The sequence below is a fragment of the Eriocheir sinensis genome, unplaced genomic scaffold, assembly GCF_024679095.1.
Source record: "Eriocheir sinensis breed Jianghai 21 unplaced genomic scaffold, ASM2467909v1 Scaffold629, whole genome shotgun sequence".
In the NCBI taxonomy this organism is placed as follows: Eukaryota; Metazoa; Arthropoda; class Malacostraca; order Decapoda; family Varunidae; genus Eriocheir; species Eriocheir sinensis.
Window position 1 is genome coordinate 201701 of NW_026111975.1, and position 69509 is coordinate 271209.

The 69509-nt window shown below is 31.6% G+C and overlaps 1 protein-coding gene and 1 pseudogene across 3 annotated transcripts; one reads left to right on the top strand and one right to left on the bottom strand.

Annotated features, from left to right (window-relative positions):
• The first annotated feature begins 27297 nt into the window (after positions 1 to 27297).
• LOC126993541 (uncharacterized) lies at positions 27298 to 33475 on the top strand (annotated as a pseudogene).
• A 6316-nt stretch (positions 33476 to 39791) lies between these two features.
• On the bottom strand, positions 39792 to 56814 carry LOC126993540 (NADPH--cytochrome P450 reductase-like). Of its 3 annotated transcripts, none has more exons than XM_050852680.1 (14): positions 56654 to 56814; positions 52969 to 53148; positions 52420 to 52576; positions 51369 to 51551; positions 50092 to 50262; positions 49322 to 49453; positions 48628 to 48761; positions 48270 to 48522; positions 47906 to 48103; positions 47122 to 47282; positions 46415 to 46518; positions 45885 to 45991; positions 44161 to 44282; positions 39792 to 40279 (listed from the first exon to the last, which is right to left on the bottom strand). In XM_050852680.1, exons 2-14 carry the CDS (start codon positions 53145 to 53147, stop codon positions 40135 to 40137), a joined length of 2046 nt encoding a protein of 681 aa, XP_050708637.1. In that variant the 5' UTR covers position 53148; positions 56654 to 56814; the 3' UTR covers positions 39792 to 40134. The 3 variants fall into 3 exon arrangements, with proteins under 3 accessions (XP_050708637.1, XP_050708638.1, XP_050708636.1); XM_050852681.1 differs by lacking the exon at positions 56654 to 56814 and adding an exon at positions 56112 to 56264; XM_050852679.1 differs by lacking the exon at positions 56654 to 56814 and adding an exon at positions 55303 to 55331.
• Positions 56815 to 69509: the final 12695 nt, after the last annotated feature.

Genomic DNA, 69509 nt, shown 5'->3' on the forward strand with positions numbered 1-69509 from the left:
GTTTAGATTATTTCATAGGTATTTTGTATACATATTTTTATACTCATTTACATTATCTAATGTGTGTTTTGTATATATTTTTTTATGCAAATTAATTTTATGTGCATTTTTGTACATATATTTTTATAGAAATTTGCGTTATTTTATGTGTATTTTGTATATGTTTTCTCATACAAATTTACATTATTTTATTGTTTTTTTGTTTATTTATTTTGATACGAATTACATGATTATATGTGTATTTTTTACATATTTTTTTATACGTATTTACATTACTTAATGTGTATTTTGTTTATATATTTTTATACAAATTTACGTTATTATATGAGTATTTGTTAAAAATATTTCGATACAAATTTACTTTATGTATTTTGTATATATATTTCAACTCAAATTTAGCTTATTTTGTGTGTATTTTGTATATATATTTTCATACAAATTTAATTACTTCTGTGTATTTTTGTATATAGTTTTATATAAATTTACGTTATTTTATGTGCATTTTGTATATTTATATTTATACAAATACACATTCTTTTATTGGTATTTTGTTTACATTATTTTATGTGTATTTTGTATATATATTTTTATAGAAATCTACGTTATTTTATGTGTATTCGTATATATATTTTGAAACAAATTTACATTGTTTTATATGTTTTTTGCATATCTATAGAAATGCATATACAGTAAGGTAAATTTGTATTGAAAGAGATATTAAAAAATACATATAAAACAATGTAAATTTGTTTCAAAATATATATACGAATACACATAAAATAAAGTAGATTTCTATAGAAATATATATACAAAATACATATGAAATTATGTAAATACGTATAAAAATATATATTCAAAATACATATCAAATAATGTAAATTCGTGTTAAAATAAATAAACAAAATATCATGAAAAGAATGTGTATTTGTGTGAAAATAGATAATAGATAATAAATTTGTATGTAATATATATGCAAGATACACATTAAATAATGTAAATATGTATTAAAAAATATATACAAAAGACAAATAGAATAATGTTAAATAGTATCAAAATAAATACACAGAATATTAATAAAGTAATGTAAATTTGGATGAGAATAAAGATCCAAAATACCCATAAAACAACGCATTTTTTATGAAAATATATATACCAAAATACACATAAAATATTTAAATTTGTATTACAATAAATATACAAAATGCACATACAATAAGGTAAATTTGTATTGAAAGAGATATGCAAAATATATAAAACAATGTAAATTTCTTTCAAAATATATATACGAATACACATAAAATAACGTAGATTTCTATAAAAATATATATACAAAATACACATAAAATGAAGTAGATACGTATAAAAAAATGTATACAAAATACACATAAAATAATGTAAATTCGCATCAAAATAAATATACAAAATACCAATAAAAGAATGTGTATTTGTATAAATATAAATATACAAAATACACATGAAATAACGTAAATTTATATAAAACTATATACAAAAATACACAGAAGTATTTTAATTTGTATGAAAATAGATATACAAAATAAGGTAAATTCGTTTCAAATTCAATAAACAAAATTCAGATAAGAGAACGTATATTTGCAGAAAAAATAATTATACAAAATACACATAAAATAACGAAAATTTGTATGAAAATATATAAAAAAAAAAAAAATAATTTCAATTTGTATGAAAATAAATATACAAAATACACTTGTATTTTGTATATTTTCTAAATTTACTTTTGTGTATTTTTGAATATAGTTTTATATAAATTTACGTTATTTTATTTGTATTTTGTATATTTATATTTATACAATACACATTCTTTTATTAGTATTTTGTTTATTTATTTTGATACGAATTTGTATTTTGTATACCTTTTTTTATACGTATTTACTTCATTTTATGATTATTTTGTATATTTATTTTCATAGAAATCTACGTTATTTTATGTGTATTCGTATATATATTTTTTAAAAAATTTACATGGTTTTATATGTATTTTGCATATCTATTTCAATACAAATTTACCTTATTGTATGTGCATTTTGTATATTTATTTTAATACAAATTGAAATATTTTATGTGTGTCTTGGTATATATATTTTTATAAAAAAATGCGTTATTTTATGGGTAATTTGCATCTTAATTTTCATACAAATTTACATTATTTTATTAATATTCTGTGTATTTATTTTGATACGATTTTATATTATTCTATAATGGAAATTTGAATGAAAATATATAAACATATACACTTAAAATAACGTAAATTTGTATCAAATATATATACAAAATACACATTAAATAATGTAAATATGTATAAAAAAATATATACAAAACACAAATAGAATAATGTAAAATCGTATCAAAAATAAATACACAGAATATTAATAAAATAATGTAAATTTGTATGAAAATAAAGATGCAAAATAGCCATAAAATAACGCATTTTTTATAAAGATATATTTACCAAAATACACATAAAATATTAAAATTTGTATTAAAATAAATATAAAAAATGCACATACTATAAGGTAAATTTGTATTGAAATAGATATGCAAAATACATATAAAACAATGTAAATTTGTTTCAAAATATATATACGAATACACATAAAATAACGTAGATTTCTATGAAAATATATTAAAAATACACATAAAATGAAGTAAATACGTATAAAAAAATGAATACAAAAATCGTATCAAAATAAATAAACAAAATACCAGTAAAAGAATGAGTATTTGTATAAATATAAATATACAAAATACACATAAAATATCGTAAATTTGTATAAAACTATATACAAAAATTCACAGAAGTAATTAAATTTGTATGAAAATATATATACAAAATACAGCTAAAATAAGCTAAATTTGAATTGAAATGTACATACAAAATACATAAAATAATGTAAATCTGTATCAATATATTTATACAAATATATATAATAACGTAGATTTGTTTAAAAATATATAAACAAAATACACATTAAGTAATGTAAATACGTATAAAAAATATGTACAAAATACACATATAATCATGTAATTCGTATCAAAATAAATAAACAAAATAGCAATAAAATAATGTAAATTTGTATGAGAAAACATATACAAATAACGCAAATTTCTATAAAAATATATGTACAAAAATGCACATAAAATAAAGTAAATTTGCATAAGAATATATATACAAAACACACACTAAATAATGTAAATGCGTACATAAAATAACCTAAATTTGTATAAAACTATATACAAAAATACACAAAAATAATTTAAATTTGTTTGAAAAGAAATATACAAAATACACATAAAATTAGGTAAATTTGTATTGAAATACATATACAAAATACACATCAAATAATGTAAATTTGGATGAAAATATATAAACAAATACACTTAAAATAACGTAAATTTGTATAAAATATATATGCAAGATACACATTAAATAATGTAAATGTGTATAAAAAAATATATACAAAAAACAAATAGAATATTGTAAAATCGTATCAAAGTAGAAAAATATATATACAAAATACACATAAAATAAAGTAAATTCGTATCAGAATAAATAGATAAAATTCCAATAAAAGAATGTATATTTGTAGGAAAATATATATAGAAAATACAAATAAAATAACTAAAATTGTATAAAAATATATACAAAAACACACAAAAATTATTTAAGTTTGTTTGAAAATAGATATGCAAAATACACATAAAATTAGGCAAATTTGTATTGAAATACATATACAAAATACACATAAAATAATGTAAGTTTGAAAGAAAATAAATAAACAAATACAGTTAAAATAACGTAAAATTGTATGAAATATATATACAAAATACACATTAAATAATGTAAATATGTATAAAAAAATATATACAAAACACAAATAGAATAATGTAAAATCGTATCAAAATAAATACACAGAATATTAATAAAATAATATAAATTTGCATGAAAATAAAGATGCAAAATACCCATAAAATAACGCATTTTTTATAAAAATATATATACCAAAACATACATAAAATATTTGAATTTGTATTAAAATAAATATACGAAATGCACACTCAATAAGGTAAATTTGTATTGAAATATATTTGCAAAATACATATAAAACAATGTAGATTTGTTTCAAAATATATATACGAAAACACATAAAATAACGCAGATTTCTATAAAGATATATATACAAAATACACACAAAAATGAGGTAAATACGTATAAAAAAAATGTGTACAAAATACACACATAATAATGTAAACTCGTATCGAAATAAATAAAGAAAATACTAATAAAAGAATGTGTATTTGTATAAATATAAATATACAAAATACACATAAAATAACGTAAATTGATATAAAAGTATATACAAAAATACAGAAAAGTAATTAAATTTGTATGAAAATAGATATACAAAATACACATAAAATAACTCATATTTAAAAAAAAAATATATACAAAAATACACAAAAAATAATTAAATATGTACTAAAATAAATATACAAAATACACATAAAATAATGGTAATACATAGGAAAATTTATATACAAAATACACATAAAATAATGTAAATTCGTATCAAAATGAATAAACAAAATTCATATAAAAGAATGTATATATATATATATATATATATATATATATATATATATATATATATATATATATATATATATATATATATATATATATATATATATATATATATATATATATATATATATATATATATATATATATATATATATATATATATATATATATATATATATATATATACGAAATGCACATACAATAAGGTAAATTTGTATTGAAAGAATATGCAAAATACACATAAAACAATGTATATTTGTTTCAAAATATATATACGAATACACATAAAATAACGTAGATTTCTATAGAAATATATATACAAAAAATAGATGAAATGACGTAAATACGTATAAAAATATATATACACAATACACATTAAATAATGTAAATTCGTGTCAAAATAAATGAGCAAAATATCAATAAAAGAATGTGTATTTGTATGAAAATAGATATACAAAATACACATTAAATATTGTAAATTTGTATAAAACTCTATACAAAAATACACAAAAAATAGTTTAAATTTTTATGAAAATTAATATACAAAATACACATAAAATTAGGTAAATTTGTATTGAAATACATATACAAAATACACATAAAATAATGTAAATTTGAATGAAAATATATAAACAAATACACTTAAAAAAACGTAAATAATGTAAATATGTATAAAAAAATACATACAAAAGACAAATAGAATAATGTAAAATAGTATCAAAATAAATACACAGAATATTAATAAAATAATGTAAATTTGTATGAAAATAAAGATGCAAAATACCCATAAAACAACGCATCTTTTTTTAAATATATATACTAAAATACACATAAAATATTTAAATTTGTATTACAATAGATATACAAAATGCACATACAATAAGGTAAATTTGTATTGAAATAGATATGCAAAATACATATAAAACAATGTAAATTTCTTTCAAAATATATATACGAATACACATAAAATAACGTTGATTTCTATAAAAAATATATATACAAAATACACATAAAATGAAGTAAATACGTATAAAAAAATGTATACAAAATACACATAAAATAATGTAATTTCGTATCAAAATAAATAAACTAAATGCCAATAAAAGAATGTGTACTTGTATAAATATAAATATACAAAATACACATAAAATAACGTAAAATTGTATAAAACTATATACAAAAATAAACAAAAATAATTAAATTTATATGAAAATAGATATACAAAAGACACATAAAATATGCTAAATTTGAATTGAAATAAATATAGAAAATACATAAAATAATGTAAATTTGTATCAAAATGTATATTCAAATACACATATAATAACGTAAATTTGTATAAAAATATATAAACAAAATACATATTAAATAATGTAAATACGTATAAAAGATATGTACGTAATGTAAAAATTTATAAAATTTAAGATGCAATATACCCATAAAATAACTCATATTTAAAAAAAAATATATACAAAAATACACATAAAATAATTAAATTTGTATTAAAATAAATATACAAAATACACATACAATAAGGTAGATTTTTATTGAAATAGATATGCAAAAAACACATGAAATAAAGTGAATTTTTATCAAAATATTTACGAATACACACAATAAAATAACGTAAATTTTTATGAAAATATATATACAAAATACACATTAAATAATGTAAATACATAGAAAAATATATATACAAAATACACATAAAATAATGTAAATTCGTATCAAAATAAATAAACAAAATTTCCCCTAAAAGAATGTATATTTGTAAGAAAATATATATACAAAATACAAATAAATAACAAAAATTTGTATAAAAATATATACAAAAAATACACAAAAATAAATTAAATTTGTTTGAAAATAGATATGCAAAATACACATGAAATTAGGCAAATTTTTATTGAAATACATATACAAAATACACATAAAATGATGTAAATTTGTATGAAACTATATAAACAAATACACATAAGATAACGTAAATTTCCATAAAATATATCTACAAAATATACATTAAATAATGTAAAAATGTCTAAAAATATGTATACAAAATACACAGAATAACGTAAAATCGTATCAAAATAAATAAACAGACTATCAATAAAATAATGTAAATTTGTATGAAAATAAAGATGCAAAATACCCATATAATAACGCATATTTGTTTAAAAATATAAAATACAAAAATACACATAAAATAATTAAATTTGTATCAAAATAAATATACAAAAGGCACATACTATAAAGAAAATTTGTATTGAAATTGATATGCGAAATACACATAAATAATGTAAATTTGTATGAAAATATATATACGAATACACATAAAATAGAGGAAATTTCTATGAAAATATACATACAAAATACATATAAAATTATGTAAATAAGTATAAAAATATATATATATATATATATATATATATATATATATATATATATATATATATATATATATATATATATATATATATATATATATATATATATATATACATATATAAAATACACCTAAAATAATGAAAATTCGTATCAAAATCAATAAACAAAATTCCGATCAAAGAACGTATATTTGTAGGAAAATAAATATACAAAATACACATAAAATTACGAAAATTTAAATAAAAATATATAATAAAATACACAAAATTAATTTCAATTTGTATGAAAATAGATATACATAATACACATATAATTAGTTAAATTCGTATTAAATACATGTACAAAATACACATAAAATAATGTAAATTTGTATGAAATGAAAACAAATTCACATAAAATAACGTACATTTGTATGAAATATATATACAAAATATACATAGAATAATGTAAAATCGTATCAAAATAAATACACAAAATATCCATAAAATACTGTAAATTTCTATGAAAATAAAGATGCAAAATAATCATAAAATAAAGCATATTTTTATAAAAATACATATACAAAAATACACATAGAATAATTTAATTTGTATTAAAATTAATATACAAAATGCACGTACAATAAGGTAAATTTGTATTGAAAAAATATGCAAAATGCACATCAAACAATGTATATTTGTTTCAAAATATATATACGAATACACATAAAATAACATATATTTCTATAGAAATATATAAACATAATACACATGAAATGACGTAAATACGTATAAAAATATTTATACACAATACACATTAAATAATGTAAATTCGCGTCAAAATAAATAAACAAAATATCAATAAAAGAATGTGTATTTGTATGAAAATAGATATTCAAAATACACATAAAATATTGTAAATTTGTATAAAACTCTTTTTATAAGAATATATATACCAAAATAATAAAATGTTTAAATTTGTATTACAATAAATATACAAAATGCACATACAATAAGGTAAATTTCTATTGAAATAGATATGCTAAATACATATAAAACAATGAAAATTTCCTTCAAAATATATATACGAATACACATAAAATAACGTAGATTACTATAAAAATATATATACAAAATACACATTAAATGAAGTTAATACGTATAAGAAAATGTATACAAAGTACACATAAAATAATTAAATTTGTATTAAAATAAATATACAAGATACACATACAATAAGGTAAATTTATATTGAAATAGATATGCAAAATAAACATAAAATAATGTAAATTTGTATCAAAACATATACGAATACACACAATAAAATAACGTAAATTTTTATGAAAATATATATAAAAAATACACATAAAATAATGTAAATACGTAGAAAAATAAATATACAAAATACACATAAAATAATGCAAATTCTTATAAAAATAAATTAACAAAATTCCACTAAAAGAATGTATATTTGTAGGAAAATATATATACAAAATACAAATAAAATAACTAAAATTTGTATAAAAATATATAAAAAATACATAAATTTTTTTTTAATTTGTTTGAAAATATATATGCAAAATACACATAAAATTAGGCAAATTTGTATTGAAATACATATACAAAATACACATAAAATATTGTAAATTCGTATGAAAATATATAAAGAAATACACATAAAATAACGTAAATTTATTTAAAATATATATACAAAATATACATTAAATAATATAAATGTCTATAAAAATATATATACAAAATACACATAGAATAATGTAAAATCGTATCAAAATAAATAAACAGAATATCAATAAAATAATGTAAATTTGTATGAAAATAAAGATGCAAAATACCCATATAATAACGCATATTTTTACAAAAATACACATAAAATAATTAGATTTGTATTAAAATAAATATACAAAATACACATACAATATGGTAAATTTGTATTGAAATAGATATGCAAAATACACATAAATAATGTAAATTTGTATCAAAATATATATACGAATACACATAAAATAGAGTAAATTTCTATGAAAATATATATTCAAAATACAAATAAAATGAAATAAATAATTATAAAAATATACATATCAAATACACCTAAAATAATGTAAATTCGTATAAAAATAAATAAACAAAATTACATACAAAAATACACATAAAATAATTTAATTTGTATTAAAATAAATATACAAAATGCACATACAATAAAGTAAATTTGTATTAAAATAGATATGCAAAATACACATAAATAATGTAAATTTGTATCAAAAGATATATACGAATACACATAAAATAGAGGAAATTTCTATGAAAATATGCATACAAAATACATATAAAATGATGTAAATAAATATAAAAATATATATACCAAATACCCCTAAAATAATGTAAACTCGTATCAAAATAAATAAACAAAATTCCGATAAAAGAAAGTATATTTGTAGGAAAATAAATATACAAAATACACATAAAATAGCGAAAATTTGTATAAAAATATATATATAATATATATAAAAAAAATAGATTTTCAAAATACACATATAATTAGTTAAATTTGTATTTAAATACATGTACAATATACACATAAAATAATGTAAATTTGTATGAAATGAAAACAAATACACATAAAATAACAAACATTTCACATAGAATAATGTAAAATCGTATCAAAATAAATACAAAGAGTATGAATAAAATAATGTAAATTTGTATGAAAATAAAGATGCAAAATACCCATAAAATAAAGCATATTTTTATAAAAATACATATACAAAAATACACATAGAATAATTAAATTTGTACTAAAATTAATATACAAAATGCACATACAATAAGGTAAATTTGTATTGAAAAAATATGCAAAATACACATAAAACAGTGTAAATTTGTTTCAAAATATATATACGAACACACATAAAATAACGTAGATTTCTATAGAAATATATATACAAAATACACATGAAATGATGTAAATACGTATAAAAATATATATACAAAATACACATTAAATAATGTAAATTCGCGTCAAAATAAATAAACAAAATATCGATAAAAGAATGTGTATTTGTATGAAAATAGATATACAAAATACACATAAAATAACCTAAATTTGTATAAAAATATATACAAAAATACACAAAAATAATTTAAACTTGTATGAAAATAAATATACAAAATACACATAAAATTAGGTAAATTTGTGTTGGAATACGTATACAAAATACACACATAATAATGTAAATTTGAATGAAAATACATAAACAAATACACTTAAAATAACGTAAATTTGTATAAAATATATATACAAAATACAAATTAAATAATGTAAATATGTATAAAAAATATATACAAAACACAAATAGAATAATGTAAAATCGTATCAAAATAAATACACAGAATATTAATAAAATAATGTAAATTTGTATGAAAATAAACAAGAAAAATACCCATAAAATAACGCATTTTTAAAAAAAAATAGATATTCCAAAATACACATAAATTTTTTTAATTTGTCTTAAAATAAATATACAAAATACACATACACTAATTTAAATTTGTATTGAAATAGATATGCAAAATACATATAAAACAATGTAAATTTGTTTCAAAATATATATACGAATACACATAAAATAACGTAGATTTCTATGAAAATATATATACAAAATACACATATAATGAAGTAAATACGTACAAAAAAATGTATACAAAATACACATAAAATAATGTAAATTCGTATCAAAATAAATAAAGAAAATACCAATAAAAGAATGTGTATTTTTATAAATATAAATATAAAAAATACGAATAAAATAATGTAAATTTATATAATACTATATACAAAAATACACAGAAGTAATAAAATTTGTATGGAAATAGATATATAAAATACACACAAAATAAGCTAAATTTGAATTGAAATATATATACAAAATACATAAAATAAAGCAAATTTGTATCAAAATATTTATACAAATACACATATAATAACGTAAATATGTATAAAAATATATAAACAAAATACACATTAAATAATGTAAATACGTATAAAAAATATATATACAAAATACACATATAATCATGTAATTCGTATGAAAATAAATAAACAAAATACCAATAAAATAATGTAAATTTGTATGAGAAAACATATACAAAATACACATAAAATAACGTAAATTTCTATAAAAAATATATGTACAGAAATGCACATAAAATATATTTGCATAAAAATATATATACAAAACACACATAAAATAATGTAAATTTGTATCAAAATAATTATACAAATACACATATAATAACGTAAATTTGTATAGAAATATATAAACAAAATACACATTAAATAATGTAAATACGTATAAAAAAATATGTACAAAATATAAAAATAATTATGTAACTCGTATCAAAATATATGAACAAAATACCAATAAAATAATGTAAATTTATGAGAAAACATTTACAAAATACACATAAAATAACGCAAATTTCAAAAAAAAATATATGTACATAAATGCACATAAATTAAATTAAATTTGCATAAAAATAAATATACAAAACACACATTAAATAATGTAAATGCGTATAAAAATATGTATACAAAATACCTATGAAATAATCTAAATTCGTATCGAGTTAAAGTACCAAAATACCAATAAAATAATGTAATTTTGGATGTAAATATATATAGAAAATACACATAAAATAGCCTAAATACAAATACAAATATACACATTAAATAATTTAAAATTTAATTAAATAAATATTCAAAATAAATATAAAATAAGGTAAATTTCTGATGAAATATATGTGAAAATGCACATAAAATAATATAAATTTGTATGAAAATATATATACAAATACACATAAAATAACATGAATTTGTATAAAATTTGTAACAAATTATATACGAATACACACAATAAAATAAGGTAAATTTTTATATGACTATATATACAAAATACACATAAAATAATGTAAATACGTAGAAAAATATATATGCAAAATACACATAAAATAATGTAAATTCGTATAAAAACAAATAAACAAAATTCCAATAAAAGAATGTATATCTGTAGGAAAATATATATACAAAATATAAATGAAATAACTAAAATTTGTAAAAAAATATATACAAAAATACACAAAAATAGTTTAAATTTGTTTGAAAATAGATATGGAAAATACACATAAAATTAGGCAAATTTGTATTAAATACATATACAAAACCCACATAAAATAATATAAATTTGTATGAAAATATATAAAGAAATACACATAAAATAACGTAGATTTGGATAAAATATATATACAAAATATACATTAAATAATTTAAATATGTATAAAAATATATATACAAAATACACATAAAATAAAGTAAAATCGTATCAAAATAAATAAACAGAATATCAATAAAATAATGTATATTTCTATGAGAATAAAGATGCAAAATACCCATATAATAACGCATATTTGTATAAAAATATATATACAAAAATACATATAAAATAATTAATTTTTTATTAAAATAAATATACAAAATGCACATACAATAAAGTAAATTTGTATTGAAATAGAAATGCAAAATAAACATCAATAAAGTAAATTTGTTTCAAAATATATATAAGAATACTCATAAAATAGAGTAAATTTCTATGAAAATATACATGCAAAATACATATAAAATGATGTAAATAAGAATAAAAATATATATACCAAATATACCTCAAATAATGTAAATTTGTATCAAAATAAATAAAGAAAATTCCGATAAAAGAACGTATATATGTAGGAAAATAAATATACAAAATACACATTTAAATACATGTACAAAATACACATAAAATAATGAAAATTTGTATAAAAAATGAAAACAAATACACATAAAGTAACGTATATTTGTATAAAATATATATACAAAATACACATAGAATAATGTAAAATCGAATTAAAATAAATACACAGAATATAAAAAAAATAACGTAAATTTGAATGAAAATAAAGATGCAAAATACTCATAAAATAATTAAATTTGTATTAAAATTAACATCAAAAATGCACATACAATAACGTAAATTTGTATTGAAAAAATATGCAAAATACACATAAAACAGTGTAAATTTGTTTCAAAATAAATATACAAAATACACATAAAATTAGGTAAATTTGTATTGAAATACGTATACAAAATACACTTAAAATAATGTAAATTTGAATGAAAATATATAAACAAATACATTTAAAATAACGTAAATTTGTATAAAATATATAAGCAAGATACACATTAAATATTAATAAAATAATGTAAATTTGTATGAAAAGAAAGATGCAAAATTCCCATAAAATAGCGCATTTTTTATAAAAATATATATACCAAAATACACATAAAATATTTAAATTTGTATTGAAATAAATATACAAAATGCATAAACAGTAAGGTAAATATGTATTGAAAGAGATATTCAAAAATACATATAAAACAAAGTAAATTTGTTTCAAAATATATATACGAATACACATAAAATAACGTAGATTTCTATAAAAATATATATACAAAACACACATAAAATTAAGTAAATACGTATAAAAAATGTATACAAAATACACATAAAATAAAGTAAATTCGAATCAAAATAAATAAACAAAATACCAATAAAAGAATGTGTATTTGTATAAATATAAATATACAAATACACATACAAAATAAACATAAAATAAGGTAAATTTGTAATGATATATATGTGCAAAATACACATAAAATAATGTAAATTTATATGAAAATATATACCCAAATACACATAAAATACCATGAATTTGTATAAAAATATATATTCAAAATAAATATTAAATAATGTAAATGCGTATAAAAATATATATACAAAGTACATATAAAATAATGTAAATTCGTATCAATATCAATCAACAAAACACCAATAAAATAATATATATTTGAATGAAAATAGATTTACAAAATACACATAACAACTAAAATTTGTATTAAAATATATACAAAAATACATAGAAATAATTTGAGTTTGTATGAAAATAGATATACAAAATACGCATAAAACTAGGTAAATTTCTTTTGAAATATGTACACAAAATACCCATAAAATATTGTCAATTTGTGTCAAAATATATAAACAAATACACATAAAATAACGTAAATTTGTATGAAAATAATATACAAAATACACATAGAATAATGTCAAATCGTATCGATATGAATGAGCAGATTATCAATAAAATAATGTAAATTTGTATGAAAATAAAGATGCAAAATACCTATGAAATAAAGCATATTTTTAAAAAAATACATATACAAAAATACACTTAGAATAATTAAATTTGTATTAAAATTAATATACAAAATGCATATACAATAAGGTAAATTTGTATTGAAAAAATATGCAAAATACACATAAAAGTGTAAATTTGTTTCAAAATCTATATAAGAATACACATAAAATAACGTAGATTTCTATAGAAATATATATACAAAATACACATGAAATGATGTAAATACGTATAAAAATATATATACAAAATACACATTAAATAATGTAAACTCGCGTCAAAATAAATGAACAAAATATCAATAAAAGAATGTGTATTTGTATGAAAATAGAAATACAAAATACACATAAAATAACCTAAAATTGTATAAAACATTTTAAATATGTATAAAAATATATTATATTAGATATATTTTTATTGAAATTTGCGATATTTATGTGTATTTTGTATATGTTTTCTCATACAAATTTACGTTATTTTATTGGTAGTTTGTTTATTTATTTTGATACGAATTTACATTATTTTATATGAACTTTGTATATATATTTTTATACGCATTTACATTATTTGATATTTATTTTGAATATATATTTTTATACAAATTCATGGTATTTTATGTGCATTTGTATATATATTTTCATATTCATTTACATTATTTTATGTGTATTTTGTACATATATTTCATTACAAATTTACCTTATTTTATGTTTATTTTGTATATTTATTTCATTTAATATTAAATTATTTTATGTGTATATTTGTATTTGTATTTAGGTTATTTTAGTGTATTTTCTATATATATTTTCATCCAAAAAATTACATTATTTTATTGTTATTTTGTTAATTTAATTCGATAAGAATTTAGATTATTTCATAGGTATTTTGTATACATATTTTTATACGCATTTACATTATTTAATGTGTGTTTTGTATATATATTTTTATGCAAATTTACTTTATTTTATGTGCATTTTTGTACCATGTGCATGTAAATATGTAAAATAAAATACATACAAAATACACATAGAATAAGGTAAAATCGTATGAAAATAAATACACAGAATATCAATAAAATAATGTAAATTTGTATGAAAATAAAGATGCAAAATACCCATAAAAAAGCATATTTTTATAAAAATATGTATAAAAAACACACATCAAATAAATTTGTATTGAAATAGATATGCAAAACACACATAAAACAATGTAAATTTATTTAAAAATATATATACGAATACACATAAAAAAACGTAAATTTCTATAAAAATATATATAAAAAATACATACAAAAAAAAACAAAAATAATTTAAATTTGTATGAAAATAAACATACAAAATACACATAAAATTAGGTAAATTTGTATTGAAATTCATATACAAAATACACATAAAATAATGAAAATTTCAATAAAAATATATAAAAAAATACACTTTAAATAACGTAAATTTGTATAAAATATATATACAAAATACACATTAAATAATGCAAATATGTATAAAAAAAATATATACAAAACACAAGTAGAATAGTGTAAAATCGTATCAAAATAAATACACAGAATATTAATAAAATAATGTAAATTTGTACGAAAATAAAGATGTAAAATACCCATAAAATAACGCATTTTTTATAAAATATATATACATATATATATATATATATATATATATATATATATATATATATATATATATATATTTATATATATATATATATATATATACCTATATATATATATATATATATATATATATATATATATATATATATATATATATATATATATATATATATATAGATATATATATATATATATATATATATATATATATATATATATATATATATATATATATATATATATATACCAAAATACACATAAAATTTAAGTAAATACGTTTAAAAAAATGTAAAATAATGTAAACTCGTATCAAAATAAATAAACAAAATACCAATACAAGAATGTGTATTTGTATAAATATAAATATACAAAATACACATTAAATAACGTAAATTTGTATAAAACAATGCACAAAATTACACAAAAGTAATTAAATTTGTATGAAAATGGATATACAAAATACACATAAAATAAGCTAAATTTGAATTGAAATATATATACAAAGTACATAAAATAATGTAAATTTGTATCAAAATATAAATAAAAATATACATATAATAAAGTGGATTTGAATAAAAATATATAAACAAAATACTCATTAAATAATGTAAATACGTATAAGAAATTTGTACAAAATACACATATAATAATGTAATTCGTATCAAAATAAATAAACAAAATACCAATAAAATAATGTAAATTTGTATGAGAAAACATATACAAAATACAAATAAAATAACGCAAATTTCTATAAAAATATTTTTACAAAAATGCACATAAAATAAAGTAAATTTGCATAAAAATATATATACAAAACACACATTAAATAATGTACATGCGTATAAAAATATGTATACAAAATACCAATGAAATAATCTAAATTCGTATCGAATTAAATTAACAAAATACCAAAAAAATAATGGAATTTTGGATGAAAATATATATAGAAAATACACATAAAATAACCTAAATACAAATACAAATATACACATAAAATAGTTTAAAATTGAATGAAATAAATATACAAAATAAACATAAAATAAGGTAAATTTGTAATGAAATATATGTACAAAATACACATAAAATAATATAAATTTGTATGAAAATATATATACAAATACACATAAAATAACATGAATTAGTATAAAAATATGTATTCAAAATAAACATTAAATAATGTATAAAAATTTATATACAAAGTATATATAAAATAATGTAAATTCTGATCAAAATAAATCAACAAAATACCAATAAAATAATATATATTTGAATGAAAATAAATTTACAAAATACACATAACATAAGTAAAATTTGTATTAAAATATATAAAAAATACCCAGAAATAATTAGAATTTGTATGAAAATAGATAAAACAAAATACACATAAAACTAGGTAAATTTCTTTTGAAATATATATTCAAAATACCCATAAGATATTGTAAATTTGTTTCAACATATATCAACAAATACACGTAACGTAACGTAACGTAATGTAACGTAAATTTGTATATCTATTTTATAAAAATTATAAATTATTTTATGTATTTTGTATATACATTTCAATTCAAATTTAGCTTATTTTATCTGTATTTTGTATAAATATTTTCATACGAATTTAATTACTTCTGTGTATTTTTGTATATAGTTTTATATAAATTTACGTTATTTTATGTGTATTTTGTATATTTATATTTATACAAATACACATTATTTTATTGGTATTTTGTTTATTTATTTTGATACGAATTTACATTATTTTAAGTGTATTTTGTATACATTTTTTTTTATACGTATTTACTTCATTTTATGTGTATTTTGTATATATATTTTTATAGAAATCTACGTTATTTTATGTGTATTCGTATATATATTTTGAAACAAATTTACATTGTTTTATATGTATTTTGCATATCTATTTCAATACAAATTTACCTTATTGTATGTGTTTTTTATATATTTATTTTAATACAAATTTTATTTATTTTATGGTTATTTTGCCTCTTTATTTTCATACAAATTTACATTATTTTATTAATATTCTGTGTATTTATTTTGATACGATTTTACATTATTCTATTTGTGTTTTGTATATATTTTTTTATACAAATTTACGTTATTTTAAGTGGATTTGTTTATGTATTTTCATTCAAATTTATATTATTTTATGTGTATTTTGTATATGTATTTCAATACAAATTTACCTAATTTTATGTGTATTTTCTATATTTATTTTCATACAAATTTAAAATATTTTTGTGTATTTTTGTATATAGTTTGATACAAATTTAGGTTATTTTATGTGTATTTTGAATATCTATTTTCATACAAATACACATTCTTTTGTTGATATTTTGTTTATTTATTTTGACGCGAATTTACATTATTTAATGAGTATTTTGTATATATATTTTTATACGTATTTACATCATTTCATGTGTATTTTGTATATATATTCCTATAGAAATCAACGTTATTTTATGTGTATTCGTATATATATTTTGAAACAAATTTACACTGTTTTATGTGTATTTTTTCAATACAAATTTATCTTATTGTATGTGCATTTTTATATTAATTTTAATACAAATTTAATTATTTTATGTGTATTTTTGTATATGTATTTTTAAAAAAAAATATGCTTTATTTTATGGGTATTTTGCATCTTTATTTTCATACAAATTTAAATTATTTTATTGATATTCTGTGTACTTATTTTGATACGATTTTACATTATTCTAAGTGTATTTTGTATATATATTTTATACAAATGTACGTTATTTCATGTGTATTTGTTTTCATTTCATACAAATTTACATAATTTTATGTGTATTTTGTACATGTATTTAAATAAAAATTTATTATATGTGTATTACAAATACACATTTTATTTATTTTGATACGAATTTACATTATTTTATGTGTATTTTGTATACATTTTTTTATACGTATTTACCTCATTTTATGTGTATTTTGTATATATATTTTTATAGAAATCTACGTTATTTTATGTGTATTCGTATATATATTTTGAAACAAATTTACATTGTTTTATATGTATTTTGCATATTTATTTCAATACAAATATATATATGTATGTATATGTTTTTCATATATTTATTTTAATACAAATTAGTTATTTTATGTGTATTTTGAATATCTATTTTCATACAAATACACTTTCTTTTATTGATATTTTGTTTATTTATTTTGACGCGAATTTACATTATTTAATGTGTATTTTGTTTATATATTTTTATACGTATTTACATCATTTCATGTGTATTTTGTATATATATTCCTAAATAAATCAACGTTTTTTTATGTGTATTCGTATATATATTTTGAAACAAATTTACACTGTTTTATGTTATTATATGTGTATTTGTATAAATAGTTTGATACAAATTTACATTATTTTATGTATTTTGTATATATATTTCAACTCAAATTTAGCATATTTTAAGTGTATTTTTGTATATCTATTTTCATACAAATTTAATTACTTTTGTGTATTTTGTATAAAGTTTTATACAAATTTACGTTATTTTATGTGTATTTTGTATACAAAATACACATAAAATAATGTAAATTTGAAAGAAAATATATAAACAAATACACATATAATAACGTAAATTTATATGAAATATATATACAAAATACACATTAAATAATGTAAATATGTATAAAAAAATATATACAAAACACAAATAGAATAATGTAAAATCGTATCAAAATATATACACAGAATATTAATAAAATAATGTAAATTTGTATGAAAATTAAGATGCAAAATACCTATAAAATAACGCATTTTTTATAAAATTATAGATACCAAAATACACATAAAATATTTGAATTTGTATTAAAATAAATATACAAAATGCACATACAATAAGGAAATTTTTTATTGAAATATATATGCAAAATACATATAAAATAATGTAAATTTGTTTCAAAATATATACACGAATACACATAAAATAACGTAGATTTCTATAAAAATACATATACAAAATACACATAAAATTAAGTAAATACGTATAAAAAAATATATACAAAATACAAATAAAATAATGTAAATTAGTATATATATAAATAAACAATATACCAATAAAAGAATGTGTATTTGTATAAATATAAATATACAAAATGCACATAAAATAAAGTAAATTTATATAAAACTATATACATAAAATAACAAAAATTTCTATAAAAATATATGTACAAAAATGAACATAAAATAAATTTGCATAAAAATATATATACAAAACACACATTAGATAATCTTTGTTTTCATTTTTACATTACTTTATTGATATTCTGTACATTTATATTAATACAATTTTACATTATTCTAGGTGTATTTTGTATATATTTTCCTTACATATTTACATTATTTTATGTGTATTTTGTATATATATTTTCATAAGAAATTACGTTATTTTATTGTGTGTATTCGTATATATTTTGATACAAATTTTATACACATTCATGTTATTTTATGTATTTGTATATATTTTCATTAAAATTTATTTTATTTTATGTGTATTTTTACATATATTTCATTACAAATTTACCTTATTTTATGTTTATTTTTTATATTTATTTCTTTTAATTTTAAATTATTTTATGTGTATATTTGTATTTGTATTTAGGTTATTTTATATGTATTTTCTATATATATTTTTATCCAAAATTACATTATTTTATTGGTATTTTCTTAATTTAATTCGATACAAGTTTAGATTATTTCATAGGTATTTTGTATACATATTTTTTTACTCATTTACATTATCTAATGTGTGTTTTGTATAGATATTTTTTTGCAAATTTACTTTATTTTATGTGCATTTTTATACATTTATTTTATGTGTATTTTGTATATGTTTTCTCACACAAATTTACAATATTTTATTGGTATTTTGTTTATTTATTTTGATACGAATTACATGATTATATGTGTATTTTGTACATATTTTTTTATACGTATTTACATATTTTAATGTGTATTTTGTTTGTATATTTTTTAAAAAATTTACGTTATTATATGTGTATTTGTATAAATATTTTGATACAAATTTACATTATTTTATGTATTTTGTATATATATTTCAATTCAAATTTAGCTTAAATTTTTATAAAATATATATACAAAATACACATAGAATAATGTAAAATTGTATCAAAATAAATACACAGAATGTCAATAAAATAAAGTAAATTTGTATGAAAATAAAGATGCAAAATACCCATAAAATAAAGCATATTTTTATAAAAATACATATACAAAAATACACAAAGAATAATTAAATTTGTTTCAAAATTAATATACAAAATGAACTAACAATATGGTAAATTTGTATTGAAATATATATGCAAAACACACATAAAACAAGGTAAATTTATTTCAAAATATATATACGAATACACATAAAAAAACGTAATTTTCTATAAAAATATATACAAAAAATACATTCAAAAATACACAAAAATAATTTAAACTTGTATGAAAATAGATATACAAAATACACATAAAATTAGGTAAATTTGTGTTGAAATACGTATACAAAATACACATAAAATAATGTAAATTTGAATGAAAATACATAAACATATACACTTAAAATAACGTAAATTTGTATAAAATATATATACAAAATACAAACTAAATAATGTAAATATGTATAAAAAAATATATAGAAAACACAAATAGAATATTGTAAAATCGTATCAAAATAGATACACAGAATATTAATAAAATAATGTAAATTTGTATGAAAATAAAAAAGAAAAATACCCATAAAATAACGCATTTTCTTATAAAAATATATATACCAAAATACACATAAAAATTTAAATTTGTATCAAAATAATTATACAAAATACACATACACTAATTTAAATTTGTATTGAAATAGATATGCAAAACCCATATAAAACAATGTAAATTAGTTTCAAAATATATATACGAATACACATAAAATAACGTAGATTTCTATGAAAATATATACACAAAATACACATAAAATGAGGTAAATACGTATAAAGAAAATGTATACAAAATACAAATAAAATAATGTAAATTCGTATCAAAATAAATAAACAAAATACCAATAAAAGAATGTGTATTTGTATAATTATAAACATAAAAAATACGCATAAAATAACGTAATTTTTTTAATACTATATACAAAAATACACAGAAATAATGAAATTTGTATGGAAATAGATATATAGATATATAGATATAGATAGTATTTTGTATATTTATTTTCATACAAATTTAAATTGTTTTTGTGTATTTTTGTATATAGTTTTATACAAATTTAGGTTATTTCATGTGTATTTTGTATATCTATTTTCATACAAATACACATTCTTTTATTGATATTTTGTTTACTTATCTTGACGCGAGTTTACATTATTTAATGTGTATTTTGTATATATATTTTTATACGTTTTTACATAATTTATTGTGTATTTTGTATATATATTTCTAAAGAAATCTACGTTATTTTATATGTATTCTTATATATATTTTGAAACAAATTTACACTGTTTTATGTGAATTTTGCATATTTTTCAATACAAATATAAATTATTGTATGTGCATTTTGAATATTAATTTTAATACATATTTAATTATTCTATGTGTATTTTTGTATATGTACTTTTATTAAAATATGCTTTATTTTATGGGTATTTTGCATCTTTATTTTCATACAAATTTACATTATTTTATTGATATTCTGTGTATTTATTTTGATTCGATTTTACATTATTCTATATGTATTTTGTATATATATATATATATATATATATATATATATATATATATATATATATATATATATATATATATATATAATATATATATATATATATATATATATATATATATATTATACAAATGTACGTTACTTTATGTGCATTTGTTTTCATTTCATACAAATTTACATTATTTTATGTGTATTTTGTACATGTATTTAAATACAAATTTAACTAATTATATGTGTATTTTGTATATTTATTTTCATATAAATTGAAATTATTTTTGTGTATTTTTGTATATATTTTTATATAAATTTTCGTTACTTTAAGTGTGTTTCGTATATTTATTTCTCTACAAATATACGTTCTTTTATCGGAATTTTGCTTATTTATTTTGATACAAAATTCCAATAAAAGAATGTATGTTTGTAGGAAAATATATATACAAAATACAAATAAAATAAGTAAAATTTGAAAAAATATATATACAAAAATACACAAAAATAATTTAAATTTGTTTGGAAATATATATGTAAAATACACATAAAATTAGGCAAATTTGTATTGAAATACATATAAAAAATTCACATAAAATAATGTAAATTTGTATGAAAATATATAAACAAATACACATAAAATAACGTAAATTTGGATAAAATATATATACAAAATAAACATTAAATGATGTAAATATGTATAAAAAATATATATATACAAAATACACATAGAATAATGTTAAATCGTATCAAAATAAACAAACAGAATATCAATAAAATAATGTAAATTTGTATGAAAATAAAGATGCAAAATACACATATTATAACGCATATTTGCATAAAAATATATATACAAAAATGCACATGAAATAATTAAATTTGTATTGAAATAAATATATAAAATGCACCTACAATAAAGTAAATTTTTATTGAAATAGATATGCAAAATACACATCAATAATGTAAATTTGTATCAAAATATATATACGAATACATAAAATAGAGTAAATTTCTATGAAAATATACATACAAAATACATATAAAATGATGTTAATAGTATAAAAATATATATACAAAATACACCTAAGATAATGTAAATTCGTATCATAATAAATAAACAAAATTCCGATTAAAGAACGAATATTTGTAGGAAAATAAATATACAAAATACACATAAAATAAGGAAAATTTGTATAAAAATACATACAAAAATACACAATATTAATTTCAATTTCTATGAAAATAGATATACAAAATACACATATAATAAGTTAAATTTGTATTTAAATAGATGTACCAAATACACATAAAATAATGTAAATTTGTATGAAATTAAAACAAATTCACATAAAATAACGTACATTTGTATAAAATATATATACAAAATATACATAGAATAATGTAAAATCGTATCAAAATAAATACACAGAATATCAATAAAATAATGTAAATTTGTATGAAAATAAAGATGCAAAATACACATAAAATAAAGCATATTTTTATAAAATTACATATACAAAAATAAACATAGAACAATTAAATTTGTATTAAAATTAATATACAAAATGCACATACAATAAGGTAAATTTGTATTGAAAGAATATGGAAAATACACATAAAACAATGTATATTTGTTTCACAATATATATACGAATACACATAAAATAACGTAGATTTCTATAAAAATATATATACAAAAAATAGATGAAATGACGTAAATACGTATAAAAATATATATACACAATACACATTAAATAATGTAAATTCGTTCAAAATAAATGAACAAAATATCAATAAAAGAATGTGTATTTGTATAAAAATAGATATACAAAATACACATTAAATATTGTAAATTTGTATAAAACTCTATACAAAAATACACAAAAAATAATTTAAATTTGTATGAAAATTAATATACAAAATACACATAAAACTAGGTAAATCTGTATTGATATACATATACAAAATACACATAAAATAATGTAAATTTGAATGAAAATATATAAACAAATACACTTAAAATAACGTAAATTTGTATGAAATATATATACAAAATACACATTAAATAATGTAAATATGTATAAAAAAATATATATACAAAAGACAAATAGAATAATGTAAAATAGTATCAAAATAAATACACAGAATATTAAAAAAATAATGTAAATTTGTATGAAAATAAAGATGCAAAATACCCATAAAACAACACATTTTTTATGAAAATATATATACCAAAATACACATAAAATATTAAAATTTTTATTACAATAAATATACAAAATGCACATACAATAAGGTAAATTTGTATTGAAATAGATATGCAAAATACATATAAAACAATGTAAATTTCTTTCAAAATGTATATTAATACACATAAAATAACTTAATTTCTATAAAAATATATATACAAAATACACATAAAATGAAGTAAATACGTATAAGAAAATGTATACAAAATACACATAAAATAATGTAAATTCGTATCAAAATAAATAAACAAAATGCCAATAAAAGAATGTGTACTTGTATAAATATAAATATACAAAATACACATAAAATAACGTAAATTGTATAAAACTACATACAAAAATAAATAAAAATAGCTAAAATTGTATGAAAATAGATATACAAAAGATACATAAAATAAGCTTAATTAGAATTGAAATAAATATAAAAAATACATAAAATAAAGTAAATTTGAATCAAAATATATATTCAAATACACATATAATAACGTAAATTTGTATAAAAATATATAAACAAAATACACATTAAATAATGTAAATACGTATTAAAGATATGTACGTAATGTAAAAATTTATAAAAATAAAGATGCAAAATACCCATAAAATAACTCATATTTAAAAAAATATATATACAAATAAACACATAAAATAATTAAATTTGTATTAAAATAAAAATACAAAATACACATTCAATAACGTAGAATTTTATTGAAATAGATATGCAAAAAATACATAAAATAATGATAATTTTTTTCAAAATATATACGAATACACACAATAAAATAATGTAAATTTTTATGAAAATATATATACAAAATACACATAAAATAATGTAAATACATTGAAAAATATATATACAAAATACTCATAAAATAATGTAAACTCGTATCAAAATAAATAAACAAAATTCCACTAAAAGAATGGATATTTGTAGGAAAATATATATACAAAATACCAATAAAATAACAAAAATTTGTATAAAAATATATACAAAAATACACAAAAATAATTTAAATTTGTTTGAAAATAGATATGCAAAATACACATGAAACTAGGGAAATTTTTATTTAAATACATATACAAAATACACATAAAATAATGTAAATTTGTATGAAAATAAAGATGCAAAATACCCATATAATAACGCATATTTGTTTAAAAATATATATACAAAAATACACATAAAATAATTAGATTTGTATTAAAATAAATATACAAAATACACATACAATACAGAAAATTTGTATTGAGATAGATATGCAAAATACACATAAATAATGTAAATTTGTATCAAAATATATATCCGAATACACATAAAATAGAGTAAATTTCTATGAAAATATATATTCAAAATACATATAAAATTATGTAAATAAGTACAAAAATATATATATGAAATACACCTAAAATAATGAAAATTCGTATCAAAATAAATAAACAAAATTCCGATAAAAAAACGTATATTTGTAGGAAAATAAATATACAAAATACACATAAAATTACGAAAATTTGAATAAAAATATATACAAAAATACACAAAATTAAACAAATTTAAATTATTTTATTGTATTTTGTATATATTTTATACAATTTACTTATTATTTATGTATTTTGTATATATATTTTAATACAAACATACAAATTCTTTTATGTATTTTGCTTATCTCATCATTTTTTTAACCACCTTATGCTATCAGAAGAGTTTCCGCCTAATATTTTTTTCTGCAACCTAACAAGGGGTTTTTATCTGTAGCCTACAACAAAGGAGGTGTAAAATCCAAATGAAGAGAGAGAGGAGAGAGAGAGAGAGAGAGCAAAAGGAAGGTGGATAGCTTATCACAGTAAAATTATTTTTCTTTGAATAGGGGAAGCGGCAGTGCATGTGGCCTGCTGCAGGGGACTCCCTGGGAATATGTTTTGTAACACTCCCCAAAGCATGGCTGGTGACCCCATGGTGTGGCAGACGGGCTGGCAGAGTGGCCATTCATTGTGCTGCCATCGCTGGTCTCAATGTAAGATGACCCTGATGAGTAATGAATCTGGCATGCATCATATTCTTACTGAGTCATTATGTCAAAAGACTTAATATCTTCCCTTGATGAACATAATGTCTTGTTAAATGTGATTGACGGCATTGGCTACAGTTTACTCAAATTCAAATTTTATATGAGTTCTATGGGAAATCATTAAGTCATTCATTCATTCATCTACCTATTTACTAAGTCAGTTTGGCTAAATATCTTACTATAGATAACAAAGTATTGTATGCACTGGAGGATGTAGGAAATATATACCGTGATATTTTTTTCTCCCATGGTCAGGGTTGGTTCAATATCTGCAGAAGTTTGTAGGGAGGTTAATCTGGAGGTTGAGGATGCCTCGGAGGCTCCAATTTCTCTTCACATTGCTGCATCCTGTGGTCACCTCTCACTTTGTGGAGTACCTCGTCAGGACCAAAAGTGTTTTATTGATTAAGATCATTGTGATTTCCCTTGTATTTACCTAGTTCTTTTTTCTTTTCTTTTCTTTTTTTTCTTTTTTTTTACGTTGTTGCCTATTAGCCGGTAGGCATCTTCCCGTGGGCCTGGATGGTCGGCATTCCAGCCCATTCTGGCGCAGGCGAGTGTCTATAGTGGCTACCATCTTGCTCCCCTGTTCCATAAAACATCTTTTCTATCAGTTCTATCTACTCCAATCCCTGAATAATACTGCAGTGTTGTGTCACTCTCTCCTTTTCATTATGGCAGCCCCAACTTTTCCAATCTTTTCTCTTACAGCAAGCCATCCAGTTTGATGGATTCAAATTGGCCAAAAAGTTTAAATCTTCTTCAGCTTTGGTGTAATCTAACCCATACTTCCTAAAGCAATTGAAGAGTAGTTGCAATCTTGAAAATAATGAAAGTAACAACAGAAACAACAAAAACAACTATAAAACTAGTAGAATTAACAATAAACATCATTATAGTAATAATCGTTGAGGTTGAACTACCAATTAATACATCTTCAGAGTGGGCAGGACCAAAGTCGACAGTGAAGGCAACACAGCTCATTCAGGAGCAGTTGGAGGAGTGTCTGGAGTGTGCTGGGCAGTGCTGTACCCAGGGGCCTAACACCTCCTCACCACCACTAATGCAGCCGGCCTCACGCCTGCCCAGGTGGCCCATGCTTCCATATCTGTGTTAGTTTTTCTAGTCTAGCATGATGTCATGTGGCTTAGTCCAATATTATGTTCAGGAAGGGTCTATCTACCAGTGTATATAGTGTAATGATACAAAATCTTTCTTCCAGTGAAAAATCAGTATTTGAAAGAATCCAAGTGTTATTGTAAAAGTTGCTATTTATTCAAGTTGCCATTATTTTAAAGTCATTAAAGGTAAGATCTTACTGTACTTTGGGAATTAAAATCCCTGCATGTTTAACCCAACTGCCATTGGGCACATCTGTAATCCCCACTTACTTAACTGATACCACCCATGTATTTCTTTTTAGTTTTAACTGGAGGCAGGTCGCCCACCTGAAAGTACATTCTAGGCTATTTTTTGCCATCAGTGACTGCTTGTACAGGTGGGGAATCAAACACACCATATGACTGTTTGGGAACTTCATCCTCCTGTAGCATGGCAGCCACATACTCGTCAGTTGATTTTTTTTTTTTTTTTTTTTTTTACAGCAAAGGAAACAGCTCAAGAAGGCAAAAAAAAAGGAAACTATATAATGAAAAAAAGTCTGTTACCTGCTGCTCCTATAGAGGAGTTAAGATGAGTGGGGCCGAAAGATAGGTCAATTTCTGGAGGAGAGGTGTCTTGAATAGTCGACACCTATGTACATAAGTTAACCAGACCACTTTCATGTTTTAGTCTATATTTGCAGGGCTTTCATAGTCAACATTGCTGCCCTATACCTCTATTCTTTTATGTCAGATTTAAACAGTTTGCACTTTTAATTTTGTTTCCAGCAGCTCTCTGACTGTCGTGATGGATTGACAGGTGGACACGGCGATACGAGCACGAAAGGTGGTGCAGCAGTGGGAGTCCCCTCGCTGGCCTTGGCTTATCCAGCTCTTCACCCATTCACAATATTTTATGTAGGAATTGTAAGTGTCATACCTGTGTTTAAATTAATAAAAAATAGAATCATCTTCGAAAGTGTGGACGAAATACTAGAAAATATGGGGAAGAGTTACCATAGGAATGTTCTTTAGGCGAAAGTAAAAAAATGAAGGGTATAGTCTTTGCTGTTGTTTTATCCAATTTACTTTATAATCACAAAACTCTTAGTTCACAGGGAAAGACGTTGAAATAGTTTATACATTTGATTGAAATTTGAAGGAAGGCTCTGAAGTAGTAAATAAGAAAGTAATGGCGAGGGTCTTTGGATCAGAATTTAGATGTGTGCACCGCTTGCAGCTTCTGTCAGTGTTTGTGTTGTCGCACCACCAGTGGATGGTTGGTGTGCTTGGAAGGTGTTTTATAGTGGCCCTCACAGTCATGGCCCGGTCTGTGCAGCGCACGCCTAAAACACCCTATCAGGTTAGTTAGACTGTCATTATCATCATCATCATCCTTTTCTTCTCAGTTAGGGTTGAAAATTGAAGTAAATATATAGGAGACTTCTTTCTTAGATGCCAGCTTGCACTTACCTGAAAGGACGCCACAACATGATATTTCACATGAATCTTTAATAACTGAATCTTATAAATTTTGCAGGTGGCTAATCCAATATACCTGGGAGCTTATGGGGTGGCTGTTTTCCCACGCTGGCATGCTATGCAGCCGCATCAAAACACACCAGCATCAGCCCTTCTGCTCTCCCTGCTCATATGTGGACAGTTGTGTTGATCCACTGTTCATCTTCTACAAACTAGTCACAGGTCTGGATTCTGAAAACACACACACACACACACATAAAGAGCAGAACATTGATTTCAAATTAATACAAATAAACTGTGTGTATTTATCAAGTATACAGGATTTGAACTCAGCTCATTTTGTTTCCATATCTGCTTCTATTCAACTTTCCCTTAATTTCATTGATCTTCTTAGCTTTAATTACCTTTATGTCCAGACTATTCTTTAATATCAATGATTCTATTAGGAAGACAGACTCTTTTGTATCCTTTCTGCATCTTGCTTTCCTCAACTTATGTTCATGTCTCCTTGTCCATCCACTATCCCTTACCAGCAAGTTTTCCCTGTCTACATGCTCCAGGCCCTTTGCATGTTTTAATGTCATGTGATTAAAGTAAAAGTAAAGTTGCAGGCATACGCTATAGCTGCACGTGGCCTTGATGCCCATCTTCGTCACCTTGGCCCTTGAGCCTCAGATGGGATGAACCCATTACCTCAGGACACGGTTGGTGTGACATCTGGGTTACCGCAATTTACCTTTCCTAGGTTTCCCAGGTATACATTTATCGACCAGCCTGAAAGGGAGGATGAACAGCCCGGTATGCTGTATGCCAACTGCCCAGGCTGGGATTCAAACCCAGGCCTGCTGGATTCATAGCTATGCAGCATTAACCACTGCACCACTACATATGATTTAAGTCATCTCTATCTTCTTACAATGTAGGCAGCATTATTTTCCAGTTTCATTGTAGTGCAGTTCTCTTATTAAGTCTGGTTTAAATTTTTGTTATCTCTTTATACTTTCCAGCTTGTGTATGTTTTATTTTTGTTTTTCAGAGCAAGGTGACCACACCACATTTTGATCTTATCATAGATGTTATCAATGTTTTCAGCATATCAGCCATGTAGTTAAATGCCAAGTTGATATTTTTATCATGAGAAAAGTGTCATAAATCTATTCTAATTCGGATCTTCAGTCGGTCTCACCTTCCCAAATTTATCTGGGGTGATTGGGAGGCCATTTGCTCTGGTAGGTGACCCTGGCATTGTGCGGGGCAGAGGACCATAGGGAGGTGTTAAAGAGGAGTTGGTGAGGGGAATTGTGAAAGGATACTGCTCAGGTGCCAGCTGGCCTCCTCCCTAGCCCATCACTGCTGCCTCTGTGTTGCAGCCATCACCTGAGACCGACCACCACTGTTTATTCCTCAATCGTGCATTGCTGCCAACAACCATTGGTACTGTGGTGTTCATCATGACCAACATCATCCTCATGACTGGGTTCCTGGGTGCTGCCTACACAGCCACCGTGTACCAGGAGTACAGGGGACTGGGTGGATAGACTCACAGCCCATGTCCACAATTTGCTCAATGAAGACATGTGGACAGTCCTCATGGCTGTGTGCAATGAAGCTTCCCTAATTTGGGCATTTTATCTTCTCAAGTGAGTATTCATATTGCAAAACCTTATGCTGTGCTCACATGTAGCAGATAAGGTCAGAGTCAACATGGTTAAACATAGATTCTTAACTGAATGGCTAGTTTTGTGGAACACTGATGCAAGACGTGTGAAGCTGCAGTGAGAGAGCAACCCAAAGCGATGATCAGATATTCTCCAGAGGATGTGGTGCTATGAATATCTAGGTACAAACAGCTGCTTTTGATATCTGACCCTGGTAGCATACAGTGTTACTTTGGTGAACAAAAGTATCTTGACTATTGATATTTAATGTGACATCTTAGGTTTCATTGAGGTTAGAAAGGACAGAGGAGGCTTTTATACTACAGATGGTCCTTAATTTTACAGACTTAAAGGGGTAAGAGGTTGTCTGAAAAAGAAAGGATTTAGCAGGGAGCTTAAATAAATTTTCAGAGCAGCAAAAGAGATGTGGTACAAAAATGAAAAATGTCTTCACTTTAGATCCATTGCAAGTAGTCTGGTGTTCCTTTGTCTTTACTTCCTATCTAAAAGGTGGGGCCATGCCACCTTCAGGATTATAAAAGAAACTTTCGTTACTAATAGTTGCATGTCTTTACCTCCAGCACCCAGTTCCAGGTGGTGGGATCTCAGCAAACAACACTGTGTCGCCTCAAGCTAGGGAGCCCCTCACCAAACCAACCTTGATGGAGAAACGAAGAACTTTTGGAGCTTTCTTCTACGGGGCCGAGTCCCCCTCAGCAATCAGACTCATTACTTCAATCCGGTGTAGAATTTTGTCCTAGTTACTGAGGCATTTATTGTGTTTATTTACAGAGTAATATAGCATCTTTATTGCAGTTAGAATATTGGCAATGTCACCTTCATTGAACATAGTGATGGCCTTAATTCATAGTTTGTCACAGTTTCCCAGCAAGGATCATTCCAGATTGTGACATTTGGCACTTCTATTGCCTGCAGAACTAAGTGTTGTGTACAGCTGCCTTGAGTGAATTTGCTAGTATGAATGGTATGTCACATTTCTATTTGTAAGGATTCAAGTAGCACCAGTCCAGTTCATGAGACATGAATAGAAATATTCCTGATTTTAAAGCTCCAATGTGTTGTGAGTGCTATATTCAAGTGTACATCCTAATCAAGTCAGTTATCAAGTATCAAACCAGCATGGTAATCTCTATCAAACTGTCAATTTTATCAGCAACATTAAATCAATTAGTGCATAAGAGTACAGAAAATAATTTTTTATTGTGATGCAAAAGCTATACTTTTGAAAAATGCTAGCCGTTGAGGCCACATTTCTCTTTATAAATTTTAAACAACTAAGAAAGATTAGGGGCTAAGACCCCTCATAGATTATGTTTTACCCAAGACATAGTTCAAGATGGTCACATAACCTGCCTGTATAACAAATAGAGTCGCTAATGGTGATGAGCAAACTGAAGAGCAAGTGAAGATTATTAAGTAATCTCCATAACCAGGTGGCTAAGACTGTACACCTCAGTTTGGGTTACAAGAGAGTGCTACCTCTAGCCGAAAAGTCACCATGAACTGGGATTGACCTCCCACAGCTCGGTCACGAGGCAAGCACCCAACCCACTGTGCCACTTGGCCCCCTAAACTAAAGAACAAAGTGTTGTAGTGTTTTTTTTTTTTTTTTTTTTTTTTTTTTACCATGAATGTGACAATGTAAGGAGAATTTTAGGTAGGATAGCTTTACTTAGAGGACCATCAGGAAAAAAGAACCTCCAAAAAAAAGGGGTGGGAATAAACAAAACTAGACAGGCATATGACTAGGATTTACAATGTGGCAGTCACCAGTGGCTTTTGAGACCTTAGTAAAAAGTAACCCGTTCTGCACCAGTAATTGGTGTGTACCAAGCTTTGGCCTAATTCTGTGCTGTCTTCTCCAAAGTCAGCAGCTACAGCCAAATGACAGACATGCAAACAAGGTGAACCATGAATATGGGACACAGATCAGTCTGAGTTTGTACTACATTTAGCCCTTGTGTGAAAAGGAAAGGAATCCATACCCACCACAGACTTCAAGGCCAAAGTGACATAGTTTAGTAATGAAGTAAGCTACCAATAGGGGTATACCCTCCCCCCAAACTTACCATTTGTGGCTGACAGTCTGGTTGCACTCATATCTATTATTGCAGCACATGACTATGGCGTGCATTATCATGCTTTGGCAACTTGCTGCATATCCAATTTCATGGATAATATCCGAGGATGAAGGTGACAGCTGAGAGTTATATAAAAATAGTGTATAGGTGTTATGACAATTGAGTTAATAGGTGGAGAAGTTGATATTTTGAGGTGTTGAAGGACACAAGTTCCTCTTGTCCTATTCAGAAATGATAGCAAGGTCTGAGACTAAGTGTTCTGCAGCCTCCATCCCAGAATTGTGTCGTTCCTGTTGGGAGGGTCTTTTGTCAAAAGATGTTGAGTAATGCAGAGTAGAGTCATCAGTGTAAGAGTGGATTTGCAACTCAAAATCAACTATGATTGACAGCATTTGTCATTGTCGCCTGTATATTATTGATGCTGGCAACTGTTTCCTCTGTGTAGGCTATCATGTCACATCCATGAAATCAGACATGCGGTGTGACAACAGGTTGCTAGAGTACAATAATGCACACCTCAGATGTGTGCTCTGTGCCAATAGTCATTTTGAGGGACCAACATTTGCCTAATTTTGTTAACTGGTTTTCACTTCATTAAATCTTTGTCATAACTTACTCTGGTCTCCAGTCTTTTTTATTTGTTTTTGTTTTTTTCTTTATTTGATTGTTTTGTAAGCCCTCCATAAAGTGGGCTGCTGGTCAGAGATTGTTCTGATCTTAAGAGAGAAGGATATTCATTGGTATTTATCACTTGACTTGTAATCCATTAATACATAAGACATGGCATACTCATCCTAGACTGTTGTGGTCACATCCATCTTTCCCATAGTATTTTGTTTTATTTAACTTTACCATTTTCACCAACACTGGCCTCAACTTGCCTGTGCCAATATATTTTTTTAATCATCTCATCAGCTTAAGATTAGAGGATTCATATTTATAAATTGTCATGCAGTCTTTAAGTGCCTCTGTTTTTTGTTTGTTTGTTTCCTTTATATTTATTTTTCATTTATCTTAACCCCCATGGCGTCGGAACATTTCCCACCCGTGACCCCCCCCAGCGTCGGCACTTTTCAAAAAATTTTTTTCTCCCATTATGTCAGAAATGCTGAAAAAACATAGGTTTAAGTCATGAAAAGTGTCAAAAATGACATCTGAGTCACGGTGTGTGTCGTAAATTGTCGCGTCGTATATGTACGACGCCGACGCTGGGAAGGTGACTCAGCCTGTGTCGTACATGTACGACGCCGACGCTGTGAGGGTTAAGGCTGTAAAAAATCCCTCTGATGTTGACTCTGCCTGAGAGGAGGAGATGAGAGATAACACTCAAGTGGAGCCAAGTGAACAGTAACAGTCTCCTCCTTCTGAGTTGATTTGTTGTAGCATATTGCTCCTGTACTTTCTTCCTCTGATTTACTGGTGCAGTTTCCTTTTAAGTTATATCAGAATCACAGAACACCAAAGTTTCATATGTTGCCAAAAAAGTGTAATGAATCAGATGAATTAATATTCATTGACTGAAACAGGACAGCCAATAAGATACAATGTTTCTGGATGTGCTCTCACTTTGCTTCATATTACAAAAATAAAATAGTGTGATGGTTTACTTAGTGATAACAGCTCTCCTGTGCTGTGTGTATTGTGAGCAGGGTAAGAAGTCATTTGCAGTCTCCACAGACTACTCAGTGCCTGTGAGAGGAGGGCCTCAGGAGCAGTGAGAGAACTTGAAGAGACTTTCACCATGCAAGAACTCTCCAGTATTTTCTTCATTAACGAGATGAGAAGAGTGGTGGGATATCCCAAATTTGAGAAGATTTTTTTGTTTTCAAGTGCTTCATCATACTGACCCTCAACAAGAGCTGACTTTTATGTAAGTAATATGAAGTATTTACCTTTCTTATCATCCACAAGCAAGGTATAAACAGCATGCCCATTTTACATGACCATTATAGACTAAGAAGCTCACAGTCTACAGAAATCCAGGTATCTCAATATATTCAATCTTGTCAAGTCTCCCTGTTCTATAAAGGTCTGCAGTTTATACCTAGCTTCTACTTGTCAGTTTTTATGTATTTTGTGTTCTAACCTTCTCCTAGAATGTCACTTGTTTTGATATTTGTTTTCATGGTTGCAGCTACATTTACAGAGAGCATCTAGTGCCTCTTTTAGTAGTAAACATGTCAGCACACTAACTCATCCTTTGCAGTTTGAAGAGTTTCATATTTAAAGATATCTCACACTTCTACAGGGTTCTAAAGAGTGCCAAGCACATATGAACCAATTTGAGACTCACTGCATACTCATGAACTAAGTAACGGGGAGCATATGCCCGGGGCTGTGTCGCTTCACTCACTCGCCGCCTCCACTACCAACATTTCCCCTAAGTAAGCTCCCAGGCAGCTGCCCTATCCATCCCAAGTCCATCCTGGCCAGATTGATTGACTTGCCCCAGCCATGTGTTAAGTGGGTGTCCCCTTCGTCTCTGCTCAGGGTTGTCTCGTACAGAAACAACCCTAGGAGTGGGATTGACGTCCAGGAGGCGTGCCATGTGCCCATAGGCTGGAGTTGATACTCGTGGACTAAGCTGGTAAGAGGACTGGATTCAGTTTCATTGCATAGTCGCTGGTTCTACATGAAGTCAGTCCAGTGATACCCCATGATCCTGCGAAGGCACTTGGTACCAAAGGTATTTACATGCCTCTCCAAGTCACTAATCACTGTCATGTCTCAAGAGCCATACAGTAAGACAGGAAGCACAAGTGACTGAAAAATTCAAATCTTTGTCCACCTGCATAGATATCGACATCATATGCTCTTATTTAGCTTGAGTCCATAACAGTGTGGGCCAGGTCAATCTGTCAAGTGACTTCCTAGTAAGACCTACCATTGTGTGTGAAACTTTTGGTGACATCTATATCCTCACCACATGCATGGACAGAGTGAACTGTGTCATCCAGCAGCTTATGTTATGATCTAGGGGCCATTCTTACAGTCGTTTCCGAATGTTCGAAGACGGTCCCTAACACGCTCGGGTGGCTTCTACAGTAGTAGTAGTATAGTTAGTAGTATTAGTAGTAGCAGTACAAATGCGACTACTACTACTGTAGAAGCCACCGAACGCAGTTAGGGACCATCTTCCGAACATTCGGAGATGACTGTGAGAATGGCCCCAGGTGTATTAGTTCACATGGCAGAACCTTGATTATGGCCCAGGAGACCTTCAAACATACTTATGAGCACACCAGATGTTTTAAGTTTTCAAGATCAAACACAATGATTACATCTTGAAAACATGAAACGAATGTAGCAATAAGTTTGTGATCAGCTCCACACTCTGGAAAACCCTGTAGCAAGTACTTACTAAGCTATCCTTCCACATTGCTATACCATGTCCAGCAGTGCAGCTCTGGTCTCTGATACCAAGAACCTGCAAAGGTCAACCTTCCGAGTCTTGAAAAGGTGTTTGGGATGCTCTCTCTATAGACAAAACAGTATATACATAGAAGTATTAACATCACTGAGCTCAGAGCACACTTGCAGATCTGACTGAAGAGTGTTGGCCCTTGCAGAGGAGTGGATGCCATTACAAAATAGCACTGGCCGTTCAGTGCATTAGTTTTTTTCATGAATACAAAAAACTGTAAAAATAGGTTAAATATAAATACTCAAACTTGTGCATACAAAACACTCCTAACAAGAAAATGCTGTTTGATCACAAGCTGTGGAATTTGCTCCCACTTAGCTGCATCAAGTACTCTGTGCCAGTTGTTAAGCCATCCCAAGAAGTACACTATTTTAGGCAGGCAATAAAATCACAGTAAGACTGTGGCAAACACAAGACTAAGAAAGGAGCAGCAGCAGCTACAACAGCAACAGCACTAGTCTTAGGGCAGAATAATAGTACAATGTTCACTTAAATAGTGTCATGTTATTTGTGTAAATGCTTGTAAATACACTCGACCCTCAATTTCCCGGGTATCGGATTTCCCAGACAAAATCCAGGGTCCAGCAATTGTTGGACATATGTGGCCTTGAGCCAAGTCTGGGAACCAAAATAGAATCCAGGTAAAAAATCTGGGGTTTAACTAAGTCTATTGCTTGCTGGACATATGGCTGGCCAAGTCCAGGCATCAAAACAAGTTTGGCCATACAACAGATTCCTTTCCAGGTCATCATCCTCAATACCCACTGGGTGCCTGTGTGCACACCAGACATTTTGTATATCGTTGTCTCACGTTAAGAGGCTGCGATGTGACCTTACATTTGCATGTAGATATTTTTATTACCTGATTTTTATAGTAAGGGGGGGGGGCGGGGCAACGAACGTGGGGTTAAAAATGTGGCACACACTACTCTTGGATTATTCCTCACATGGCACCTTACAGCCGCACTTTAACCCCTTCAACACGAGGACGTGTATACTGCGTCTTTGCATGCCCTGTACCATATCCGAGGATGCACATACTGCATCCTGGCTCGCTTCAGCCAATATACTGGTAACTCTCAATATACGTGAGTTTGGTTTACGTGTTTTTTGAAATAACGTGGGGTCCAAAATCCAAATAAATGTTTAATTTACAAGTTTTTTTTCACTTATACGCGATATTTTATGGAGTGGCCACCAGATGTCTTACGCAACTGGACTCACACGGCGCCGTGGCCACACAGCTGAGCTCAGTTCTTCCCGCACGCCGCTTGAACAACAGTACAGTACCCACACTGCCACACTACTCAACAATAGGGGTGGGCAAGTACCGTTACTAACGGTACCAGCTATACGGTACGGTACCGATACCAGACTGCTTGGTACCAGTACCAATACTAGCCAGTCGCTCATGGTGTCCCTCATCTCTTCCTCACACGAGTGAGGCTGAGACTGAGTGGATATCTCGGTGATATGGATAGTCTCTCTCTCTCCACTGAGTGAAGTGAATGTTTATTTTTATAGAAACCTACCTCTTGTTTGATTTACATTGTTTTGATTTATGCGACCTCTTCAAGGACACAATACTCACAGAATCGATAGTTACCTGTACGAGTTATTTTATCTCTATATTTATACTTACATCTCAAAATTATCAATTAATTTAGGTTTCTTTATGTGCACCATTTAATTCTGCATGTTTTCATATATAATACATGATGATTGTGTTGAGTTTATGGCTGAAAACTTGTTATATTGAATAGCAACATTTGAAATTTGGCGCGTGCGGCGATCCCAGATACGGCGCTGGGCGGTTTTGGCCCGGCCGTAGTGAGCTTATCTATGTGCATGATTTAATTCTGCATGTTTTCATATATAATACATGATGATTATGTTGAGTTTATGGCTAAAACGATTATATTCAATAGCAACATTTGAAATTTGGCACGCGCGGCGATCCCGGATACAGCACGGGGCGCTGTTTTGGCCCGGCTGTAGTGAAGGGGTTAAGATGAGTCTTACTATACATATTTGTAAGAAGTTTATGTAGAATACAGTATACCTTTAAGTATTTATAGCTTATGAAAGATGCTATTTATGATATTTTATGCTACTTTATGCATTGGCCTTTCCTTAAGAGCATCCGAATCCTCCACGGTCAGACCAAGAATATTTATTGTAGCACCATGAAAATTTATTTGCAGCCACCTTAGTGCAATCCTCGAATAATAAATCTGCATGTGCGAGAGGATGGGTGTAATGGCATTTGTCAGACCAAGTATTGTAAACATATGTGAAAAGGCTGTTACCCTGAACTACAGCAATTTCCATTTCCTGAACTTTTGTGGCTCCCAGACAAGTGCTCCCCCCTATTAGTCCAGGAAATCAAGGGTTGAGTTTATATTAAATTGTATAACAAACACGTAAAAATTTAATTATGTAATTTTTGTACGGTTAAGGCCTCAATCTTTTTATGCAAAGCCAGCTCATTACAGTTTTAATGATCATTAGGATACACATACACAGGTTCTAAGGCCTCATGGAGAAATTATATACTGCATTTTAGAAGGTTCAACAAATAATTTAATTATATCTTCGGAATAATAAATATAAATTCAACTACATAAACTTTGAACTGTAAAAATTTCAAATAATCTTACATTATACATAGAACGTCAAATATAATATGGTCCACAATTTACATAATTTGTAAATACATTTTTATCAAATTCTTGTATGAACATTGAATTTCAAATTGTAGCACCAGCAATATATGTTTTGTGTTAAGCTGTAAACTATCAAAACTTATGTTGCTTCTTCAGTCCCGAGATGGTGGAAAATTTTGATCAGGCCATTCACTTGATGTCATTTTAATAAGGAACTTAATCAAAAACTATGAATGAACATTTAGAGAAATGGAATTTAGCTTTACAATACCAAAAGATAAAACGTGTAAAACTCAAGATACTAAAAATATGTGAAAAGATTGTCTGAAGTGCATACACTTTAATCCTGTACACATGATACGGTCTGAGTGTGCGTGCATACTGTGAGGAAGCACCACCATCCTCACACACATAACCAGTGTTGGCTGTTGCTGGCCATCATGACATACCTAAATATCTTATCCATAATTCACAATCTTATGGTTATCAGACTGTACAAAATTTATACAAATGTTGCACTTCAGCTTGCCAAATACTATTTTGACATAACACAACTCCAGAAGTATAAAATCTTCACATGAAATGTAAGAAATAGCATACTATTTATCATATGTATAATGCACCCAATATACTATTGGGCTTACTTACAATTAGCTAACATGTAACATGATTGTTTAAAAGTAATGCAGATAAATATTTCACCTTACAGACACTTAACTCCAAACATCTGACGAGTATCGTTTCTGGTTCATCATCTTCTTAACGTATTGCTCAGCTTCAGACGGTGTCATACCTCCCTCGGTCTGGCAAATCTTGCTGATAAGGGCGTGAACATCTCTGGCCATACACTTTGCATCTCTGGAATAAAAAAATAAAAAAAAGAGGATTAACAAACAACTCTACCAAAGTTACTCTCAGCAAAATCAGCACATAAGCCTGTCCCCCCAATATTCGTGGACTGACTATTCACAGATTCGCAGATTCCCCCAAAATGCAAAAAGGCGTGAGTGCAAGGGAATTTTTGGGGCGCCATTCCAAACATTCACAGTCCACCCACAAGCAATTTGGCCATTTTTAAGAAAAGGACGATCTATACATGCATAAAACAGCATAAAATATTAAAAGTATTATTATTCATCAGCTATACATACTATACATTCTCTTTTAAACAGAGTGGAAGTGTTGGGTGCTCACCAGTCTCTTCCACTTTCTTTTTCAACTTAAGGTGTGTAGGGATATCATAACCTTGTAAATTATTTAATAATGAATGCTTCTTTCTATAGAAATCACAGCAGCAAGGACATCAACAGGTCAGATGTAGGTATCCTGCCCACAGGTAGGAGTGTAGTGCGGCGACTATGCCTGATGAACGAGCCTCCCATAACCCACTTAGCCAGTGGGGTACCTCTTTGGCCAACTCGGTAAGGAGTGGCTCTCCCGTCATGCTGGTCGCGGGTTCAATCCCAGGCAGCCGGGGAATACCCTCTCCTAGTTGTGATTAATTTCTCGTGTGTTTCGATACACGCAGAGGACGTGTGGGACCGAGAGAGTAATAGAAAAAGAGAATAGAAAATCTCGACATTAAACTGGTGGCAGCGTTGGCATCCTATCTTGCAGTTCTGTTGAGTTTCCCCGAAGGGGTAACAGGTAGGATGGCCCATGCTCTCCGAGGGTAATAGAAAATGGGAGAGTTGGAGGTATGTCTCTACGGGGACATTGTGGAATAGTGAACCAATAGTGGTCACTGTCTAAGGTCTCAACACACAGAAATTAATCTACATAGAGGGGAAAGTTGTGTAGTGTGGCGACTATGCCTGATGAATGAGCTTCCCATAACCCACTTAGCCAGTGGGGTACCTCTTTGGCCGACTCAGTAAGGAGTGGCTCTCCCGTCACGCTGGTCGCGGGTTCAATCCCAGGCAGCCGGGGAATACCCTCTCCTTGAGATTAATTTCTCATGAGTTTCAATACATGCAGAGGACGTGTGGGACCGAGAGAGTAATAGAAAAAGAGAATAGAAAATCTCGTCATTAAAGGAGGTCATTACCCAGATGTCAGTCAACCCTACTCACTGGGTATTGATCTAAGAAAGTGTTGAGTGGAAGAGGACAAAGGGACACCCAACACAGTCTGTGGCTTGAGTAAATCAATGGATCTTGCCATGAGGTACTTTGGATGGGAAGGGGGCCTGCATGGAGACATACTAAGAGGCAACCCCACGATTGGCATCCTAGGGTGGGCAAGGCAAGGCCACCCCCCAGAGTATACCCTTATTGATTGACTGATTGATATTTATTGTACCTAGTTAATACACAGGACATGAGCTACACTCGTGAGGGCCTGTCTCCAGAGTCTCGAGCAAACATCGATCAAAAAGTGCATACGCCATGGGGGCCGCACCACCTCACCCACAAGGAGTCCCTCCAGTGAAGTTTCCATGCATCCTTGCTCAAGCCACAACCTTTGTGGGCATCCTCGTGGATTCCTCCACTCAGGATTGTCTCTTACAGCAACAACCCAATGAACAGGGTCAACTTCTGGGTCACATGCCCATACTTGTATAGCCAGTGTTCGCATTCACAGACTACGTAGATAATAAGCCTCAATTCAGCCTGTAGAGTAATTGCCAATTTGACAAAGTCATTTTAGCAATACCCCATTAATCTGTATAGACACTTTCTTACCAAGAGCATCAATTTGCCTCATATCTAACAGCCATAGAGTAAGACAGGGAATACAAGGAACTTTGATTTGAATCTTTATCCTTCTGCGCAGGCATCAACAATGCCATTTACTTGTGCTGAACAAGTCCATTACATCATAGGCAAAGCCATCCGCCATAAGATTTTTTGACATGACCCGCCGTTGTTCTGCACTACGCTTCATGGCGCACTCAGTCCCTTGTAGGAATCCCATGAAGTCACAGGAAATCCTAGAGTGCCTCGCAATGTACTGAAACAAACACTTTCTTGATGTCAACATAGGCTACAAGCATCCCTTGTCGAAACCTGCGTCAGCACTAAACCAGTAAGCGTAGCACTAGGATAAAGACAACTTTTCAGGCGTGAACTTGAACTGCTATGGTCGTTGCAACTTCAGCCATGTAGAATTACTAAGCAGTGTCATACTGCAGTAGTTACTGCTGTCCTGACAGTCCCCTCTGATAGGAATAACCAGCTTCCTCTTTCAGTCAGGAGTAATGGTACCATATTGCCATACAGTAGTCAAGACTGCATGTAACTCACAGATAATGGTCACTTCTCCACTTTTAAGCACCTCTACACTGATGTTACAAATACCAGCTGCCCTTACATCTTTCAACCTTGCCACAGCCTCTCTGACTTCATCAAGAGGGTTGGGTTTTGTTAACAGGTGTATAAGCATCTATTATTTGTAATCCAGAAGTTGGGAGATGCTTGCTCAAAGTACTCAGCCTAATAAGCTTTCTGCCCATTCATGTCTGACACAAGGCAACCATCTGCTGTTCAGACAGCATTCACTTCAGAGGCTCAGAGCATTTCTTTGGGGGTACAGTAGGCAGGTCGGAGGTCATTTGTATTGAAATAGTCCTTGACATTCTCAAGACTTCTTGTTTCTCCTCAGGAGAGCTCTAGTTCTTCATGAAAAAAAACCTATAATGGTCCTGACTCAACAGTAAGGCCTGGCAGTGCAACTTCTCAAAACTATCCAGTATCTTCCCAAAGGCTAAACCATTCCTTGACCTTCGGCATTCTCCAATGCACTCCTTTGAGGCTTGGAGAGTTTCGCATCTGAAGGTACATTTTCGATTTAGGCGAAGGATACATTCCTGAAGGGATCATGTAATTTAAATATCGCAGAAACATAAATTTCCCATTAGAATATGTTCAGGCTGCTTCTAATAGAGAGTCCCTCATGAGCTCGTTTGTCAGGAGAAGCCTGCCTAAAGATATTGTGCAGGGCTGCCATTTTCATGTGGTGACTCAGCTGTCTCCCACATCCCTCATTGAGACTACAGTTCCATGAAAAATCATTTAGTATGGATGAAGTGTGTGTGTGTGTGTGTGTGTGTTTACCTAGTTGTATTTACCTAGTTGTGAAATACAGGAAAAGAGCCGTACTAGGCTCGTGCTGTCCCGTCTCCATAACGCTTATTATCCAGTTTAGCTTTAAATTCATGAATCGTTTTTGCACACACAGTTTCCTCGTCAAGTCTGTTCCATGTTGTTATGCTTCTGTATGGAAAACTGTATTTCTTGACGTCTCTCCTACAGTCGCTCTTCTTCAATTTCCTACTATTCCCTCTTGTCACACTCCTATCACGTACCACTAAGTCTTCCCTGTCCAATTTCTCCAATCCCTCTTGTATCCTGTATTATACTATTAGGTCCCCTCTCTCCTTCTCTCCAGTGTTGTTAGTCCCAATTTCTCCAGTCTTTCTTCATAAGTATGTTCTCTCAGAGTTTCCGGTAGTTTGATCGCTGCTCTCTGTATTCTGTGTGTGTGTGTGTGTGTGTGTGTGTGTGTGTGTGTGTGTGTGTGTGTGTGTGTGTGTGTGTGTGTGTGTATTTACCTAGTTGTGACATACGGGAAGAGAGCTACACTCGCGCTGTCCCGTCTCCATATCCTCTCTTATCCAACTTTTCCTTAAAATCATGAATGTGTGTGTGTGTGTGTGTGTGTGTGTGAAAATCTTGCAAACCTCACTATATACTGCACATTTTATAAATCATTATTGTCACTATTAATATCATACTCACCCACAGACATACAAGTGGCCATTTTCCTTGCCAATAATTCGCCAAACTTCTTCCTTGTTTTCTTCCAGGAGGTGTGTCACGTACACTTTCTGCGGCTGGTCCCGACTGAATGCTACATACAGCTGGAAAAGATGAGAGAAATAAACATTACAGCCAGCTTACTCAGTGCCATCTTTCTCTTATGATTACTGTAATTTCAGTACTTCATTTTGGACCCATGTTTAATGATCATGTTAACTGCATACCAGCATAAGTAATTTATATCAGAAGAGATTGGATTCCAGAGAAACACTATTTTAGTACTCCTACATGAGCAGAATTTCTTGGAATGCAATTGAAACGTCTTTCTGATGAGGTAACTCAGATAATTACAGATTGCCCAAAGGCATTTTAAAAGTACAAATATTAATAAGATGCAAAGGAAGGAAACTGCAGCACAAAATAGCCTCAGTGTTCTGTATATGTTTTTTGTATGAATGTGTCATAACCAAAGGATGCTAAATAAAATATATCTATTATGGTGTAACTACCAGTCCCAACCATATGAGTGACATTGCTATGGGGAGGGGGGCCATGATCCCAAAGAAAAGTTGGCACCCCTAATATGAAATTCAGAATGAAAATGCAATATATTAAGAAATTTTCATAATATGCAGACCCCAAGCTAAAACCTCTGAGAGAGTCTCATCTCTCTACCCATCAGGGCACTTGGGTAGAGGCACCCTTCTTCCATGGCTGTGAAACAAAAACAAAAACAAACAAAAAAACACACACACAAAAAAAAAAAACTAACAAAATTTGTTTAGGTATTACATGTTTTATGAAGCAGGTTTTGTCTCACCAGCAGGGAAGCCATGCTTGAACTGGACTTTGAAAGTACGTCATGTTGTACCTCCTGTTTAGTGGAATCAAGCTGTAACTTGTTCTCTCTCTCTCTCTCTTTTAGGCCTAAAGAATTTCCTCTAGGTTTAGGCCGGTGTCACACTACTTTCTTGCCGCCATTGTGTGGCGGTGCCGTGTGACTCTGCAGCATTTTCTGTACCATTTTCTGTGCCCTCTGATCCTCCCCATATACCTCAGCATTCTGTGATATCAATTTTCTAGTTAGAGCCCATATTTCTGCTCCATACAACATCACTGATCTAATACACCCTTGGTACATCCCTGCTCTGCTCTTTAGAGGGATGCTACGATTCACAAGTAAACTAGCCACCTCCCTCCACTTTAAATCGTGAGTGTTTGAAGCTGGTGCCTGGGCTCAAACCGTGGGTGTCGACAATAGATGACAAGGCATTTTTGACTTAGCGCGCCTTCAAATTTAATTTGTTTGTGCTGAAGTAGAGTAAGCATGTCGTTTTCTTTCCAAAAATACACAACCATGCTCCCATGACTAATTATTGGTCAGTGTTTGCCTGTGTTAGCTTTGAGAAGATGTCTGCTAGACATCCCACCTCTTCTCACCTTCCACTGAATTTCATCAATAAGATGGGGGCCCTTTGACCTCAGCACCTATCAAGGGCATCAGGAAGGCCCAGAAGTTAAGTTTTTTAAGGGTTATCCACACTGCCACCACTCTCGCTCTCACTGTCCTCTCCACTCCCACCTCACAGTCCAGAATATCTCCCAAATAACATTTTAAAGAAATGTTCCTGGAAATTAAATTGATTAGGAACCCATTTCCCAATCCTTGTTATTCCCGTCAATAGAATTGCAAATACACTTACCTTTAACAGTCCAGAGTCCTTATAAGCAGTCAGCTCTTCTTCATACAGATAGTCCTTGTCCTTGTTACGGCAACCAAAGTACAGTATGGTCTCCCCAACAGGCTTGCCTGAAAGTTATATTTCTGCGAAACACAAATTTGTTCTCTCAGCTGAAATTTTCTTTCAAACAATAATTTGTTTTGTTTTCAGCCAACTGTCAAAACACCTCTTATTATTTTCAATACTAATTTAATTTTCATATCTTGTGTGAAACATCTTTACAATGGAGTTACAAACGAGGATAGAAAAAGGAATGAAAGTCAAGGATGAAATCAATGGAAATGAAATCAATCATGAGACAAATGACTAAATTTAATATTAGAAAAAAATATTTCAGAAATTTGAACCTTTCAATTTGGTTGATTATTATATAGAATCTAAAAATAAAAGTCAGTAGATATTATATGCTGTGGTGATCTTACAATATATGAATTAGACAAAAAAAAACTATAAAAGAATATTTCAGTTTGTGGATCTATAGGCAAACAAACCTTCTTCCTTTTGGAGGTTTCTCTCCTGAATGAACCCTCGGAAAGGAGCAATGCCCGTGCCGGGGCCAATCATCAAAATTGGAGTTTGAGGCTTGCTTGGTAATCTTTTGTGAAAGAATAAAAAACATGAAATATATGACACCATTATCTCCCTTACTATTTAAATCATCAATTATAATTTGTCTAGCAAACTTCTGCAAACTTTTTTTCTGTGGTACTGGAACACAAAAAATTTGGTGCCTTTGACACAAAGTCCAAATGACAGGAATGATTTAATGCTATATGAAAAATAGTTAAATAGCATATTCCTAAGAATACCTATCACCTGCCATATCAGACAAAATATTATTTTGAATATGGCAGCCATCATGCAACCAGTCAGTGTTTAATGGATATTTTCAGAAAAGGGCCAGACCCCCCTCCAGGAAGCAGGAAACCAAGCACTCATGGTCTGGACCAGGCCACATCCTGTTTTCTTGCTTACTCTAGACCCACCTGTGCTGGTAACAAGTTTTTGTTTCAAACATCTATTTTTTTTTTATGAATTTTCTCAAATACCATACAACAAAAGAAATTAAATGGAATGTGAATGTAGATGTGTACTTTCACTTCTCATTAATACCTGTACTGTCCTGCACCTCAAGTCTTTTCATAGATTTTCAACCTAAAGAAAATATGAACTAAAACTAAGCAGTTGCACCACACACCTGAACTGTGACTTCCTGACAAAGACAGGAGTGTGATACTTGGTGCCATTGTCAGGCTTGAGCTGCTGCATGTATGTGGTGCAAACACCCTTGTTCACTCGTCCAGTTGGAGTCTCATACTTGAGCACATTGGCTGTGACATGGATGGTGTTGGGGTACAGCTGAAAAGTTAAGTCCCTTTGTCAGAGATGTATGAAAATTTATATTTATAAGTTTTGCATAATAATTATGCTTCATTTACATCATCTATTGTTACTGGAACTCATTCTTTTGATAAGCTTTTTGTGAACTGAATGATCAAAGTTTTACAATTTATTGGTCTTTTGGTAGATTTCTAACATCAACAGGTCAAAGATAGCAGCCATAACAAATCTTTCAATTCTTTAGCCACGAAATATTCCAATATTTGTGTAAACAAATAAATGGACATTTTTTTCAATATTGTAGAACAATTTGGTAATTATTTTTTTCTGCTCTAAAGTATAATCAAGATACGCTGTGGCCTGGAAATTAAAATGGAGATTAGGACTGTGACATTACCTGATATTTCTCCTCTCATCCAAAAGGTTCATTTCATCTACCTACATCTCTGTCATCCTCTCTTAAGTCAATATAAGCCTTATCATCAAACAATATGCAGCAAAAACCTCTTTCTCCCACCTAATATTCCCCTACTGATCTGTAAGCTTTCCACTTCACTAAAACTAAATTCATTCTTTTCTTTTTTTTGTCAAGATCTCTAAAATCATCTTCCATATAATGACAAATCAATAATACTCATTACCTTGCCTGATGATGAGATGGAGTAATACCTTGCCTGTAGCCTGGGCATCAGCTCACAGAGATAGTCAAGGGGAGGTTTACATGACGGCAGGTCCTCCAGGATGTGAACAATGCTTCTCACATCTTGCACAATCCAACGCTGGTACTCTGCCTTTCCTGCCTCACTTGTGCTACTCAGTAGCAGCAGCTTTTCTTTTTCCTAAGAAAGTGATGAAGCAGCTTTTGTTAGATTTAGCAATATTGTGGTGATTGAGACTTGTAGCTTTCTATGTTAAAACATTACATTTATTTTGTTTGCATTCAAAGAAAAATAAACAGCTAGGGTCTCTCAAAATTAACTTAAAACATTAACTAAACTTTCATACCTTATTATCTGTTGCATATTCAGCAATTTCTTTAAGCACATGAGTTCTGGGTAGGGAAGTGATGTCAACGTAATGGGAGAGAGCAACACGGTAGGTGCAGGGGCATGGGAACGGGTGCTTCTTACTGCTGTCTTCATCAACATTTGTGAGCGTAATGACCTTCTCAGGATCCTCACCAACCAACTCACACAGACGGGCCACGAGGGCCTGGTCGTTGATGGGGTACACAGCCACATGGTCTCCAGCATCATATCTGCAACAGTGCTCCAACATTAATACTTGCACTTGACATTCTAATCTCAAACTAATTCAAGTATAACATACTCTCTTACTACCTGGTTGAAATGTTGCAACTCACCTTATCCTTGACCCTTCAATGTTCAACTCTATGTGTAGACAGTTGCGATTTCCACCCTTAAATAACTCCCGATTGATGGCAATTTCAGCCATGAAGGGGTTTTTGACATCGAATGGTGGTCTCTGACTGCCAACCTGTGGTATAAAGGAGTGCAATAAATATCACAATTTACCTAATCCAGTCAAATCATCTGACTACTGGTCTTCTAGCCTTGCCATTCCCTTCTAGCTGACTAAAACACCTCTTAAAAACTTGCTGTTTTGTGTTCTCATCACACAGTCAAACTGTTTCATTCTATTATATTTCAGCTGTTTCTGCATTGGATTTGAAAAAGCAGACTATTATTTAAGACTTAAATCATGCATTTTGCTTGTGAGCTACAGTGAACATAAAGAGAAGGGATTATGATAGTCTTCCATAAACAGCACAGTCTTCAAGGTTGTATCAATTCATAAAAATTATTATAGCTTGTAACCCTTCACATTACATCTCTTTGTATCCAAATCCTGATTTGCAATCTCAACTCCATTGAGTCTAACTGAGGTTACATCACACATCCTTAAAAAAGCATCTCTGTATTGATGATTAAGACTAAAGGTGACCATCTTTCACCGTCCAAGTTTCACCACCTAGAATTATGCAAAATATATGGACCTGAGAAAGCAAATACTCTTCTGACAAATATAAAACCAACCTTAAGTGAGTTTAGACGAGCGATTTCTCCAGTGAAAAGGCGCGTTGGATCATACTCTTCATGGACCGTCAGTTTGTACTGTCTCATGTTGATGTCTTGTGCTTGAGCTTCAATGCCAAATGATTCACAAACCTGTAAAATTAGCACATAAAATATACAGTGGTTTATAGTAGTAGTGGTGCAAGACAAAATCTATCAAACATCTGAGCTACATGGTGGGAAGGGGTAACCTGATAACAAAGAATCGTCATTAAAATGCCTTGGTCTTTGAACTGGTCTTGGTAATCCTTCACCCAACATCGACATTCTTATGCTGAATGCACTGCCATGGATTGTATTATCTTGTCATGTCACAGATGTATCAAATTCTAAATGAAAGCCACAAAAATTTATTTACACTGGAAAACTTACATAAAACAAGAAAACAATCATATGCATCATGAATAAGGCAAGAGTAAGGAACAAGACTTATCCAAATACCTTGATACTAAATGTTACACACCATTAACGGTTCTATTATCCATCAAAGATCTGTACAAGACACTGGTCTTAAAAAAATAAAAAGATGTAACCATGATTCTCACATTACATGTTTTCCTTCTCCCACATCTACCTAAACATTGTCAGCCCTCAAGTCCATTGCTCCACATAGTTTCCATGTACCTGTTGCAACAATTTGCTCTGTAATGACTTCCAATTAGAAGTGATGCCTTAATTAGGTCCTTTCACACAAATGCAAGCACAAAGCCAATGTAAAGATTAATGAATACCTTTGGCCACATGGCATCCTTCCATGTGATGAAGTCATCCTCCATGTTGGCATCATCATCACCCAACCCTAACTCAAACAGCTGCTGCGCTCCCATCTCAATCAGCCGCTTGTCAACATACTTCCCCATGGCATTGTAGTGCTCGTAAGTCTTGTTCCCCAAACCAAACACCTAAAATAGAAGTCACTTGGTGGTCAAGTATTACCACAAGGTCACATCATCATAGGGCAATAGAAGTCAACTTGGGAGAAAGTTGACAGGTTAAATGCACTTCGAATTAAAGAGCCAAACAAGATACTTTAAATCTTCCAAGCACCTTTGAAGTTCTAGCAAGAAAATACAACCAAGGAAAGAACCATCAGCTGAAAATCAATATTTCATATTCAGCACATCACGAAAAGGTTGAAATAAATAACTGATAAGCATTAGGAGGAGGCAAGACAAAAGAACTCTGAGTGGGAAGAGTGTAATAATGTGAAAGGTGGAATAATAAGAATATATATGTACTGGAAACTGACATAAAACATAATGATGAAGAACTCACTGGGATGGACATCAGAATCATGAGAAATTTAGACAATAGATCACTAAGCCCACCAGCAGCTATATTGTCTGGTCCCCACTTTACCTTTAACAGGCTCAAAGGCCAATGAGACAGACATGAGTATCATTGCATGTTACTCCAATTTTTCTTTTCATAGTAAACTTTTTTTATGCTTTACAAATGAATATTTCAAGCAGTGGTATAGTCTGACACTATTCATTGTAATACATCACTGGTAATATCTGGAATACAGCCAATGATTATCCTAACATTGCTACCAGCTACTAAAGTGCATTAGGTGTAGATATTAGCAAAGTATCTATGAAAAAAGCTACTGTCAATTCTAATCCTCAAGTATACTGTGAACCTTCAGCAAGTTTGCCACAGACAAGAGTGACAGCCATAAGAGTGGAACAAACCAACCAGAATATATATAAATATGTAAACAGGTCTTTTATGGCTCTTGGAGGGTGCTACAAAGTTAAACATGAGAGGAATTACTGAATGAATACCAAACTTATGAATTATGATGATTATCATATAAAACAAAGTAAAAGTTAGTCATGGAAAAGTTGATAACTATGGCTACAATACCTTTGACTGAGGAATAAATATAAATTTTTCAGTAAAAACTGACTTTTACATAAGACTATATGGTAAGTTATGATGGTAGAGGTCACATGCAGAAATGGAAATATGACCACACATGGTGCTCAGCAATGGTGATACTGACTGTAAACTGTACTCCATTGAGCTCTTCATCGCCATTTTGCAGAAATTCGTAGAATTCTTGAGCATTATCTGTGGGGTCTCCTTCCCCATAAGTGGCAACACAAAATATTGCCAAGTGATTCTCAATCTCTGCCAGCTGAGACAGTTCACTCATGTCACATTCCTCAGGATCAGCCACCATGCCCTGAAATGAAAAAAAACAGTTGTAAGTAATTGTAAGTAATCAATGCTTTCCAAAGAAATCAATTTCTGATCTTGAATCAGCCTCACTTAAGGCCTGGCCTCATCTCCATGTAACATCAGGCACCTCAATACCAATTCTAAAGCCGTGTCCACACTATCAGGCAGTGCTCAACGGGCAAACGCTGTTACCATATCCCGTTCCAATACACAAGCTGGGAGGGTGAATGGCAGGCACGGAGGTGATGTCAAAAGCGAGGAAACGTCGGGCAAACATGAACAAGCAGCTGCCCGTGAGTGCACTTGATCGAAACACCAGAAACTGTTGTCTGGTAGGTGGTGCGAAACACTAAAAGTTTCCTCGGATCTATGTAGTTATCAGTCTCACATTTAAAGTGTTCTGTGTATATCGTCATCATGTCCGGCCGTCCTTCTACTAGTGCATATGAACCGAAAAACTTCTCAACTCTCCTCTTCTACGCAACCATTCTTTACACCACACTTTTCTGGGCTCTGACTTGTTTTTGATTTTTCACACAAACTGCAAGAATTATCCCATACAAGGCTATTTTCTTCTTCTCCACAGTGCTGGGCATGGTGAGACAGCTCTCACACCTTGCCGTCCACTTACTTGTTTGTGCACATTAATACCAAATAACTGCTCATGAATTTTATTTCCTGGGGAAAAATTTGATTTGAATGAAGAGGAGGATAAAAGTTATGTTGGCATTTTCTTCAATATCATTTGGCTTTTTCTTGACTGGATTAAGCTCATTAGTTTGATGATTCCAAGTTTCAGGAGTTAATTGGGGCACCAATTATTTTCATAACTGAAGAACTTATCGTATATGCACAATTTATAATAAACTGACCTTCATTCCATAACGGGTCGCTTCCTTGGCCAGTCTTCCTGCAAACTCTTCGGCAGTGCCTGTCTGGGAGCCATAGAACACAATAACATTCCTCCCTGATGACTTCATCTTTGATATGAAGCTTGAGTCATTGGCCCGGGGTGTCAGCTGAGTGGGACTGAGAAACAAGGAGGTACCAATGTAAGTGTGTGGAAAAAAAAAAAAAGAGAGAGAGAGAGAGAGAGAGAGAGAGAGAATTTTAATAAAAAGGTACATTTAACAGAGCTATGGAAAGTATGTTCTGCTCATGCTACCAAGAGGAATATCATGTGGCAATATACTCTCTCTATACACTATTATACTAATCCTCGTTAAAAAAGAATGATAATTCAGAAATGAGTTGAGATTTTTGGCCTTTTGCTTCCCGGACTTAACTAGGCATATGCCCAGCAATTGCAAGAGCCCAGATTTTGTCTGGGAAATCTGATATCCTGGAAATAAGTGGGTCAAGTGTAAAATCATTTTCCTGTTTCAAACTCCAAAAGTTCTGGTAAGCACTACTGTCCTTACGATATAGTGAAGCTTTTAAGGGCATTGCTGTCTTCCTTCTTGCTCGTGTCCCTTATGAAGAAATAGTAAACGGAGACACCCGCCAGCAAGGTGAGAAGGACCATGTCTAGCATCCCAACAAGAGGCTCGGCAGCCACCTCCTCAGCGGCAGTCTCCATCACTTCAGGCGTCCCATCCATTCTGAAGTTAATAAAAGGATGATGAAAAATCTACCATATACTGTACAGCAAGTTAATAAGATAACCATTTGGTGCTTTAGAGGCATATATTAGGGCTGACTTAGCATCTCTCAATAATTTCTGGTGTTCCATGCCTTCTAAAAGACTGAGCAGAGTATCTGAGACAAACATGGAGAGGTAACAAGTAAAGACTACTGCCATGGCCTAGCCCCTGACAGCCTTTCAAAAATTATGTTGAAAGATTATACAGTAAAAGCTAATTTTAATGTTTCAATAGATATATATACAGCTAAGGAGACAGTTCAAGGGCATAAAGAAAAGTATAAAAAAATAAAAATAAAAAAAAAAATCCCGCTAGAAAAATATTAAAAAAATCCCGCAAGAAAAATATAAAAAAATCCCGCTATATATAGAAAACCAAAATTAGCACTTGAAATGCATGATTGAAAATACATATTTCTTTTAGTAATCAATATTAGACTGCATAATGTTATGTTTATATGCATGAAGAAGTAAAACACCCATACATTAAAATGGTAACTGGTACAAATGGTCAATGGTAAGGAACAGTAGGTGTCACATTTGTCTTTAATTGCCCAGTTGCATGCTGAATTAAAATGTAGTTGTAAATCAAGGGTTAGGGAGTCACAAATACACAAATATTGGTTCAGACTGAGCAAAAACATGGTTAATATGTATAGACTGGAGAAAAATTGGGGGTTCTGAAACCAAAGTCCATTCAAGCTATTATACCAGTTTTCCACAACAAAATTTCACACAACCACACAACCAGTCTGTGAAGTTGAGGTCAAACGTGCAAGCTATCCATTATCATGCTCATTCTTTCCACTTTCTTCATGAGTTAACACTGCATTAATAGAGACCTTATTTTATATCAGTTCTTTTACGGAGGCGACGTGCTTCCGTAAACATTATCCCCTATTTTCAAGAGTAAAAAAAAAGTCCTTGAATTGGATTTTCAAAGCGTTTCCATGACTGTTGAAGGTTTGTAGAAAAGATATATGAAGAGATACTGATGTTTCATAAAGTAGATTATGAGATACTGGCACGGACCTAATACGAATCTTTACCAATGAAATTGAATTAATTTAACCTGTTGTTTTGATTGTTTATATTTTATTCAATGTATACCCAGAAATAATGATCTGTGAAACAACACACTTTCCAGCAGTTGATTGAATTATTCTTTCATGTGTATAATACTCATGCCAAGACTGCTGGTGTGTTGGCAGGTATGGGGTTCCCTCCAAACGGATCTGTTCTATAGGAAATCCTGGCAAGACATAGTTTAGGGTTCCCTCCAAATGGATCTGTCCTATAGGAAATCCTGGCAAGACATAGTTTAGGGTTCCCTCCAAATGGATCTGTCCTATAGGAAATCATGGCAAGAAATACATAAACTTGGGTAAATATGCCTATAATCACCCAGCTCATAATGGCAGATGACTGAGTATTGTGAAGTTTCAGTGTGCTTCTTATCAATCTGCCAACTATTCCTATTGGAAATCACTAGTTTCCTGCATCCTCCCCCTCACAAAAACTTGAAATTTGTGACAAAAGAAAGCAAGCTGGTAAGAAACACATCAGAATTCACCAGAAATAAAAGTTTCATTCATTCATTCATTCATTCATTTTATCGACGCCTGCTCCTAGGAGCTCCCACCAGGGGATGGCCACGGCAGAAGAGCTTCCAACTTTCTCTATCATCCTCTTTCATCCTCACAATATGCAGTAAGAAGGGAAAGCAAGCACTTAAGCCATTACACGGCCCTGAGGAAGGCACAGCTGGCTGCCACTGCCACAGCTTGGCTGCCATGTTTGACTTCTGCACAGCAAAACTAATCACAAGTATTTATCAAAATTTATTTTGGGAGGCAGCGGCTGGGTGGGCAGCATGCCGGTGTGGTGAGCCCATGGACCTAGGTTCGAGTCCCACCAAAACACGCTGACTTTTCAAACCATAGCCGAGTAGCAGTAAATTACGCATACACTGTCCAGAGCTTCAATCAACCCTAACTTCCGCAACTTAATTCAGGTGGAGCACTGGGGAGGGGGGGGGGGTAGGCCAAGCAGGAGTCGTATATCATGTCAGCCACTGCAAATAAAATTCGCCTATTCGCTGATTTGGCCGCACCTGCTCCAGAACATCCATTGAAGCAGTCAGTCAACGTCTTAGGTCCATACATGCCGCCAGCTTTACCAACGAGGGACCAAGACTATTCAACTGCCTGTCGAGGGACATCAGGGACACTACTAACTGCAGCACGGCGACCTTCAAGAGAAAATTGGACCAGTTTCTGCAGGGGATCTGTGATGAGCCCCCTATCCTACATGCAACTACTCCAAGGGAGGCAGAGATTAACTCGCTCCCTGACCAGCTGAGCCACATTAGGAGTGGAGCACAGTGTACTCCCAAGTCGACCGAGGTGAACATCATCTAAACTACAAGACAAGACAAGATAATGGGCTGGGTCACCCAAGAGGCCCCTCATGACAGCCTATCGCCATTATAGGCAGCACCTAAAAATAATAATAATAAAAACTGTAACAACTCAACATGCGGTGACCTTCACAGGGACCTCACTCCGCCCCCCCTTGACAAAAATGGTTGAGAAAAGTACAAGAAAATGACTCACAAAGACCAGCCGCTGTCAGTTTAAGTGAAACTTTTTTTATCATAGAAACAAACAATATTTGATGGTTTAGTTATAATACAATAAAATCTATCATAAAAGGTGTCAACCACTGGAGTGACTTGGGTGTTTTGGGGGACAAATACTAATTTCAGTATATACTGCATTCATAAAAGGTAATTTGGCAGAAGCTAAAAATCTGTACTGGCATCATGCAGGTTTGGGTTGTTCCGCTGTGGAGGTTGGGTGAGGGAAAAATACGAGTAAGTAAAGGAAATCCATATAAATACACACACACACACGCACATACCCTCATCTCTTAGCACCTCCTCGCCTGGCAACCACAACCACCATCACCAACCACCAGCTGAGGAGATCAAGTTCGAGGCTCAGGGGCAGGCGAGGAGGCACACGGCCGATGTAAAGAAACTGGATATGAAATGCGGTGATTCTGTGGGTCAACGTGAGGCCAAGGAGGTCTAGTTGAGAGCCTCCAGCACGTCCCTAGCCAGCCTTCCTTCTTGCCCACCCCATCATTACGTAAGCCTTGCAATGTGCCTATTTAACCTCAACAGCGATTCCAGACATTTAACAGAGCAAGAAAAAAGGAAGGAGGAGGCAAAACGACCCTTCAGCATGGACCATTAGACCGGAGAGCACTTTCCTTCACAATATAAGGAAGAAAAAAAAGTTTCGCGTTTAAACCCCTTCATTACCAACAACAGGTTATTTCAGAACCCGGGCACTAATGAGGCTTTTGTCTGCACCTCTGGGACACCTGTGGAAACGCCAATGGAGACAGCAGCACAGAGGACACACGGAAAATAAGCTTAAAAATGAGGAGCCCAGTACCTGCCAGCACCTCTCAGTGACACATGCAGGCCAACACTGACTGACTCGACTTGGATACGTGGGATTTTAATGGCCTTATTTTCTCTTTTAACTCCCCCATTACGTCCTTAGCGATTAGTTACGTGGCATGGGGGTATTGGTGATGATGTTGGTGTGGATAACCTAGCTATTAATGATGCACAAGAGTTTTAATTAACCCGAGTTCTGCATATTTCCGAATCTTCATTACAGAACTGCCACTCTGTCATTCCTATATACCGCCATTTACATATATCTATCTATCTTCGTATATATATAGTTTTCCCTCTCTGCTCGTTTATTTCTCTATGGATGGGCCTCATATGGGCGTTATTCTGCCTAGGAAAGGAGGGAAATATAATGTGGTGTAGCTAATCTGGCATCCCTTAAAAGTCTGCCAAGTTACTCTTTATGAAGGCTCAAGGTTAAAAAGCCATCCACTATCAGGGTGATGTAATATGCATGTTGGCTCGTTAATTTACCCCCATAGACCCGTCCCATTGGAGAATAACTTGTTAAGGAAAGGTACGGAAATGTAAGGGAGGGAAGGGGAAGGAAGAGAAAGAGAGGATGGAGAGGAGGAAAGGAAAAAAAAGGATAGGGAAGAAGGTGAAGTATAATTAAGAAGCAAAATTAAGGGGATGGTTGATTGCTCCTGTTTTGAGAGATGACTGATAAAAGATGATTGATTGATTGATTGATAGTTTATTGTTGCAAGTAAAACAACAGAGAAGGGAGGAGCATATGCCCAACCCCCAGGCAGTATGTATATATAACCTTTCAACGCAGGATTACAACGTTATGAAATACAAGTTATAGCTATACATGAATTTTATAGCATATCAATATCATCCCGCCCACAGTAATTGAACTTTATTTCTGGGGTCATCAAACGTAATTACACACACACACACACACACACACACACACACACACACACACACACACAGTTTTCAGAAGTTAGAATTGGAATTAAGGCTGATCAAATGTAGATATAGGAACGGGGTCACTATAGTCTACCATCATAGCCCAGACCCTGCATGTATAGACTGCAATTACTATAGATCAAATTAACAGGGCATCTCAGCTTCTAGAGCAACGTGTACCTGTACCATTCCAGTTCACTGTTCATTTTCTTTTTCCTTGTGTAGCGGTCGAGGTTGAGTCTACATAGTCTCGCACTCCACTGTAATGCAACTCTTCCTGCTGTTCTCAATTACTGTTCTTGCGATGACTTGCTCTTCGTGATAACTGCATACCTACATTTCGACTCTCTCCCAAAAGCTCGGCCCCGTTGTAACAAATCTAGCACTATTCATATATAGGCTACAGTTTTCATATAAGCTCGGCCCCGTTGTAACAAATCTGGCATTACTCATTCTTATATATATATAGGCTACTGTTTTCATGTATCTACGGTAATGCGAACTTCACTAACTTGATGTTTCGTGTGCTGCAAAAGGAGATGAAACGCTGATTTAAGACGTGCGTGAAAAAGCAATGTTCAAAAGTCGATGTGACAGAGATCAACTTCGAGGCCACGCGCAGCTTTAGCGTATGCCCCACACTTTAGCTGACTGACTTTTACCTGTGTATGGCTTGCGCAGAGTGCCTATTTAAGCTCTACGGCGATTACAGACATTCAACAGCAGAAAGAAAGGATGAGGACATGAGGCAAAACGACCCTTCAGCATGGACCATTAGACCGAAGAGCACCTTCCTCCACAATATAGGAAAAAAAATAGTTTCGTGTTAAACCCCTTCATATCCCCCCCCCCCCCCACACACACACACACACCACCACCACCACCAGGTTACTTCAGCACCTGGGCACCATAATGAGGCCTAATCGCAAGACATGACGTATGCAAAAAGAATATAGAACAGGCGGCAATGCTGAATGACAGTAAGCAGATACAATGAAGCTTCGGAACACATGTCACCGAACTGTTTCCGGCCCCTGTGTTCAGACTACGCGAATATTCTTACACATTTCCGCGCCCGAGCACACACATTTGACAAGGCTTTCGTAGGATTTCTGGGTATTTTCAGGGGTACTTTTATAACCCTGGTGGTAGTTTGATCCTTCTTCTGTACCATTAACCTAAAAAAAATAATCATGGGAACACGACTAGTCTCCTTTGTGGGCTTTGAAAATATTTATTGTGAGTGGAAAGCCATCACACTGTTTCGGGCGTCTGTGACTGTTCCGATAAGCAGCCTGTGTTAGTAGCCTGCAGGTAGCATATATAGCCGGTTTAAGTGCGGGAAACTACTATTTAACCAGTCACCCAATCACCCAATCATTCAATCAGGCAGGCAAACCAGTAAGCAAGCAAGCAGAAAAGCAAATAAGCAAGTACTAAGCATATGTGAGTTTCCGCGCAGAGCACCATCCACAAGGCTGCTCTGCAAAAGATGATGACTGTCAGTTCTTCAGTAATAAGATAGCCGGCTAGGGCACTGCACCAGCCACAGCAAGGGTTTGATAGGCTGATGTTGGTGACTGTTGACTGTTAACGTGATATAATTATTATTATCATTATTATTATTATTGTTGTTGTTATTGTGCTTATAATATGCAACACATGCGGGTACCTTGCTTGTGTAGTTTCCTATCAGCTTGTATCTATATGTGCCACTAATCCTCCCTTCTCCCCCCTTTTTCCCCATCCATGACAAAATAAAGATATTTACCAGCCCTGCGACATCAATAGAGATTGGTAGGCCTATACCTTTGCTTCACAGAGGCAGAGGAGCGACTACACCAGAAGACCAAAAAGTCGTTGGTTATGTTACACGTCGATTTACTTGCGACTGTCGGGTTGAGTGACTGGTAGGTAAGCATGATCCCATTAAGGTCATATCCTGCTAACACGTCTCCAAGACACTGCCTGATAAACATGATATGATTTCAAGAGGGCCATCATGAAGATTACCCACGCCACTTGTAGTCAATTAAAAGCATACTGGAAGGAGGTTTTAAGACCCGTATTCTCCAACGCTTGTCGGGCTCTCACAACAAATATCTTCAATGGCTACAAAGGAATTAAGTCGGATTTTCATGTATATATATTTTTTTTTACATTCATGGTGCCTGGTATTAGTTTCCCTTCTCCTCTTCCCTTTCTTTCCCTCTTTGCTAACATCTTTCCTTCTCCCCTTCCCTTCCTCTCATCCTTTCCTTCTCTTCCTTACAGATACAATAAGAACATACGGTAACAGCATGGTCAAAGTATCACACAGCCTCGAGGAAAACCTTGTCAAATGTGGGTGGGTGTGCAAGGCCCGAAGTGATTTGAGAACATGAACCTTAGAAGAAAATATGAAAAAGAAGAGAAAATATATAAAAAGAAAAATCTTGACATACGCCACGACGCTGAACGCTGTTGGATTCGACCTTGGACTTTGACAACCGAGGCACACGTGTCATACTGTTGTTGTTGTTGTGGTCCTTGTTGTTGTTGTTGTTGATGATGATGTTCCTGTTGCTCGAGTTTTCCCCTTTTTTCCCTTTTAACCTGTCTGTCTGCCCGTCTGTCTGTCTATATGTATGAATCTATGTATGAATGTCTATTTGTCTGTCTGTTTGTAGTATATATGTGTATCTGTCTGCCTTTGGTCAGAGAAATGACATTTTGGTCAGAGAAATGGCAGATGAATTTTAACATCATCAAGTGCAGCGTACTTAGTGTAGGAACACGCAACCCATTACACGGGTATAGTTTAGACTCCACAGCGATAGGCAGGTCTGAGTGTGAAAGGGATTTGGAAGTGTTAGTGAACTCTGACCTAAAACTGAGGAAGCAATGTTTTAGTGCGAGGAATAGGGCTAACAGGGTATTAGCCTTTATTAACAGGACGGTAACCAACAGGAGTGCAGAGATCATCCTCAGGCCACACTTAGATTATGCTGTCCAGTTTTGGTGCCCACACTACAGAATGGACATCAACTTGCTAGAATCAGTTCAGAGGAGGATGACCAAGATGATTCAGGGGCTGAGGAACCTCCCATATCAAAATAGGCTGAAACATCTAAACTTACATTCACTAGAAAGACGAAGAGTGCGGGGAGATCTGATAGAAGTATTCAAATGGGTCAAGGGTTACAACAAAGGCGATATAAGTAAAGTACTGAGAATTAGCCAGCAGGATAGAACTCGCAGTAATGGATTTAAATAAGAAAAGTATAGATTTAGGAGAGATATAGGCAAGCATTGGTTTAGTAATAGGGTGGTGGGGGAATGGAATAGACTCAGCAATCACATAGTTAGTGCAGGGACGATAGCTTGTTTTAAGAGTAGACTGGATAGCAACATGGACGAGGACGACAGGTGGCAGTGAGGTGTGGGTGCAGTAAGGTGACAGGGTACTGGTGCGTGCATAGTACCGCCGGTAAAACGAGGATCAAGCTTCTACCTGTAACCCCTGAAACTACACCTTACCCATCGTGAGTAGTGGGGGGGATTCTGGAGCTGCCCTGTGTTTTCCCTATGTTCTTATGTTCTTATGTCTGCCTGTGTGTCTGTATGTATGTATGTATGTCCATCTGTCTGTCTGTAGATACGCTGCATAAGGGTAGTCGCAATGCTTGTCATCATGTCTAGTCATGCGGTATTGGGCCGTGATCCTGTCTGAGCCGCACTAAATGGCCAGGAGGTGATTGATAAAGCCTGCTTCGAACGTCACACCCCCGCAGGCCAGCAGTGACGGTCCCCTAGCTACGGCGAGAACGACGTTATGCAACACACACACACACACACACACACACACACACACAGGCTAGAAAGAAGAAATGAAAGAAAGAAAGAAAGAGAAAGATAGAAAGAAAGAAAGAAAGAAAGAGAGCAATAGAGACAGATAGAAAGAAAGATACAATGAGAGAAAGAAAGAAAAAGAAAGAAAGAAAAAAAAGAATGAGAGAAAGAAGGAAAGAAAGAGAAAGGAAAAAAGAATGAATGAGAGAAAGAGAGAATGAAAAGAATGAGAATGAATGAACGAGTAGATATCAACAAGGAAAGGATGGGTACGTAGGATTATGTGTAGTAACTGTTCCTCTATTCTCTATACAAGACTTTCCTTGGAGGGCAGATGGTAGCTTCGTCAACTCACTGCCGAGACATTACACCATTCATAGGAGAACCCCCGGCTCCATATTTTCAAACCCTAAGGGACTCCCACAATACACACCCGCATATAATAAAGTCTTTGTGGAAGGAGGTTGTAGGTTTTCCATGAGTACTTTTTTGACCCTATGTATGAATCTATGTCTGTCTGTTTGTAGTGTTTCTATCTGTCTGTCTGTCTGTGTGTCTGTATGTATGTATGTCACACTCAGAGAACCCGACGTACTTATCTCGTTTGCGGCCTTTGGAAGTTTTTTTTTTTTTTTTTACGTGTATGCCTATACCGCCGGTAGGCTTGCTTGAGGGGCCTGGATGGTAGTCGACCCCAGCCCGTCATGGCGCAGGCAAGTGTTTATAGTGGCGCCATCTTCTCTTGTTGCATGCATTTTGTTATTTATTCAGCAATGTAATATTTTTTTATCTTTTTTTTTTCATTAAGGTGCTTCTCTGTATCCTTCATTCTTTCCTTTTTCCCTCCTTTTTTGTCTTTTTTCCTCCGTTTCTTTATTTTCCTTTCTTCTGCATTATAGTTTACATCATTTTATAGGATGGACTTCATGTAGTAATGGTTTGTTATTCGACTTTAGCATTCTCTCTCTCTCTCTCTCTCTCTCTCTCTCTCTCTCTCTCTCTCTCTCTCTCTCTCTCTCTCTCGTCTTCCTATTTTTATTCTTGCTATTCTTACTTTCATACTTTTTAACTCTCTCTCTCTCTCTCTCTCTCTCTCTCTCTCTCTCTCTCTCTCTCTCTCTCTCTCTCTCTCTCTCTCTCTCTCTCTCTCAGTCCTACTCATATTCTTACTTTAAATCTTATTCTTGCGACGGAGGCCACGCGCAGCTAGCCTATCCCGCCCCTCCCCAGTTCTTCATCTTTTTCTATTCATACAGCCATTGCGCGCCCGCCTCCTCCCGCAAGCATTCTTTCAGGGGGCCAAGTACAGCACACGGTACGCATATAGCTAGTAAAGAACTTTGGCGTCACAGTGACTGGCACACGAAAGAGTTATGCAAGTCACTCTGACTCTCGTGTACTCTCTCTCTCTCTCTCTCTCTCTCCCCTTAGCTACACATCCCCTCTTCAGCTCCCCTCGTGAATCAAGTGAACAGTAACAATGACTTTTCCTCATCAGAACGAACGGACAAAGAATAATTCGTTTATAGTCGTTGATAATGATGTGAATGAAAAATAACACTCAGTTAATCCGAATGGAGTGAGTTCAACCCTCTCTGTCTGTTTCTAAGTTTGTCTGTCTGTCTGTCTGATCCTTGTCTTTCTTTGTCCTCCGGGAAGAATGGCGCAGGCCCCAGGAGTCTACGGTAAAGGCCCGATAAGATTGAGAGAAAAGGGACCATATTAGTTAACATTTCGTCTCTTAACGCATACATTTGACAAGGCTTTCGTCGGAGTTGTGGGCCTTTCCAGGGGTAGTTTTCTGACCCTGGTGGTAGTTTGATAAGACAGTTCTATATTCTATAAACGTGAAGAAACTATTAATCAAATGGGGGCTCCCGTGGTCCCTTGGTAGTCTCGGCCTTGGGCTTCGGCGGGGTGCCTGTAGCGTATGGGTTCGAGACCTATCAGTTACCATGGGGGTGGAAAAGTGGGCTCTTTCCGACACCCTCAGCCCCGTTGTTGGGCCTCCTCCTTGAAAGAATTGGGTTTCTCTCTACCAGCCGTCTGGGGGGTTGCGCGGCATGCTCCGCCTTCCTCCACTGGGGTATGTCCCCAACGAAATAACAAAACACACACACAAAAAAAAAAAGTCAAAACTAGAGAAGGATATTTTTTCAAGTAATCTTCAGTAACAAATCGCCACTTAACATATGCTAGGATTGCGGGAGACACTAATCTCTCGATACTTTATATCAAATGGCTTGCAAAAGGGTCGTATGGATATGCTTAGAATGCGCATGAGAGAGAGAGAGAGAGAGAGAGAGAGAGAGAGAGAGAGAGAGAGAGAGAGAGAGAGAGAGGACAATATGTATTACGAGAGAGGCGCCGTAGATAAGGATAACCGCATATACAAGGTGAAAGTCAAGTGTCTGAAGAGGAAAAAGAGAAAAAAGCGTGCCGTGGAGAATAAAAGCAGAGGCTAAGAATGGAGGCAGGTCCTATATATGTGGGACGGTGCGTGGGGCAGAGAATCGCCACTGAGGGTAAAGATGATGAACCACAAGGGCATGATGCAGTGGTTATGTAGACGTGGCACCATGCAGAGGGCAGTGGCCTGAACAGAAGGGGAGAGGGGGAGTGTGGTGTATGGGGCATGAGATTCAGGAACAAATGGTAAAGGAGCATGGTGGGGGGGGGGGGGGGGTACACGGAGGCATATGGCAATGGGTATGCGTGTTCGTGGCATGAGGCAACAAAATAAAAATAACATAATAATAATAATAATAATAATAATAATAATAATAATAATAATAATAATAATAATAATAATAATAATAATAATGATGATAATAATAATAAGACGAAGAAGGAGAAGAAGAAGAAGAACGAGAACAAGTAGTAGTAAATATAGTTTGAAGTTCCTTATCACCAACGAGATAATAATAATATTGACCCAGAACAGCGATTGTTTGCCTGTTTTTTTTGTTTTTCCTCCCTTGGACGTTGATTAGCTGTAGTGACGTCATCCTAACCTTGAGTGTGAAGATACAACACACACACACACACACACACACACACACACACACACACACACACACAAATAGCCAGACCCCGTACATGCATCCTTACATCCCACCGCCACCCACACGCCTCAGAGCAATAGTGTTCCTTACTCTCAGACGCTTTCGCCCTCCCAGCAACTATTCCCAAAGGCCACAAAGGAGATGACTCGATTTCTCATGCCTGTTTTTCACATTCATGGTGCAAAAGCCTTATCAAACTATCACTATATAGGCTCATAAAGCAAAACCCACGGAAATACCCTAAACCCTCAACGAAAGACCTCCACATATGGGACATTATGCAACGTATCGCCTAAGCAAACGTACCCACGACCTTATGACAATACTGCAGACGAAGCTTGGAATGCGTTAAGGGGGAGAGCTTCGTATAGGGTTACTCATCAGGCTGGAGCTATCAAGGCACATATTAGAGGAAGCTGCTAGTGTATTAAGAGGATGGGCTTTTTAATGGGCATAAAAATGGAGTTATATCGAAAAAAATACTCATTCCTAAGTCAGTATCAAACATGAGACCTCTCGAATGATCTGCTTTGCTTGGGTATCTCGCAATCACACACGCACGCACCCACATAAAGTGATGAAACACCCGAGATAACACTCGTCTCAATCCCTCCACTCCATATTAACGTTTAAAAACTTTACAGCGTTATCGACGTCCGAGTGGAGTAATTAGAGAACATTTGTGTTATCTGTCTAGCAGTTGCATAATTGGTGTGATAGTCGTAATCTCCAGTTTACTCACTAACGAAGGGGAAGTGTGAGGTAGCATGCATTACTATAAGTATGTAGCGTCTCACATGGTCCATATTTTTAAACACATCGGGCTTCCATTAATCGGGTTTTCATGGGGTGATTGACCAGTTCAGGGTGCAAAGGTCGGGTAAAACTATCACTAGGAACACAAAACAGTCCATGAAAAGCCCAGCAACTTCAACGAGAGGCTTTTCAAACAGGCGAACTGAAGCGACGAAACGTTTAAGAATTCAGGCTCATGCTCGATAACTCAAGAAAAATGGTAGCATGTGAAACCGCCTTCGATGTTATTAAAATGTATTGAATTGTTCTGAATTGTTACCAATTAGCCGTTTATACGTGAATGCAGAGCCACGTATAGAAAGAAATGTTGGATTGTGTTGAATAAGCGCTCCAGACGATATTCTTTGCCCTCACGAAATAATATAATACGACAAAACACTTGAAACTTTAAAAAGGTTATGAAACGTCACAAGTTTGACGTACGTGAGGTGAGGTTTCATGGCGAGGCTTACGTAAACTTGGGCTAAAGATGTGAGCGGTATGTTATATAAATATGCAGCACTTTGTCACCACGGAGAACCGGACGACCAGTTACTTGTTGTTGTTGCTGGTTTTATTCATAAATAATTTTTTTTAGGAGGGGGAAATGATTGCTGCCCCGTTGATTTGCTCCACGGATTGTAATCGATATAACTTCAGGAGAATTGTAAATAATGCACGACAATCACTATAATCTCTGAGCTTCGTATCTAACATCCCCCATAGCAGATAAGGAGGGGGGCGCCCCCCTTGGGGGGGGGGTAGTGAGCTGCACACACACACACACACACACACACACACACACACACACACGTACATGAAGGAGTAACACTGTTTGAATCATCCTCACGTGAGTTTCAATGTGTGTGTGTGTGTGTGTGTGTGTGTGTGTGTGTGTATATATATATATATATATATATATATATATATATATATATATATATATATATATATATATATATATATATATATATATATATATATATATATATATATATATATATATATATATATATATATATATATATAAACAAAGGATGGGGGAGGGGGAGGATTTCTTATAAATCAATAGGGGGCATCATGTAAAAAAGTCTGGGAACCACTGGCTGATAACGGGTCATATTCACAAACATTTCGGCGCCCAAGTTCACATATTTGACAAAACTTTGAGTTTCGTTGAAGTTTTGAGCATTTTCAGGGGTAGTTTTATGACCTAGTGGTAGTTTGACCCTTCTACTGTGCCATGAATCTAAGAAAACAACTATTTAAACACCTGACCGATTAGTATATGCTGAATCACGAATGGATGGCTATAGGTCACGCGGAGATGGTCTGTCTGTCCATCGAAAGATTTTTTTTAATAACCTATAATGTATAATGTAATGTATAATGTCATCTACTTTTGTCTGTTCTGTTACCCATTTGCATTTTTAAGTCTTATCCACAATAAGATTCCACTTGAGTGATTGCTGACAGTATTGATCTCTCCATTCTTATTCAACTACCCTCCAATTTATTTTCCGGAGTATGGTGGACGTGGGGTGACGCCGGCCTCTACCGCTGCGCTCCTCCTGCACCCCCCCCCCACCCCCTTAATTACCAGGAGACCGCTACACAGCTTCTGAGACCGCGCCGTTACGTCAGTCCGACACCCACAGCCCCGTTACGCTATACTCTCCTTCTGGCAGCATACGACAAATCTTACGTATTAAGAAGAAAGAATGGGGAAAATATTATGTGGCGTGGATTTCGTTTTTTTTTTTTTTTTTTTTTTACAACAAAGGAGACGGCTCAAGGGCAACAAAAAGTGTGCAGAGAGAGAGAGAGAGAAAAGCCCGTTACTCACCGCTCCCACAACAGACAGAAGTAAAGAGTGGTCAAAAGAGAGGTCAATTTCGGGTGGAGGAGTCAATCGCCAACTTCCCATGAAAAGAATGAGTATGTATGTATGTATGTATGTATTCTATGTGTGTAAGTGTGTATGTATGCATTTTGTGGAATCTGCTGTATAACGTTTAGCACAGATCTCTCTCTCTCTCTCTCTCTCTCTCTCTCTCTCTCTCTCTCTCTCTCTCTCTCTCTCTCTCTCTTGCTTGGATAAAGTTTGTTAATTCTCTATTTTTATCATTTTATGACGTTAAGTTCCTGTATCACCTTTGTCAATTAACTAATTAACTAACTATGTATGTATATCATCATCATCATCATCATCATCATCATCCTTATAAGCAGTCGCATCATCATCAGCGCTTGTATAAGTAAAACAAAATAAACTGGCCGCTTGCTAAATAGACTACAAGAACTTCTAGTCTATCTGGTGTGTTTATCTGCCCTTGATTCTAATACACTTGCACTGATGACCCAAATATACAGGTCAAAAAATAACCTTCGTCCTAAATCGCTCCCATCTACTATGTCTCGCTCTTTTATATAGATGTCCCCTTACAATTACTTCATGGAAATCACATAGGCGTAACTCGTGAATAGAAATAGGTGCCATATAAGAGTTAGGGTCGTATTAGAAGACATTTCGCCGCCCAAGAATACATATTTGACAAGGCTTTCGTAAGAGTCGTGGGCATTTCCAGGAGTAGTTTTATGACCCTAGTGGTAGTTTGACCCTTCTTCTGTACCGTGAACCTGAAGAAAGACTTATTAGAACTCGACTGACTCCCTCTTGACCTTTAAAAATAGCTGATGTAAAAAGGGAACGCGTCTTATAATGCCGACCTTAATAGTGTCCAGAGGGGAGTTTGTCACGGGGCGGGTGGGGGGTGGGGTGAAAGGCCTTTGTCGGTATACTTGACAGACGCTTCCAACCCTCATATCAACTATTTCCAAAGGTCGGGAAGGAGGTCAATTGAATTCTACTGAGTGTTTCCTTAGTTTTACAGTACAGAAGATGGGTCAAACTACTATTAGGGTCATAAAGCTACCCCTGGAAATGCCCCAAACTCCTACGAAAGCCTTTGGGAAATATGTGAGCTTGGCCATCGAAAATATCAGTTGCAAACTTTAAATTGACGTTATCATTGTCGACGGATATCAGGATTTTGTGGGAGTAGTGAGTACCGGGCTTTTTTTTTTCATTATTGTTTCCTTTTTGTTACCCTTGAACTGTTTCCTCTACTGTAAAAAAAATAATAATAAAATGAAAACAATAAAAATAAAATCTCTCTACCGACGTTAATCATAAAATCTCTCCTCCTTTCTCCGTCCTTTCCATTCTCCCTTCACCTAACAGACGCCTCCCTCTCCTTTCTTCCTTATTAAATCTCTCCATGCGGGAAACACCTCCACCAGCGCAACTTTCACCTCCTCCTCCTCCTCTTCCTCCCGCCACGCACTGACTCTCACTCCACTGTACCGAATCTCCCTCCTCATTCCACCATGCAGATCTCCTTCCATCTTTCCATGCATGCCGCTCTCCACGCCACAGCATCCCTTTTCATTTCACCCACCCATGCACTGAGCTGTCTCCTTCCACTCTTCCACTTACGTCCCTTTATATATCATCCTCGTTGATTTTCCGCCATACACCGACTGTCATTCTACTGTTTGTCTTCCTCGCGCCAATGTCACTCTTTACTATACCCCGCCGTTGAATGACTCCACACTCACATTTATCTCCGCTTGCTTGTCTCGATTACTGTCTTGCATACTGTCCCTTCACTCATCTCCCGCGCAGCTAGACGTCCACCCCCATGCACGCCTCAGCATCCTAGCTTTTTCATTCCCCCGCCATTGACTAACTCCACGCTCTCACATACGCTACATTCTTCCGTCTTAAATAGTGTCCCTTTCCTTCCTCGCGTGCCCATGTTCATTCCCACATCGCAACATCACTCTGCATTCCCCCGCCATTGAGTTACTTCATACACTCCTTCCGCCTCGAACGCAGTCCCTTCACCCGTATAATTTATGTATCTTCCTTTTTCGTTTTCTTCTTTAGCGATTGTGGGAGAGCGCCGAGTCACAGGCCACGACGGAAAGCCAACAACGAAGGAGACTCCCAACCACGGACAGATAGAGCAGTGAAAGATGAGGGACTGAACAAGTGGAAGAATGAGATGGAGAGAAAGGAAACTTGGAGAAAGAGAATCTAAAGTATGAGGAATGGTATGAGGGAAGCCTGGGAGGTGACCTTTTCCGGGCTAGCGCTCAGAGTTTGGATATGAATGCAAGAAACTACAAATGGTCTGAGTCCGTAACAAACGTGTC

Bases quoted from the DNA above. Each gene is read 5' to 3' on its own strand.
- LOC126993540 (XM_050852679.1), bottom strand. The intron at 51,552-52,419 runs GTCAGTTTATTA...TTTTCATTTCAG, and splicing joins CGACCCGTTATGGAATGAAG to GGCATGGTGGCTGATCCTGA. The intron at 47,283-47,905 runs GTAATGAGTATT...TTAACTTTTCAG, and splicing joins CCATCTCATCATCAGGCAAG to CTGTACCCCAACACCATCCA.